Here is a 60,948-nt window from a genome sequence, read left to right as displayed (position 1 = left end):
ACACAGCTAATAAGTGGTGAGCTGGGATTCAAACACAGAAAGTTTGACTTCAAAACCCATGTTCATAACCACGACACTAAAATGTTAGCTGTTATTTGTGCCTTTGTTGCTGCTGCTGCTGCTTAATGACATAGGAAAATGCTTATGGAAAGATGTTGAGTAAAAAAATAGAATACAAAATTATATGTGTAGTATTATTCTTATTTGTCTTCGAAATTTTTGTATATGTACATAAACATGCATGGATAAAAGACTGGAAGAAAAATATACCAATATATTAAAATGATTGTCTTTTGGGTAAAGTGTTGAGAACAATCCTGGCACACAGGAAATGTTAAGTATTATCATTATGATCATTTGTTTTGATGTTCTGAAGATACACCAAAATGGTCTAAATGTGAATTTAATTTGTATTTTTCCTGCTCAGGACTCATACTTCCTGAATCTGAGAATTCACATCTTTAATTCTTCAGTCCTGGAACATTCTCAGCCATTAGTTCTTTGAATATTACTTTTTTTCCATTTGTCCTCTATGTCTCTTTACCTCTCTTTCATATTTTAAATTCTTTATCTATCTCTCTGTGTTATATTTTGTATATGTGTTCCAGTTTACCACTTTTTAGCTGTGCCCAATCTATGGTTTAATCTACCCATTGAGTTTTTAACATTAAAACTGTGTTTTTTAATTTCTAGAATTATCTTTCAAAACTACTTGGTCTCTTTAAAACAAAGTGTCTTCTTTTTTTATCATGTTTCACTTATGTCTTTAATCTTAAGCATAGTTATTTTACAGTGTGCATTAGATGATTCTATTATTTGAAGATTTGGGGTCTAATCCTGCTGTTGTATCTTGAGACATTGGCTTATGGTGGGGTGTTTCTTCATGTGTTTTATAATTTTTTATTGTAAGTCATGTTCAGTGTAGCTTTACCTGTGGGGATCTTGTGGAGGATTTGTCCCTTTAGAGCTGTTTTATGTTGCTTCTGCCAAGTAGTCTGAGGGATATCAACAGCTAGGACCCACTTTGTGCTAATTTTTAGATCTGGAGGATTCTTGGACTTTGCAAGGAGTATACATTTTGAATCTCAAACCCATGTGAAAGAAGCCTTGAGGATACAAATCCTCGTGGGAAGACCTTTTTTCCACCTTCCCAGATCCCAGGTTGTTTCTTGTTACTAGTGAATGGATTTTTTTGTCTAGTTCACCCTTACTGAAGATGTAGTCCTTTGAAAGTTCCAACTTTCTACAGGTGTCCCAGCTCCAATTCTCTGCCTTACTTAGGCCCAAGGCTCTGTCTCCTGCCTCTACATGGGCATCAGAATCTAAGCACCCTACTTTGTGAGATAACCAAACCACTTGCACCACACCATCAGAGCGGCTAAAACTTCAACATTCACTAAATGTTCTTGTGATCGGTTTTCCACTTTGTGTTTCGACCCCTAGTGATTTCCTTTACTTACCTGTAAACTCAGCTATACATTTAAAAGGACGTTATACTTTATTCTGTATTTCCAAGTGTTTTGTAATGTGGTTGGACTTTCAGGTTATTTTGGCCACTGCATTACTGAAAATGGATATCAAAGATTATTTTTAAAGGTAAGTAATCCTAGGATGGCAGGCAGCATTGTCTTAGATGTTAGATACAAACTACTATGCATAAAATAGATAAGTAACAAGGATATATTGTACCACACAGGGAATTACAGCTTTTATCTTGTACTAACTTTTAATGGAGTATAATCTGTAAAAATACTGAATCACTGTGCTGTACACCTGAAACTAGTATAATATTGTAAATCAACTATACTTCAATTTTAAAAATTCTTATTTAAAAGGTCATCCTCCTTTCTTTCATGGAAGAATATAAATGGATTTTTCTGCCCTATTTCATCATCTTTAAATATTTCTTCTTGCCTAAAAAAGAAAACAAAACTGTCAACCTACCAGTTATCTGAGGCCTGCTGCTTTTTTTCTTTTATCCTAATCTTGGCATATTTGGTAGAATACCAGATTTTGTGCCAGTTTCTTGAAAAGAACTTTGTTGAAAAGGACTATAGTGAGGGTGAGAAGGATACATTTCACATATGTCATATATATATATTATGGATAGGTCATTTGTAATATGAGAAAATTGACCAGATTAATGATCCTCAACTTTTTTGGTGAGTTCAGCTACAAAAATAAAAGGTGCTTGGCATGCTTCTTAGAAAGGAGAGAGTAATATATTTCCTTTCACACATTTCAAGAACAAATGTGTAATACGGATACACAACAGGTGGTAAATGGGCGAATCTTGAATGGTGGGTCATCCTCATTTTTTCTCTTTTGCTCCTCTTTTTTTTTTTAGCCACACCGCGCGGCATGTGGGATCTTAGTTCCCCGACCAGGGATCAAACCCGCGCCCCCTACGTGGAGTCTTAACCACTGGACCACCAGGGAAGTCCCTTGCTCCTCTTATTTAGTCATCAAAACTTACCCTATCGGGCTTCCCTGGTGGCGCAGTGGTTGAGAGTCCGCCTGCCGATGCAGGGGACACGGGTTCGTGCCGCAGTCCGGGAAGAAAAAAAAAAAAACTTACCCTATCTACCTTGGAATTACATTTCTGACTTAAAAATCTATCAGGTACCTACTGCCAGTCTTGTCCTTTTTCAGTCCTTGGCACTGGTGTGATTGTAATCTTCCTAAAACATGTGCTTGAAATACTTTAGAGGTTCACCATCACCTTCAAAATAAAATCTAAACTCCTTAACATGGCGTAACTAAATAGTACATGTCTACCTTGTGATCCTTATTTCCAGAGATTCTCCAATATCCACCTTGTATTATTTATTATTTTTATAAATTTATTTAATTTATTTTTTTAAAATTTTTGGCTGCGTTGGGTCTTCGGTGCTGCGCGCGGGTTTCCTCTAGTTGCGGCAAGCGGGGGCTACTCTTCGTTGCTGTGCGCAGGCTTCTCATTGCGGTGGCTTCTCTTATTGCAGAGCATGGGCTCTAGGCACGCGGGCTTCAGTAGCTGTGGCACATGGGCTCAGCAGTTGTGGCTCGCGGGCTCCAGAGCGCAGGCTCAGCAGTCGTGGTGCACGGACCCAGTTGCTCCGCGGCATGTGAGATCTTCCCCAACCAGGGCTCGAACCTGTGTCCCCTGCACTGGCGGGCAGATTCCCAACCACTGCACCAGGGAAGCCCCTACATTGCATATAAATCCCACTAGATTACTAGCACTTCCCCCAAATTCTATATATTCTTATTAGGCCTAAGAAAATATTTAATGAGACTATTATTGGTTTTAATGAAAATATTATTGATGAATTTGCTTCCATTAAAGGCAGGAAAGTAAATTTTAATTCTGCTTTTAGTGTTGATAAAATATTTAAACTTAATGCTGTGAGTTGTAATGTATCTACTTTTCAATTTTTCCAACATTTTTTCAACTGCTTTAATGTTCGGGAAAAAATTAACCATTCAAGAATACACAAAAACACATATATGGGGCCCACATTTTTCCTTTTTCCTCACACTCCAGTATGGCTCAGTATGGCATTGTCTTTATTTAAAATTTTGACGTTTTGTTCATCATGAATTTTTGCACTAATTTTGATTTTTAAAATATTGCATTAAAGTATTTATCTTGATCACTGAGTTTTTTGGCATCCCCTTAAATTTTGCACACAAGGTGAATGCCTTACTCACTACCCCCCACTTATCCCATCCCTACTTGAGGTCCTTAGATATATAAATAATCTATTTGCAACTAGTGGGCATCTGAAATTACTGAAGCTGAGATATAGGATTTTTATTCCTGGAAGTGGTTTCCATCACCTCTCTGCTTCTTAGTACAGAGCTCAGAGTTCTGAAGTGGGGAGAAATTTTATTTTTAACATAATATTAATTTTTTAGAAGAGTGAATAGAAGAGTCAGGAAGATGACAAGGATGCTGACCAGCAATGCTTCTACTCACTATTGTACTGGAAGCCCGTGAATAAAGCAAAACAAACCAAAAAGTGTAAGGCTTAGAAAGAAACAAAAGCAATGTTGTTATAGATGATATGTTTTTTTAATTTTCTACTAGAAAAATCCAAGAGGATCTACAAACTACTGGGTACAAGAATATATAAAAATGAGAGTTTGATTTTTCTTCCAAAAAATAATATTAATTTTTGAATAAGTAATATAGTCACATGATTCAAAATTCAAAAGGCATAGAGAAAAGATATATAGTAAAAAGTCTCCCTCTCACTCCTACTCTCTAAACACCCAGTTCCTCTCCCTGCAATCAATGTTAACAATATCCTTCAAGAGATAATTTATGCTTATTCAAGCAAATGTGTACATGTATTTTAATCCCCCCTTTTGCACAAATGGTAGCATATTGTGTCTTAAATACTGCTGTTTTAATTTAATTTAATATGTATTGGAGCTCATTCCATATCAGTATATAAAGAGGTTCCTCATTTTGTACATGTGAGTATATCTGCAGGATGAGTTTCTAGAAGTCAGATTTCTGGAATAGGTTTACACATCTATCAATTTGGTAGATATTGCTAAACTGCTGTCCATGGAGGTGGTACCAATTTACATTCTGACCAGTAAAGAGTACCTGCTTCCTTGCACCCACAAAGATGATATCTCAGTGCAGGTTTTAAAAATTTCTCTTAAATATAAACATCTTTTCACATGTTCAAGAGCCATTTGCATTTCTATTTCTTTGTGCTGTCTCCTTATATCCTTTGCCCATCTATCGAGTGACTGTTCTTTTATTATTGACTTGTAGGAGCCCTTTATATAAGAAGTAAATTAGGTCCTTTGTAGAAAAGTTTCAAATATTTGTTCCCCATTTGTTTTTCTCTTAACTTTGCTTATGGAAGTTTTTGCTGTTCATAATTTTTTATGTAGACAAAATTAATAACCCTTTCTTTTTTCACTTCTGAGTTTTGTGTGAAGTGGGGAAGCTGAAAGCCCACTAAAGAATAAAGACCGAAGGAGATCTTGGTAATCACTGTATCAGTAAGGAAGGGAATATGAATCAGAGTTGATTGTTAGAAATTTGTAAAATTCTGTAACCTTTGTAACTTCCCTGTATTTATTCTGCATGTTGTCCCATGTCTATTCTCCCATGGTGATCCAAAGCAAAACCCTTACTATGCTAAGAGCCTATATGTTTGTCTTGTGGAGAATGGAGTGATTAGGAATTATAGTTAATCTGATGGGAAGAACCTCAAAGTGTTGGCAGCTTCAAGAAAAGAAGAAAATAAAGCATCCCTGGGACCTGCCTAAGGGAAAGAAAAAAAAGAAAATGCTTGAAAAATGGGGATCAGCTCTTTCAACCTGGTGGTGTATGCTGCCACATAATGATGGATAGCTGTTGCAACTAACCCGTGTTGATGTTTCCTTTGTAGTGACAAGGTACATCTAGCAATATCATGACCACCTGAGATTTTTAATTTGAACAATACTGGTTTAATACACAGGTCAGTCATGTTATGTAGCAAATGGTTTAAGCTTTAAGGAAATAACTATAGGTCTGAAGGACAGTTTAACAAATACAGTAGGCCCTCTGTATCCACAGGTTCCACATCTGTGGATTTAACCAACCGCATATTGAAAATATTTGGAAGAAAATCCAGAAAGTTCCAAAGAGTAAAACTTTTAATTTCCTGAACTCTGGCAACTATTTACATGGCACTTACATTATATTGTATTGGGCATTATATGTAATCTAGAGGTGATTTAAAATATACATACAGCAGGATGTAAGTTATATGCAAATACTACATTTTATATAAGGGACTCAAGCACCTGCATATTTTGGTATCTGCAGGGGTGGGGGGGTTGTCCTGGAACCAATCCCTCTGTAGGGATGACTGTACTGCTGACTCCCTGCCTCCCCACTTTTTTTCCTTTTTATCTTTCTACTCATTCCTCCTTGCTTCATCAGAATACAGTGTTAAAACTCAAATAATATTTTATCTTTCTTTTCCTCTTGGCTTGTTTCTAACTTTTCCCATGAAAAGTTTATAGAACATTGTGAGTAATCTTTTGACTTTGGTGATATGCTTATGTTCCTCAAATTGGAGGGCAGCAATAAATTCCAGGGGTTACCCATGGGGATGGCCATTTGTGTAACTTCCTCTCTGAAGCCTGTTCAACGTTATCAGTTGTGTTATCTCCCTCTCTTCCCAGTCACTTCTGCTGCCCTTTGAGTCCCAAGGCATGGTCTCACTGGCACATTATTCTATCCCCTACCTCTTTCCCTATAATGTCTTACTCCCTCTCCATTTTACTCCAGATTTCTCTCACAGCTCCCTCATATTCCTAACATGTCCCCTCCTGTCCATCCCCACTTCCACTATCTGAATTCAATCCTCCACAGTCTCTTGCCTGAACTAACGAAATACCCTTACTATTCTCCTAGTCTTAATCAACTACCATATAGCTGTAAAAATGATCTTTCTAAATGCATATATGAGGGTAAGGGGAGGACTTTCATTTATCGTAAGCAATTCTATATTGTTTGAAAGTTTTAAAACATGCAGGTAGTACTTTTGTCATGAAACAAGTACAAATATTATATTATTCCACTTTAAAATTCTCCAACAGCTATCCATTGATTGCAACATAAAACTCAAACTTCTTAACATTACATGCTCCTTTAGCTCTGCCACTTTATCAACTAGTTAGCTTCATGAAGTGACTTCTTGCTTTTTTCTTGTTCTCCCAGACAACAACTCTGCCAGGATGATCAAAGATGCTCAGTTCTGAAAAATAATAATAAATGATAGCTACATTAAAGTACCTACAGTGTGCCAAGCACTTTACATGCACTCTCATTTTTCAACCCTGTGAGGCAGGCATTACCATCTAAGTTTTTTATAAAGAAACTGAGGATCAGAGGTTAAGTGACTTCCCTAATGTCACGCAGGTACTGGCCGAGTCAAGATTTGAACCCAGTTCTGCCTAACTCTAAAACTCCGGTTCTTTCCACTCTACGATGGCATCTCTAGAATGAAATGTTCCCATCATTCTGGCCCCACCTTCTAGAGAAACATTACTTCCTATCTTTAAACACTTTAGGAGGCAGTTTAGTATAGTATTTCAGCCCATGAGCTCTGGAGTCAAACTTCCTGGGCTCAAATCCTATTCCTATAACTTATTAGCTGTGTAACCTTGAATAAATTCTCCGAGCTTCAGTTTCTCCATCTGTAAAATGAATATAATAGCTCCTCTCACACAGAATTGTTAATTTTTAAAGATGATCCAATGTAAAATACTTAGTACATTGTGTGGCAAGCAGTATGCATACCCTCAATAAAGCATAGCTATTATTATTATATTGCAGATACATCTCAAAATTCTGTTGGCCCATTTGCTCATCTGGAATTCCTGGTCAGTACCTCTGAATCCTGGTTTGCCATATCCTAATTATCCCTTCTATGTGTTTCTGTGTAGCACAATTATATTGTATAGGCTTTGCCTTTTTGAGGGATTTTTCCAAGACATAGCTTTAGATACACAACTTTTAATTCATAGATTAAACAGCTAATTGCTCAAATGCTGCTCACTTGTTAAGGTGTTAAGAATGTAATGATTTAATTGTCAAATAGCTTTAGCATTTCTTATATAAGCGCTAAAAATAGTAATTCAATTCTTTTATTGCAGGAGTCATCTTTTTTGCCCTGTGTATTGTGATCAGTTCCACTTACTTGTCTTCATAGTGGGACCTTGGGATGACCAGAGTAACCTCGGGTGTATATTCTCATCGGCTCTTCTGTTGGCTCACGTTCTGTGTCAGGTATCAAGTTTGGACACTGCCTTGAGCAGCTGTTTTAGGGAAGCCAATCACAAAACCAGCCCTGGGCTGGATACTCTTGATTTGCCTTGTGATTTGTGTAAGCATTCAGATAAACTATCTGAACAGGGCCTTGGATATTTTCAGTACTTATGCAGTCATTCCCATGTAGTATTTCCTTTTCCCTACTGCTGTCATGACCTGCTCTGCCATTCTTTTCAAGAAATGGCAGCATATGGCCCTCAACAATTTTAGTGGTACCTCCTGTGGTTTCCTTTCCATAGCTCTTGGCCATTTTTCCTCTATAGCTTTTGAGATATCCCTTTTGGTCCATACCTACTGTCATTTAACTTAAGATCAATAAATGTAAACAATACCCTTACTCCTCCATGGAATGAAAATGAAGGTTACCAGACTTTTCTCTATCAACCTCTTTTGAGTCCAGAAGATGCCAAAAACAAAAAAATGAGGCTGAGAGGGAGCATGAGGACTCTGAGCTAAAATCTCCCTAGGCCAAAATTTTGTACTAAGGTATTGATACAAGGAAAAATTGGTTTAAAAAGGACCATCAATTGTTTTCCATGTAAAGGCTATTTTACATGGGGTTTATTGACTTATGTTTTTTAATTCACACTCCCTTGCAGATTTGTTAGCATAAATAAATATCAAGTTCTTGATTTCCTTGTATGCGTTACCCCTAATGTTCATTCATGGGCGGGGGCCTTAGGGATAGTCTGGTTCCAGTTTTCACAGTATGCTTGCATAAACCCTAGAGGTCCTGAGACAGTGCCTTAGGAACCAGGGGACGTGGTGCATAGGGATGGGCAGGAGACAATAGCAAGCAGGCCTCCAGACACCTCCACCACCAGAGCAGCTTTGTATTTATATTTTATATCTTAGGCTTCTTTTCATTTCAGGAAGAGTCTGCTAATCCAATCCTTATATTGAATCTTGAATTTTCTACCCTGAATATTTGAAATGAGGACTTTGAATGTCATTAGGGCTGACAGTACCCTTTCTATCAAGGTTCTGAAAATAAATTTCTTAGGCTGACAAAACAAACGAGCTCAAATTGTTGCTCTGGTACGTAACCTCCAAGAGGATGCAGGCAAATGGTCTACCTTTTCGTTCCCCTTGTCCTGTGTCTAGTAGAGTCGAAAATATACTTGGTGCTCAAGCGTATTACATGAATCTGACAGATCCTCTTTCTTATTATGTACGTTAGCTAAGCAAGCAATAATACTTTGTAAAACAGACATATCAGTTTGTGTCTAAAGGTAATGAGAATACTTTAACAGGTAATGAAGAATAAGAAATAATGATACAGTAAAAAAATATAATAAGTAATATATAATAAAAAGGAATAAGTAAGAATATGGAGAAGACTAAAGGATCCTTCCTTTATGACTTGAGGTGTTACATGAACTCTTAAATTTTATAGGGGGGGCGGGAATCAACATGGACATATAGACACAAGGTATACACCAGATACTCATCCTAAAAGCCTGATTTCTCCTGGACTTCGAATGCCATTATTCCTACTACCCTGATGCTTCTACTACTACTTCTTTACCATGTACATGTTATCCAAACAGCAGCCAGGCACTGCTAAAACTTAAGTTATATCACGTCATATCACATCACTGTCCGCTAAAAACCCTCAAATGGCTCCCCATCTTGCTTGGTAAAAGCCAAGTCCTCACAATGGCCTATAACGCCCTACATGATCAGCACATCCCCACCCGCCATCCCCCCATCTGTCTCTGACCATATTTCTTACTATTCTCCTACTCATTTTACTCCAGCCATACTGACCTTCGACTTTTCTTCTACACTGGTGTCACAGCATGCAGTTCCACCTTAGGGCCTTTGGACTTGGTGTCACCCCTACCTGAAACGTTCTTCTTTCAGATACCTACATGACTTGGTCACTTAGTTCTTTCAGGTCTCTGCTGAAATGCCACCTCCCCAAAGAGACCTTCTCCAATCATCTTTAGCTAAAATAACAATGCCCCACAAACATTCCCTGACACCCTTACTCTGCTTCTTCTCCTCGGCACTCATTATATTGACATATGGATGTGTTTGTTGCCTGTCTCCCCGTACTAAAACAGAAGCTCCACACAGGCAGGGACTGTTTCTGTGCACTGCTGAAATCCTGGCACCAAAAACAGTGTCCGGCAGAGTAGGTACTTAAATGTTTGGTGAATTGTGTTTTCATCAGGAGTTTTAAAAATTTCCTTGTAGTGCCTATATGGTGGGAAGTTAAACAGGGACTTGAGGCTTCTAGAAATGTGTATTTCTCAACTTTCATGGGTTTGCACTAGAGGCTCCCAACAGGTAGTTCCACTTTAGGTCTATACTCCAGTCCACTAGGATCTGAAGTAAGAGGAGTGGAATCCAGTCACTATAATCTCTTCTACACTCAGGGAACTAACCATCAGCACTGAATTCCTTCCCTCTCCATCTCATCTCTAGGTTCTCTTTTCTAACAAAAAGGTCAGCAGTCCCTGGAATACTGTACGATAATTTTCACAGAACAGGTACCCAGGCTGACTACATTTCAGCCTTGGAACCAGCCCACACCAAATCTCTCCTGGGTGTAGGTGATAACCAGAATAGAAAGCCTTCTCAATCAGACTTGAATCTTGTAGAAGTTTTTATTTCAGTGATTAAAAGGACGCAGTAAATGGAAACTATGCTGATTTACATTAGGCATGCACCTCTACCTGAAACTGCTGTTAGTTTTTGACTGGCCTAAATCATTATAACTTATTTTTTCATTTAGGCACATCTTTAAATTTTTTTGGACTCTGACATACAGGGTAAGTTAACTTGTTCCTTGTGGCAGTTTAGTATGAGAATTATGTTCGCTGGCTAGATTCCTTTAACTAAAGGCCTCTAGACTCTCAGGCTACCTGTACTAGCTCAAGACTGTACTTTACATACAGATATTTAAGTGAATCACAGTATAAGGGAGGGAGATAACCTAGAAAGGTGAAATGTACTGTATGAATAATCCATACATTTTTTTTTCCAGCACTGATAATCAAACATTAGATAAGGAGGCCTACAGTAAAGTACCAAATTACTCTTTCCCCCACTGCTGCCCTTTCTGAGAGACACAAAGATGTATATCGATCTCTCCAGAAATCTGAAAGGAATCCACACAAATAACAGATTATTACCTATGTGGTCCCACTATCAAATTATAGAGCAGTTCCACTATTAAAATTGTAGGAAGCAGTTAATGGGACTATGAGGAAAGCATCGTCCCACATACAGTAATATACATCTAGTAGAGTTTTCCATTCATCTGTCAATTGTTCTCCCAAGATTAGCATTAAAAAACACAACCCCAAACACATTTGACCCTCAAACCACCCCCACACACAAAAATTGGTCTTTGTTCATTCTCAGATGACAGGATGTCCCAAGAGTGACAAAGGTGGGAGCCGATCCCCCCACAGCCTTTTCTTCAACCATCCCATCAACTGCTCTTCATTTCTTGAACTACCTTCCTTTTCCAAAGAGGTAATACTCAGGTCAGTCAGAAAGGCTTTCTGAGAAGACTGGCTTGGATTTCTGGGTCTGTTCCAGTCGATTCAAGATGAATTGGCTTGTATCAATGAAGCGCTCAACGCAGTTCACAAAACAGGCCTCAGCCCGACTGTCCAACTTTGGCCCAGGCTTGTCCATGCACTTTTCCTGCTCAGGACAAGATACAGAATCACAAAGGGAACTTGGCAAAAAAAGGAAGGGGAGCTTCTTGTTGCTTAGAGGAAAAACTTCACCTAAAAACAGTATCTGATATGTTAATAATAGTTCACATTTGGCAGTTTACTTTGTGGCAATTTTCTACAGCCTTACATTAAATTCTCACAACCACCCTATGGAATAGATACTATTATTAATCTTCATTTTACAAAGACGGAAGTTGTGGCACAGAGATACTTTGTCCTAAGTCATGGGGCCAGAAAATGGTGGAGCTGAGATGTTACAAAGCAAGATAGGTAGCAAAATACAAGGGAAGTTAACCCTTCGCTGAATTTGGTTAGAACTCTACAATGCTGCTTGCATTAAATGCCTTTAAGACACACTAAAACCTACCAAAGGAAAAAAGAATATCTATGACTGGAGATTCTTTAACGTCTACGTAAGCCAGAGGCTCTTGAATCCTCTCTCAAGATGAATGGAAAATTGTATGAATTTTCCTAAAGGGCCCACAACTTTCAGATTCTTAAAGGAGTCCTTAACCACACCACCTGCTGGTCCAAACGTAATGAATCAGATTTTTAAAAAGAATCAAAGCACTCTGGTTCAAGGCAGACAGGAGTTTAGTAAGCATTTTTTAAGGGTCAGAGTCCAGCAATACCATAAGTTTATGGTTCAAATGAATTTCGTTCATTATTCTCTGTTGTGTACACAAGCCTCAGACTCTCCACTTCCAAGGAAAATTATCCTTGGCCTCTGAATTCTGTGAATTTTGTATGTCAAGGCAGGGCAGTTATGCTGTCTTTGGCTGCCAGAGAACACTTTGATCCCAAGCTGCAAATAAATGCCTTCTACCCTTTTGCCAAAGTCCCCTCACTGGGCATACTCAATTCCTCAACCTTCAGACCTGAAACGGCTTGGTATTACACAACAATCCAACAAGAAGGCAAAAAAGTGTGTATGTTGATAGAGATTACCCCACTTTTATAGTTAGTGGGCTAGAGCCACTCACTTCTCAGGAGGGACGCTTAGAGCAACTGAGTAATCAAGGCAAACTCTGAAGAGTGCAGGGACAGGAGATTCACTGATTCTCTGGGACTCAGGGTGCCAAAAATGAAATCCCAGTACTTGGGGCTCTCATCAGTCTTGGTGACCAGCACTGGCAGCTTCAACCTTAGGTGCCTAAAGTACTGGTTGGGACAACGGCATAAGTCTTCTATGATCTCCAATCCTCTGCACTAACAAAGCCGAGGTCCGGCGTGACAGCCCTCTGAGAAGCGGAGTCACTCTTTTTCCCTTCCGGCTCGACCTGAGGAACCTAAGGAAACCAAGGGGTGCTGCTGGGTCCTCTCCCTTCCCCGAATCCCAGGCGTCGTGGCGAGTTGCGCGAGGCAAGGGCAGGAAAGTAGGTACAGTGGCCAGGTCCCAGCCCCAGGCTCCTCACCCAACAAAGTTCCGTCATCTGGTGCACCAGCTGCTGGAAGCGCTGCTTCTGAGTCTCTACCTCGATGAAATGCTGCAGCTGCGGGTCGACCGAGCCCAAACCCGCTGCGGAGGAAGACGAGGAGGACTCCATCCCAGCGCGGCCACGCGTGCCGAGACAAACTCCGCACCAACTCACCGACCTTCACGTGTCTCCGCGGCGGAACCGGAACCACAATCCACTGCCTCCGGGACTGCGCGGGGAGCGCACTGCGCCGGCGCGCGGCCCTACGCGCGGGCCCGCCCCCCGCTCTGGGCGCTCCTCCCAGCCGCCCGCGCGCCTCGCGCCTTCCCGCGCGCGACCCCGCGGCGGCGCCACAACTGACCCCTGAGGTCACAGGACTCGTCGCCCAGCGCCGTGGCGCTGTCGAGACCTTATTTCAGAAAGACAAGAAAGAAAGAAGGTAAAAAAAGGAAGTTACTTCAGACCATGTGGCCCGTTCCTGGCCGGCCCAACAGCCCCGCCCCTGCCGGCTTCCAAATTGACCCGCGCTTTCCCCACTGCCAAGCTAGTGCTCGGCCCGGACTGCTGGGCCCGTCACTTAGCTGTCCTGGGCCCCTGGCTGTAGTTCTTTAATGGAATTTACCCCGCCTGAGGTAGGGGAAAGAGGATCTGGCAGAATTTGTCTCCAACTGTCAGATTCATTCCAATAGTATCTAATGCCTACCGAGTGTCAGGCAGTGTGCTTAGGTTTGTGATCAGTGTCTCTGATTCAGAAGCAGAATTTTCCAAGAGCCAGAGGGGTTAAATGCGGAGAATCCTGTGGAGTTCTCCAAGTAGGAATATGACAGACGAGTGCCACACAGCAGTTTTATAGGGCGCTTCAGAGAGGCTGCATGATTAATCGAAATAGCAAGAAACTTTCATGCTTTCCAGTAATTTTATTTTATCAAAACACCCTCCCATCCCATTTTTATGACACCATTTTATTCCTGCCAAATTCTACCTCCCTCCCCGCAAGCTCTATTGCCTACCCAAAGAGCAGTTGGACCCATTGTGAGGCTATTTACATTCCCTCCCTCCCCAAAAATGTTTCCATCCCAAATTCAGTCTGTTTTAATACTCTTGGGAAATTTCCTCTCTGGGGGAAAATACCAGGCACAATAATTCCTTGGCCTTTGCTCAGAAGGTACTATCCAAGGGAAGAGATAGAAAGGCATTCCTAGATGTGGAGAGGGGCCTTTGTGTATTCAGCAAGAGCACAAAGGCTCCAGGGCCTGTAAGCCTGGGATTTCCTCAAAGAAAGTGAAATTGGGGCTTGTGGAGTAGAGGAGTAGGACCAAGAAGCTTATTGGTGAGCTCAGGATTCTTCATCCATGACATCTAGAATGTTGCTCAGAAGAATTTTGAAGGTGGGACGTTCATCTGCTTTCTAAAACCAAAGAAAAAATAGAGTGTTACAGTGGACTAGAGTCCAAAATTCAAGGGAAGCACAGTGAGTAAACAGCAAATGTTTATGAAGTTTATGCTATATGCCCAGTAGCATACCCTGTGGATTACCAAAAGAAAAAAAGGGGTGGGGGGAGAAATAGAAGTGCTCCATAAAGTCCTTGTGCACTTTAAATCTTTAGTAATTCGGGTGGTTAATGTGGTGAGGACAATGTGAAAATTCCACTGACAAACACTGATTAAAACTAAGGGCAAAATTCATTACATAATTGTGCACCAATGCATTCTTATTTTGGAACCTCAAGTGGCAACCAAAGAAGTTTAAGTGGTTGACAGAGCTGAAATCCTATAAGCTGTGATAATTTTTAGTTTGGTTTCAAACACTTGTTTCTACCATCCTGTAGCCAAAGTTAACAAAGGAATTAACATTTCAAGACCATGGGCTGCATCACTGGGTAGGGATCCTAAGCACCTGGGACCTCTTATTACCACCATCTGGCCTCTAGACTAAGGCCCTCTGTGATAGCCATTGGTCCATAAGCCCCTGAGGTATTTAGTGACTCAGGGCATATTCATGCAAGAAAGGTCTCAATCCATCAGAACCAAAAAGTCATCAATTTCTTGTTCCTTTGAATTCTCAAACCTAGCTGAGTATCAGAATTTCCTGGGAAGTTTAAAAAGACATACCCAAGTCCCACTCTAGACATACCTAATCAGAATCTCTGGAAATAAGGCCCAGTCATCTGCAGTTTTAAGAATTTCCCAGGGATTCTGATGTGAATCCAGTTTCATGACTACTGCTTTAAACAGGCTGTGGAGAAAGTGCCTGTCTGAAATACTTAACTAGCAGAGTGAGGATGTCCTAGTTGGGAGGGAGCATAGTCAATCACCCTTAATCCTGCTTGGCATGGGAGAGAGAAGGGAAATGGCTCCTAGGGGTTTTCCCTTTCTCCAAACTTTCTTTGTGACCTCAGTGATTTGTTAAGGGAAAGGAGCCATGTTCTGATCCAAATGCCCACTTTTCACCCCGCAGAGATGGCTCCAGGTTCACATATATGCTTGTTGGACACTGTCTGTCTTTCCCTGTTTCTAGTGGGGCAGAACTAAGAGCTGAGCACTTATTTCCTATTAGACATTTAGGTTGCCAAATTAAGGTTGCCAAGGATCTACTGAAAGTGGAGAAGGCGCCCCTGGAAGAACCCAAGGTGAGAGCAGCAAAGCATTTTAATAGTGGGACAGGCTGTTTATTTTCAAAATACCACATCTACCCACATATCCCGTAATGCACTGTATTTAAAAAAAAAATAACATGAGCACTACCCATTTTAGTTTCCTTTCAGGCCTTAGGGTTTTAAAAAAAAAATCTCATTTAGGACCACAGCCAGAAAAGGTGTGCAGTTAGTAAAGTAGAAGAAATGACTCCCAAAGGAATGAACACAGATTTTAATGACTTTTCTTTTTTAATGTCCATACACTTGTCTGAGTGCCTTTGGCTGCCTGCTTATGCTAGGTGACATGGCCCCACAACACCCCTTTCCCTAAAGCCAAGTTGGTATTGGGGTCTGCTAATGATACTCTAGTGAGAATTGGAATGGGCCTGGAAAACCTTCTGGCCGTGAAATGATTGGGATGTAGGCCAGGATCCAAGAATGTGCACAGCTGTCTGTCTGTGCCCAGCTGCTATGTGGCCCAGGAGAGTGGGGCTGGGGTGCTTGGCCAGCTAAATGGGAAAGTAGGTTCAAGGAAATAATTTGAGGTCCCAATAAAACACTTACCTCATGCCAGCAGCTGTACATTATGGTATATACCCTCTCGGAAGCAAGATGAGGCCGGTAGAGACGTAGGCCTTGGGCAATGTGTTCAGCTGTTTCACTGTTAGTAAATCTTTCATATGGCATCTTCCCCAGAGAGTAAATTTCCCACATCAGCACCCCTAGAAAATGAAAAAAAAATGTGTTGTTTCTGGGTAGTAGGGATCCTAGTCTTCCTAAATCAACCTCAAACATTACAATCTGGTTCCCCCCTCTGTGCTTTTTTTCATTTTGTTCAAACTTCTGCTATAGTACTGAGTACACTGGAGGGTTATCAGGGTTGCCCTTGACTATTAGTCCTTTAGGAGAGAGACAGCATCTTATTTGTCTTTATAGTTATAGGGTCTGGCAGAGTCCCTGGTACATAATCAGTATTCAGAAGCTGTGGCATACTGAATGAATTGTTTGTTTCCCTCAATATATTCTAAGTTCTAAGAAGGCAGGGATCATGTCTAGTTTACTGTTTTTAATCCCCAGAAACCTCTGTGGTGCCTGACTCCCTAAGAATTAGATGAATGAAAACAAGAACAAATAACAGTCTCTCTGTGCAGGTTACAGAGTGTGAATTTCCTCCATTGCATTCCTTTTCCTTTGAGCTGTATAATCCATGTGATCTTATCCACTCACCAAAAGCCCAAATGTCAGATTTGCTGCTGAACTTGCTATACATAAGAACTTCTGGTGGAGACCACCGGACTGGAAATTTGGAGCCTACTGAGCTTGTGTATTCATCATCCAGAACATACCTGCAAAGGATTCAGGACTTGTTACTGTTAGAATTTGGAGAGCTTGATATTTGCTTAAATTTTCTTGGCACAGCCACAAGAGTTGCACAAATATACGCCTACAGGCCAACCAGTGTCTTTTACAAATGTTATTTCTAACAGATTCCTGTTTTCATATCTGATTTAGCTTTCCTGGTTGACAATATGGTTACAGCAAGGATGAAGTGAAATAAGATCTAATAGGTACTCCCTTCCTCTTCTCTAGCCTTCTTTCCTTTCTCTTTTCTCATCCTTCCCTTCCTTCTATTCTGCAGTTGTCAGTGGGAATTAGACTGATTAGGAAAGAATGAGACACGGAGTAAAGTCAACAGGATTAACAGATCAACATAAAGTATTGGAGAAATTAGCTTTTAAAAAAAGAGCAAAGGAGAAAGGAGAAGAGAGGGATATAACAATAAAACAAGAGGTGGAAAGTGACTTAAACCATTCAGAGAAAGAAAAGGTATAGAAAGATGGTGGAAAAGACTAGAATTAGGGGGAAAAGGGAGAGGATTAAAAATTACAGTGTCACCTCATGTTTGTACCATGCCATTTTTACTTTTAGAGGGAAAAATGAAAAAGGCACACTCACCTGGACAGGCCGAAGTCAGATACTTTAACAACTCCTTGATCGTTTACCAAACAGTTTCGGGCCGCCTGCAGTGCAACACATACCAGTGAGACTCTGTCCCTGGCACAGAGGTTAAAGGCACAAAACTTCTGCCCACCAAGGGAGTGAAGCCAGGGAAGCCTCATCTTCACATAGAGACACCTTCCCACCTAACAGGAGTCAGTTGATGCCACTGAGAAATTTTGATGCACTTCCACCACATATAGAGCAACCCCCGTAGTCATAAGTAAAGCACTGAGGACTTGCAGAATGATTTCACTCACATTGGCAATTCCACGACAACCCTTCCTGCACTGAAATGCTGAGAGTTAAGGGAGAACAGAAGGCAAGTGTGTTTTGTTTTCTGCTTTTCTACCAGTGGGACTAAGGCGATTTGAGCCTTGGCCTGGCTGAAATAAACAGGGGCCCAAACTCGGATGCCTCCAGAGGCCAGGCAGGTGAAGTGACAGAGTGAAGTGGGTGGGTGGAGGTGTCAGGAAAGTGTCTGGTCTAAAGGAGGCCAGCCACTTTCCTGTAATCAGTTAGACCATATTGTAACACCAGGCCCACATTTTCATAGGTGTCAGCTCCAGCCAACTGTTAGCATGGCCTATGAGAATGTGGGCCTGGTGTTACAAGACGGTCTAGATTTTCAAGAGAAGCTGGAAATTCAGTTATTTAATGTGAAATGTTTTTAAGTGTTTGCTGACTAATATATAACATTAAAAAAAAACAAATGTACCAACAGACCCCCAGTTTGTGACTCTGATATAACCAAAATGATGCTTCTGTGCTAAGAGCAGTCCCATCAGGAAGCAGGGCTGCCCTTCTGCCCCTGAAGGACCCCACCATTTCCTTGTCATGGTAGGGGGCTGGGAGTGAGTGCTCTAGCTCCCACCATGGCAGAACCTGTGGTGTTGAGGCCAGAGATCTTTGACTGGCTGACCACTGGGGAAGAGGCTCACCAAACTTATAGTGTTTTCTAGATAAAACTGAAATGATGGCTCCAGCCACCCTCTTCAGCCATGTGTGATAGGTCTTCCTTTGCTACTTCCACCCCCTCAGCCCTCGGACCCAGGCCAATCCTTCTGAGGTCCTACCAGGTCTCGGTGGAGGAACTGCTTTGACTCCAGGTATTCCATGGCTTCACAGACATCCTTGCACATCTCCAGCAGCTGCTGAGTCTGGAAGCGGTGGCGCATCTCCCTCAGGTAGTTCAGGAGGCAGCCATTGGCCATGTACTCAGTGATGATGAAGATGGGGCGCTGTTTAGTGCAGACGCCGTACAACTGCACCAGTTTCTCATGGGACAGATTCCTACAGGAAAGGCAATGAACCAGTCCTCCCTTTCTGGCTCTGAATACTATTCAGAAAGGAGCTGAGGAGGAAAGGAGTTGGCCTGGGAGTAGAGTGTCAGATTAGGGACCAAAATAACAAGTTGATGCTCCTCCTTCCTACCCTAAACTCCAGAAGTGCCTAATATATGAGGGTGAGCCAGGATTTGGAGTCCATCAATAGAACAGGAAACAAGCCCAGGGCTGAATGAACACTAAGGCTACATCAGAATGTCTTCCTTTTGAAAGTCTCATTTTCTACATTTACCCCCAAATGCTACTGAGATGGTACACGCCTATGATCAATACTACTCTCCACCAATATCTAAGAGAAATGACTACCTTAGCAGTTACTCCCACCAATCAAAGTTTGACCTCAGGCCATGGTCCCAAATCTCTCTTACTATAAATCACCTTAAAACCCAGTGGGAACCATCCTGGTAATTCCTAGACTGGATGGAGAGTTGAGTTTGGACTGTAACTCACATCATGACTTTGGCTTCTTCAATGAACTCATCCTCAGACATGGAGCCTTCTTTGATCATCTTGACGGCCACGTCATACTGGCCCCTCCATTTCCCATACTTCACTACTCCAAATTGTCCAGTCCCCAGCTCCTTCAAGAAGGTCAGGTCCTTTGGATCAATTTCCCATGATCCTATAACAACAAAGCCTTGATGTGATTATTTGGGAGTCATGTATGTATAATTTCTACAATAGATAAGAATCCCTACTGGGGGTAGAAATAGACAAGCAGTAAAAGGGAAATTCTCAGGGGTACTAATCCATCTTTCCTCAGGTAAATCTCAGGGACAGGGGATTACTGATTGGAGGAGTCTGGGAATTTAAGTACAAGTCAGGCATAAAACAAGAAGATAAACTAGACATCCTCTTAAAATCCCTTTATGATTTTTTTCCCACAATTAAAAAATAAATCCCTTTATGAATCTGTGTTTTTGCAGTGCCAGTAGGAGCCACCAGAGGGAGGAAAATCATTAGATAACTTTGGTCTGGCTCCTTCTTAACCTTCCTCGCAGCAGCTGGGATAGAACAGTGTGCTGCAAGGATGATTGAGAGGCAAGGTCTGGTTGCGTCTGCCAGACGTAGTCCTTCCAACTGGCCGGTCCACCCTACCCTAGAGAAATAATCAGTTACCATAGCCAAGGCCTGCAGTGGAAGGTGCATTCTTGTTTTGTTGAGACACTGGATATTTGAGCCTAGATATGAGTCCTGAAACATACAAAGAGAGTCATGCTGCTGGTGATGAGCAGGGGGTGAGATGCCTCACACACCCTCACTTAAAGCCTCACGCTTCCAGTGTTCATCTTTCTAGTACATTTTGAATCCCAGAAGATCTCCATCAACCCGAATTTTTCTGGAAGTTTCTCCTCTTACAGATGTTTTTCAGGGACAAGAAAGAGAGAATGCTAACTGAAATATACAACCCAGCTAAATATATCCCCACCTCCCAGCCTAGCCTTAACTCACATCCTACTTCTGCTTTTGATACTGAAAAGTGTAATTGGGACCACATAAAATGACAGCCTTGATACTGCCTTGCCTGGACATGGTAGACAGCAGCAAGCCTTCTTGATGAAGTTTTTCCCATGTATTCGTGCTCTCACCAATCTCCCAGTTTTTAGAATGTCTACACTGCTTAGAAACTCTTCTGATGTTTTTGAGCCTGTATGTCCTTTGAGGGCAGGGACTTCAACTAATAGTTTTCATGTGTTCTCTAGTAACAAGAAAATTGCTGAGTACACACCAGGAACACAATGAATATTGCTGATTGATTAATTACCAGTCTCCTTTATGTCTTTCCTTAGCACTGAGCATCAATCACCAAATAAGGAGTCAGTCCCTACTGGGCATAAGTTCTGCCTTTGACTACCTCTTCACTTGACCTCGACCCAGCATCACAGGGGTTTATTTTCACAGCTAATTCCCATTACCCTGTGAGGCTTATTCTTCCCCTAACCACCTTGTCCTAAATTGCTTCTCCTGGTACTTGTCACACCCTTCTTCTCTGGTTCCCCTGGTACTTACCTGCAGAGTTATGCTGATGGTAGTTAATGAGCTCAGGGATGGTGCTGAAAAGGTGCTTCTCAGCCAGGTAATACTGGCTCTGAGGTGTGGAACACACAACATAATGGCGTATCACCCCTTGAGGTTCCCTGAAGAAGTGGATGCTGAGTCAGCAACTTGGGAACAAGGGTCCAAAGGGCCCAAGAAGTGAAGTGAGATGAGTTTTGAGTTTAAGTGACAGAGGATGTGAGAGGAGCACTTCATTAAGGAACTGTTGGTTGGGCACCCCTGTCCTTTGTCCCCAGGGCCTTGAAACAGTAACACTTACCCTGTAGATTTGGCAAACACAGACACTGTATATTTTCCAGCTTTGCTGGAGTCTCTAACAATGAAGCCTCCTTCTTTCCCCTGAAACGATGAAAAAGAAGCTGACCGTCAGGAGGAAGTGGTGCTCACACCTGCATCCCACCTGCCCAAACCCGAGAGAAAATATTATAGAAGCCTTGATTTCACTGCCAAGTTCCATGTTTGAGCTGCAGCCTCATTGCTTTTGACAGCGAAAAGTATAATTGGGACCCCATAAAATGACAGCGTTGACACTGCTTTGCCTGGAGATGGCGGACAGCAGCAAGCCTGCAATTCAGGATCCTTGTTTGCTGTGCAAGGAGAATGCTATTTGCTTGTGGTCACATACTTACCTCTTGCTTTAGCAGTTGCTCAGCTTGACTCCGAGTCATGTGTTTGGAATACCACCTGTAAAGAGAGAGTGCTTGTGTGGCTCCTAGGCCATGGTGTAAGTGGCTATCTGTGGCTCATCCATGCCAGTGAGTCAGTCAATTCACTCAACCTCTATTTATTGAGTGTCTTATCATGTGCGTAGCATACTACATCCCTTTCCCAAAACGTGCTTGGCACTGAAGAATCATGGAAATGGAGAGTAGAGGGCAAAGGCAGGTGGCAGAAGGTTGCAGGGGAGGGATCAGGGACAGGGCCTTCAAGGACAACCCACTTCCATGATTAGGGAGAAAGCACATCCACAGAAGTTTGCCATTTTCACCTTTCAAATGTTTCCTGTCAGGTTGTCTTAGTGTGGTTCTTCTGGATTTGGGGGGAGGAGGGGGTGTGGTGACCTCTCCAGCTTTCATCAACAGGGTGTTTGGGATGAGGGTAAGACAGAGGCACCAACTTGAGTGGCATCATTTGACCCAGTTGACACTGATTTTAATAGGTATCTTGAAATCAAAATTTTGTTGAAACTATAAAAAAGTTTATACTATATTTAGTTCCTCTGGGAAGATTGTGCGCTAGGAACATAAGCATACTCACTCATACATTTCTATGGAGTCCTCTGCCTCGGTTACATAGTTACTAGGGATGTAGCCTTCCTGCCTGTAGAGGAGACAACGTGATAGATCATCCAGCACTTCCCATCCTGGGTGAGAGAAAGATTTGGATGCCCTGTATCCTTGGGCTCAGAACCAATCTTGAATGAAGGTATATAAAATGCCCCTCCCTCAAAGAGAATCATGTTGCCAATGCATGGCTAGGCCAGTGAAGTGTGTAGCTTCTGCACATGTGGCATTGATTACATGTGCTCGACAACATGTGGGCCAGACTCTACAGGCTCAGAGAGGTAGCCACGTGTAGAGCTGCCCTCTGAGAAGTACTTGGAGGGAGAGCATATTCCTTTTGGTGTGGGAAGAACAATTTCTGATCAGGATACTGAGTAGGGGAATTATGCCGCAGGATTTTACGTGTGTATAGAGTAGGTGGGCACAAGGCTCAGGAAGGGCAGGCGTGGACTCACCCATTTTTATCCTGGGCTCGCCACCAGGGTAAGTTGCTCTCCTCCAGGATAAAATACTCGTCACCCTTCCGCAGCTGTAGATCATTTGCATTCATTGGCATGTAGTCATAAAGGGCTACAACTTTTTTCAGCTCACTTGTGGAGACAGGTGCTGCTGTTGGCTCAGGGGGCAGTGGCTTTTTTAAGATCTGTGTTGTTAAGAGGAAAAAGTACGGGTGGGGTTGGCTAGATGTTGGCTAGATATGAAGCACTCTCCTGTTCTTCCCCAACTCTCTGGCTTACTGGAGACACTGTTCTAACCCAAATCAGGCAAAATAAAAGGTTTATTCAGCATTCATTCAACAACCAGTTTTAAGCACCCATGCAGGGGCTCTCAGCCTGGAATGTACATCAGAACCATCTAGCAGGTGGTTAACAATCCTGACACCTAAGCAGTTTCAAAGACCAATTATGTCAAAACCTCTGAGGGCTGGACCCAGGCATCAGTATTTTTAAACTTTCTGGACAAAAACCATGTACAGCCATAATCGGAAAGCTTCTTGGCACTAAACTAGTACATGGACCTACTAAGTGGCTCTGAATCTTCTTTTCTTAGTTTGTAAAATGAGTATAATAATTCCTGCCTTGCTTACTTACAATATATGAGAAAGGGCTTTCTAGACCTCAAAAAATAACCCCCAAAATCAAGTTTTAAAGTAATATAATAGTGATAAAATCAAGATGTTGGGTATATGGATATTCACTGTTAAAAATTTTCAGCTTTATGTTTGAAAATATTTTTCATTTAAAAAAATCAGGCTTTGTTTTGTTTTCAACAGGTGATTTGATTAAATGGTTGCCAAGAGCTTCCTACTAGCCCTCTATCTCTCCACTGAAGAGGAAGTCCTAATTAGAAGCACAAAGCCCCTGTCTCAGCAAGAATACCAATTTACACTGCCAAATCCCAGGGAGAATTCTAAGACTTTGGTCTGTTTTCAGGGTGTGATTGTAAGTTTCAATTTAAACAGTAGCAGCACCCAATTTCCCTGTATACCTGGTCCTCCTCAGGCGTGGGAGGAAGAGGCTTTTTTGTCTTTCTGTGCGAACTCCCAGGTTTTAAGCCTGCAAAGTGAGAAACCAGTGACGATGGATACAGAGTGCATCTTCAGAAAGGGCCCAAGGACAGGTTTGGTCAGGAAATTTACTCTTGTACTCATTGACGTTACGTAAGTTAGGAAAAGTCCGGAATGATACAGCCCAATGCTAGGTCACCCAGCTGGAAGAGCAGAGCACCAGCTGAATTTTGGCCCCCACTAATCTCCTCTCCCACCCTCCTTTGTGCACTGGCCAAAATGTACAAACCTGGGTTTGATAGAGCCCTGAGAAAGTGATGGATAGTCAAAGGAGGGAGAAATTATATTGATCAGATCTCTTACTTCCATTCCTGTTCTCCAAAATTTGGCAGCCCATAGCATTTTTGGCTGTCTGAGAGCAGCAGAGATACTGCCCATCGATCCAGAAGCAAGGGTGGTATTTCTGTACCAGATCACTGTTGTACCGGATTACTGTAACAGGAGAGAAGAGAGAGAGAGAGAGAGAGAAAGAGGTCACATCTGACATGTGGGAGAAGCCACCATAGGCATGTTTTCCTCCTTGAGTTTAGTAGTGAGCTTCAAACAACTGCCCCTTCCTCAGCCACCCTGAAGGGAAGCAGACACAGGACCAGTTGGCTCACATGCTTGGCCCCAGAGAGTTCCTGTGCAGTTCTCTTCAGTGGTCTGTTATGATGACTATCTCCCAACCGGTGACCAAAGTGATAAGAATATCTGATTCTCCAGAGCCCCAGAACAAAAATATGTTATCTATGTTTTTCCAGTAGCCATTACAATCTTCCTGTAAGGCAGGTGTTGACTATGGTGGTCTTTTCCAGATAAGGGAAACAACGTGACAAGCCAGACTTTCACTCTGGCTCTCAATATACCAATGTCCCAGCTCCTGGAGTGATCTTTTAGAGATATTTGTCTTTGTGAGAACTTCTGCCTCACGCTTTCTGTGTTCACAGAACAGTTAACAGAGCAGAGCTCAGGATCAAATGAAGGTGATTCTGCCTCTAGAATAAACAGTTCAGTCTTCCTAGGGCCACTGAGGTAGGTTGAGCTCATTGTGGGAGACAAACACAGCAGTTCCATTTCCCTCACAGGGTTGTGAGGCCCAAAAGATCTCTCAGGATGAGAGATTTGCAGATAAGAGGAATTAGTTTTACAGTTTTTAATACTGTGGCATTGCAAGAATCTTAACCGGAAGTCAGTTAGACAAGTCATCCTGGGATCATGTTGCCAGTTAACAGAAAAGCAAAGACAAATGAAATAATTGACAATAGCTAGCACTGGGGCAAAGACCTAGGCTGGTCTAAGAATATGCATATTTGAGGACATACACATTTCAGCATTTGATGCTAAAAAGAAGCTCTGCATAACTTTTTTTAAAAGATAAGAACAAAAACAAAATAAAACCTTCCTCTGTAGAGACCAACTTAAGTCCTTAAGAGCTTGCTAGTCACACTCCACTCACTTAAGACCTTGGGGGAGGCCTAGAAGCTACTGGTGGCCAGATGCATTTTATAGGCAAATGAACAAAAAGTGCCATCTTTTTTTAAAGTGCTATCTTGATGCTTTTCTAAACATGGATTTGAAGGCTTCTAACCAGTCTATCCTGCTCACCCTCACCCCTCACTTTTTCAGCATACCCCTTCACCATTGCACCAAATGCAGGGCGGTGGGAGCTGTTCAGATGGGGTGCAGGCTATAGGTGGCTACGTCGTCTGTAGAGGACTTTAAAATAATAAAAACCAAGCAAAAGTCTGTCTGACTTTTATTATTACCAGGCACTGGCAATTCTGAACAATGTGCCAGGTACTCCTCCAGCCAGAACTCATTGCTCCCACCCTCTGCCCTTCCCCCCCCCATGCCACTACCATCACCCAGGGATTTGAAGATTCTTGGGTGCAGGCTTGGGCACCAGTAGACATTTAAAAAATTCTTAATCAACAACTAGCTGCTCTGATAAATTAAGCTATGCTAATGAGAGGCTATAGGGCTTCCTGCCCCCCTACCTCCAGCACACTCATTATGAACCCACCCTACATTCCCAAATAATTAAGAGGTCCCTCGAAGATGGCACCCCTTCTTTTGTTGGTTAACACAGCGCTGGTATTTCCAGCTACTTAGGAGAGAATTGCAAAATCAGAGTGTCTGTTACAAACTGAATGTTTGTGTCCCCCAAAATTCATATAATGAAGCCCCCGCAGTGAGATGATATTAGGAAGTGGGGCCTTAGGGAGGTAATTAGGTCATGAGAGTGGAGCCCTCATGATGGGATTAGTGCCCTTAGAAGAAGAGACTAGAGAGAAATTCTTTCTCTCTGCCATGTGAGAACACAGTGAGAAAGTGACCGGTCTGCAAGCCAGGTAGAGTGTTCTCACCAGGAACTAAATTGGCCAACACCTTGATCTTGGACTCCCCAGCTTCCAGAACTGTGAGAAATAAATGTTTGTTGTTTAAGTCACCTAGTCTATGATGTTTTGTTATGGTAGCCCAAGCTGACTATGACAGCGTCCTAGTGGGAGGACTAGGAGAAAACTGCTTACTTCACCAATGCATGGGGCCAGCCCTATCTGGGAAGCACTAATGTTTGATGCACATTCCAAGTACTTGATGGGTTGATTTCTCATATTCATTTTATTCAGGATAATGGCTAAAATTCTGTTTGGGGAATGAATGAATGATTACTCTTCACATATGTCATTGGAGTTTCACCAATGCCACTCTTTCATTCATTTGGGTGAGGTCAGGTCATTTGCTTATTTTTGAAGCTGCAGTTAGGATAGGCTCTGTTGAGCTTGACCAAATGAAGAGTCTAGAGTGAATGTAGACAAATATCTGTGCTGCTGTAACATTAAAGTGCCCACTGCCATGTTCAAGGAAGTGGAAGGAGAGAGCCCAGGGCTAAGTCCTCAGGAATATAAACTTTGCATGGAAAGTACCACTGAAAAAAGATGGCAGCTCAATATGAGGTACCTGAGGCCCTACTTTTTAAATTGAAGTATAACTTACATATAATAAAATGTACAATCTAAGATATCCAGCTAACCACATTTGTGTACAACCATTTAACCACCACTCAGATCCAGCACCTCAGAAGGCTCCCTCATGCCTCTTCACAGCCAATACCACTACAGAGGTAGCCAGTATACCATGAGGTCCCCTTTCCATGTTAGTGATTTCCAATTGGTGCATTTTACCTCAGAGTGGGATAACTTATCACTAGAGTGGGCACTCAATAAATATTTGTTGGGCTAACCTACAACTGGTTTCTCCCTCAGCTAGTATGTCCCACCTTCCCCTATTTCCAAACTAAATCCTAGCTGTCCATCAGTGTGGATCCCAAGTTGGTGGTAGTTGTTTACTCTTGCAGAAAAATCAATTAACACACCTATTTGTTGGTCCCTTTCTGTGTGCAGGGCAATTTATGAGGCACAGTGGAGAGAACCAAAGAAGTACAAATATATATGCCCTCTAGAGCTCTGTGTATATTTCTCGGCCTTGGAGGTAGCATCTTGATTTAGAGCACAGACTCTAGAGCCTGAGTTCAAAGCCTGACCCTGCCACTTACTAAATGAGTGCCTTTGGGCCAGTTATTTAACCTCTCTATACCTCTGTTTTCTCATCTCTAAAATGGGGATGGTGAAAATAACTGCCTCATATGGTTGATATGAAGAAGAAATGAGCTAATATATGTAAAGAATTTAGAGAAGATCCTGGATCATAATAAGCATTACTGAAGTGTTTGCTCATTTTGTACCCCCAGGGCTAAAGCCAACCTCTTACTTCAAAACATGTCAAGAACTGAACTGTGTGGTGCAAGAGATCACCTATTTGTAATCTTCACATGGCCTTACTCTAAAATATCTTGCAGACAACTACAGGTGCAGTTTCTGGGCTTGAGAACCAAGCAGCACAAAAATATGCAATGAGTTTAGGCTTTGGGGTCAAACAGACCTAGGGGTGTAGTAAGAACCCAGGCTCCACCACTCACTAGCTATGTGCCCTTGAGCAACTTACTAAACCTCTTTGAGCTTCAGTTCCCTCATCTGTAAATAGGGGAATAATGCATCCTTAATAAGCTTATTGTGAGGATTAAATGTGCTAGTCCGTTTGAAGCACTTGGCACAGAGCCTGGTACAGAGTTAGTGCTCATTAAGTGTTAGTTGCTGTTTTTAGCCCAAGGTTGCTGTAAGAATTAAATGAGATAATAAATACAAGGTGTCTAGCTTGGTGTCTGGCACATAGAAAGAACTAAGTAAATGACACTTCTCTTTCTTTCTCCTCTCCTCTTTCAGCTTGAAAGATTTGATGATTTTTATGTTAGCCAGACTTACATTCAAGGGAGTGAACAAAGCTGGTGTAGTCAGCCACTGCATATCAGAGTCTAAATGTTTATTAAGACAAAGGGCTGTCACGCAATAACCCAACCATGCCATTATCAGTCTGCCATCCTTCCTGTTTCTCTAGGCAGCCTTTCCTGATGTCAACTCAACCAGTTAATCTCTCAGTCACTTGACATGTGGCTATATATACACACAAATATGTGCGCATGCATCCTGTGCTGTAAGCATTTACAGTCAAGTTTATCTGAGCACACTGTATGGTCTGTGTGAAATACTGAACTATATTCAAGTTGAGGTCCTCACAAAGCAAGGAACATGAAATAGTTCCTTGGAAAATATCCACAGTGAAAAGATGTACAGTGCTTTACAGTTTTCCATGTGCTTTCACATACCTTACCTCATTTGATCCTTAGGACAACCCTGGAGGTAGGTACTGTAGGCACCATTATTATTCCTCTTTCAGAAGAAAAACCTGAGCCTCAAAGAAGCTTGTTGGCCTACTTGCCAGAGGTCACCCAGCTTATTAGTGGTAGAAGAGGACTTGGAACCAGGTTCTTTACTCTGACCCCAAGCACTCTCATAATCATGTATTTAATTTTTTTGGAACTACATATTTCATACCTAGGATTCAAAATATTGAAATAACCATTGAATGCCACACCATACCCCCCTTGTAATTGGTGTAAAGAATGGGACCTCTTTTATAAATAGGGAAATGGAAGGGCCTACAATTACAAAATTGCATTAGAGAGACAGTGGTAGAACTGAGTTGAAACTCTTAGTCTAGCATGTGATCTTTTATTCATATGATGGAATATTGAACTCAATTGTATCATTAATATTGAAGAAAATGCAATCTTTCTCCCCCCATTCTCTCTCTCTCCTCCCTTCTCTCTCTCCCTCCTTCCCTTCTCCCTCTCTTTCTTCTTTCTTTCACCTCCCTTCTTCCATCCGTTCTGTTTTCCTCTCTCCCTTTCTTCTTCTCTCCTTCCCTCCCTTTCCCTTTTTCTTTACTTCTTTCTTCCCTTTCTTTCCTTTTTCTTTCTCTTTCTTTCTTTCTCTTTTCTTTCTCTCTCCTTTCTCTTTTTCTCCCTCTCTCCCAACTTTTCTCTTTCCTTCCTCCTTCCTTCCTTTCCTTCTTTCTTTGGAAACTAGTTTATTTTCCAAATAATTCTCACCATTTTTGAGCTGGTGAATCCAACGCTTCCTCAGTTCTTCAGTTGGGGAGAAGACATAGAGAGGCCCTTCATCATATACAACCTGGGGCAATGGACACAGACTTCAGCAGTTAGGAGTCAGAAAATAAAAAGACCTTGAAGGAACTAATCTTAAGCTACAAATTTGTATAATGATACTGGAAAACAAAAACAAGGCAGGGTCTTCAGTGAGCAGTGGAGCTGGGGTTATGTGAACCATCTGAAGAATTCCTGAACAATTCATATCCAGGGATGTAGGACTTAGAAACTCTTTGCTTTGTGAATACTCCTGTGTCCTCTTGACTTGTATTTCAATTTGTGTGTAAACTTAGTTCATAATCTTCAGCCCTTGGTGGAGTCAAGATTTTTGTTTATCCAATGAAGGATATTTTATGATCTTATTAAACCTTGAGTTTGTATAGAATATAATTGAAGTAATGATTTATGTAACAAATCTTGATTAGTACATGTGGATTATACACTTCATCAATATGGAGCAAATTTTTAACTCTTGGATGATTTTCCCCCCACTGCCTAGTGGCCTCCCCTTGCCAATATTAGCCCAAATAAACCAAGTTTGGAACTACATACCTACTTCAAAAGAGTGAAATATATATTAAGCATTGTCATCAAATCAGTCAGTATTTTTTGAACACCACACATGTACAAGGCATCGTGCTAGGTGTTATTGAGATGTACAAAACATATAAGATGTGGTTCCAACCCTTACAGACTTGAGAGACATCACAGTGGATTCTAAAGTCAAATATAAATTAATTTTGAATTATCTACTATTTACCAGTATTCACTAGCCCAGTCAAACATCAACTTATTGAAAGACAGTGGTAGTAAAAACTGTGTCTAAAACACCCCTCCTTCACAGGTTTTGTAAACTTTGTTACAGTCAGGGACATGAATAAGATCCTTTTACATTTTTCTTTTTGCTTGTTAGTCTTGCTGTGCTCATAAATCCATGACAGAAAGCCCCCTCCCCTGAGACTTTCCACTTCCTTTTCTGGCTTTCACTGTTGCAGAGGCTGCTATATTCATGACATGTGGCCTCAGAGTTCTCAGGACATAAGCAAACCAAATCAGAGATTGAATCTGAAGCTCTTGCTCTCTTTTATGGCTTACATTGCATCTACCAAACAGATGTCTATGTGGCTCTTCAGTTATTCCAGACTAGAATAGAATTTAAGTTTATATGTAAGTCTAATAAGCCTTCCCTACACCGAACTTCCTAATACTACTCCTTCCCTCCCCTCTTCTGTCTTTTCAACCCACATGACTGACCACCATTAGACAGATAGGCAGAACCAGAAGGAAGTGAAATGCTCACTTAACAAACAGAGCATCTTTCTCAATGCCATTGCCATAGACAAGACACACCATAATAGGATTAGTGCCATTATGGATTCTCTTTGAGGTGTAGAGACTAAAAGAAACTATGTTTGATTGGAAAAACAGAAAAGCAAACACTCACAGCCCATGCCATCCCTAACGATTATATTACAGGTCCCTTTGTGAGCTAGTGAGAGAAAATACCTTACCTGGAAGGGGTAAGGGAACCTTTCAATAATTGAAATCTGCTCCATTTCACTGCACTCTTCTCCCCTTCTCTGCAGTGACAGAAGAAATCATAGTTATTGGTTGATGCATTGCTCTTTTCTGGATTTCCCTAGGTACTGGGAGTCTTTTGCAGTGGTTCCAGAAGGCTCTCCTGCATGGACAATGCTAATCCTTAGTGATTGCTTCCTATATCCCAGTAGGGAAACATATCCATAGGATCCAGCACATACTCATTCCAAAAAAAATCTCAGGTATCTCAAACTATTGAGAAAAGGGAGGTTAATCAATAAATGATGCTGGGACAAACATTTAACCACTAATATTGTCAGAGGTGGGGGGTGAGTAGTTAAGGTAGCTATTTCACACCATACACCAACGTAAGTTCTGGATGGATTCAAGAGCTTTATATAAAAAAATGAAACTATGACTAACAGAAAAGAACATAACTATTTACATAATTTTGTGAGAGGCAAGGCCTTTCTAATATAATGCTAAAAGTTAGAACCATTAAGAGAAAGATGAGCTAATTTGATGACATAGACTTTAAAACCCACTATGGTTAAAAAAGACAAGTATAAACAAAATTCAAAGATAAATGAAAAACTGGAAAAATATTTTCAACATATATTATAGTTGAAGTTAACATATCTAGATCTCTTAAAAAGTACTAGGAGTAAGGTAAACATTTCAATAGAAAAACCGGCCAAAAAATTAACAGGAATTCACAAATGGAAAAATATAAATGAGCTGTAGCCATATAATTGTCCAACCTTATGAGTAACAAAAAAATTGCAAAATAAGTCAGCAATGAAGTATCATTTTTCTTGGCTTTCAAATTAACAAATATTTAAAATATCTGGCGTTGGAAAGAATGTAGAGGAATAGATACTGTCATACAGAGCTTGTAGGTGTATATGATATTCAAATTCTACTTCTACAAAATTAAATAGAATAAAACTATAAAAATAATCAAAGCATACAGATTTCATAAAGAAAAGAACAAAATATTACTCCTAGGAAGTTATTATAAAGAAAAGAATAACAAAAGTACGTAAAGATGTAAGCAAGAATGTTCCTTTCAACATGATTTATGATATCAAATAAATTGGAAACAAATGTCTAGTAATAGGAGATTGGTTAAACAAATTACAATATATCCATGATAGGGTATACTATACAGTCATTAAAATCATTTTATTAAAGAGTATCTATTGTTATGGGGAAAAGTTTATATTGTTAAATTGAAAATGTAGGTTACAAAGTAAGATGTGTAGTATAATATGATTCTATGTTTTAAATATATAACATATATATTAGTGTGAGTGTATGTGTTGTTAATGGAGAAAAACATCTGTTAAGTCCATACACGAACATGTTAATAGTTGTTTTAGCTGAATAATGAGATTATGCATGATTTTATCTTCTTTTTTGTGCTTTTTTGTATTTTGCAAAGTTTCTATAATAAATACGCATTACTCTTGACATCAGGAAAAAAATGATATTTAAAAAAATCAACTAGGAAATCAGTAGACGTTATGTCCTCGAGAGGCTCTGGGAAATGAGAGAAGAAACAGTGAGCTACTAAAGAATCTCATGACTCAGAGCCCTAGAGTTCTGGCTTTCAGACTAACTCAAGCTTGTAAATCTGATCCTGGTGACTGAGGGAGTAAAACGAATCATCTCTGATCAGTTTGAAAACTTGATGTGATATCATCTTAAGATTGGCGTTACAAGTTTTCCAGATTAAGTGAGTTGTTCTGTATCTGGGGAAAAGACGCTGAGACTCAGCATAACCAATATGTGGCAGAGTGAAGAACATATATGGGAGCTTTATGTGTCCCACACTGCACAGCATCACAGGTTTATTTACAGAGAATTGAAGTGTTCCAAGTTTCTTAACTGCAACCCTCCTGCCCCCCCGCCCTGTGCCCAGTTCTAACAATGGCCTCTTCTCACCGGAATCTGTCTTTCGGGGGGAGGATTTTTCTCAGGAACCACTGTTTCAACACAGGTGATCTTCTCAACATCTATTGAACCCTTCTTACTGCCTCTTCTCTGAGAAAGAGAATGAGGAAGAAAATGGAGAAAGATTAAGAGCGATTAAGCAACCAGATGATTAGATTTCGCTATCTCATCATTCAACACAGAGAGGTGACACCCACACTCTATATCAGGACCTGTCATTTTGAGAAAACGAACAAACAAACAAAACCCAAACAACTTCCAGATCTATTAACCTAACCTTTTTTGACTACCAGATGGAGGGCAAACACTATAGAAGAGTGGATGGCTTTGTGTTCCTTTAACATAAAAAATAAGGAAGCAATTTCCAAGTCTTGGATTTCATTCTCAACAATCATTTAATGAGTGCTCACCAACTGCAAGAATCCATGGTGAGATTTTCCCCATAGCTTCTTAGCACCTTTGAATTTTTGCTCCAGTATGTCTGTAGCTAGTTCTGGGCTAGGAAACATTTTGCTGAGTTTGAAGTGTACTTGGGTCCCTTCCACCTACCCCCTCAAACCAAAAAGGATCTACCTCCCCCCAAGGCAGATCTAAGGCCAAGTCCTTAAAACTCAGGTTTCACAGCACAGAAACTCACCCCACGTTCAAAGTCATACTCATAGTAGGAAAGTTTTTGCACGGTCAGGAGAAAGAGGCGCTTCTTGAAGTTTAAAGGTGATGTTTTCTTTTTCTGCTGGGATCGCTTCAGAAAGATGCTCTCCAATATCACTGCAGCCATAGCTTCTTCTTTCTGGAGCTCACTGGGTGCTGTTGATAATGAAAGTTCTTGAGGACCCAGCACATTGAACCTCATCCCTCCTGGTTCCCCCTCAGCCTAGCCACCTAGTTTCAAATGGAACAGAAATGTTCAAAGCTAACAAAGAACCTTCTTACTTTGACGTCCTCCTTCCATAGCACCCATTTCTGCCAGTTTTCAGGTATAATCGATGCACATCGAAGTGGGGTGATTGATTCTACATCATGAGTTCATATAAACTGGGTTCTTGTATAAGGCAATGGAATGCTCTGGATATCAAGTGATATGTACCCATGTGCTTGGTAATGTCTAGAGGCAGCTCTACACTAACCACCCTTTTATGATACGTGCAGAATCTGTGAACAGTAAAAGTCTCTGCGCAGCTGTTGACCCTTATATCCCCAGAAGGGATAATGCAGGTGCCAGAACTCCACTGAGGCAGATATTGGACTTTCAGTTCCCAGTTTCCTAGACAGTGAGTGTAATTTTTCATACATTGTCCCACTGGGGTCTGTAACCAAGGGGTCTAATAAGGATACAGAGGCTGCACCTGCAGTTATGGACATTTACTAACTGCCACCCAACTAATTTTGCCCATCACCCTCTGGCTGAGCTACAAAGGATAGAAGCTTTGTTCTAAAATTGAAAAACAATTTTTGAGAGGTAATTGTTTTGTTTTGTTTTTGATTTTCCCTTCCTTTTTGCTTAGATTAGTTCTTTCAGACAGCATCATGCAAAAGTGATGCAACTGTCTTAATCTTATAGATGCTCTCTCTGATCATTTATGAAAAGTAACTTGTTTAGCCTCTCCAAACTTACAGTACTTCAGAAAGATTCAGTTTAGGTAACTGAAATACAGAAAGGCAAAGAAAGTTACAAAAAGTCACCGTTGGTTTTTTTATTCACACAAAACACACAGTTATTCACTTAAATACACTATATTTTATTACCAACCCAAACCTTCATTAGAAAGATAAAGTGAAAATATAAATACTGCCACAGAAATAGAGCACTAAAAAAAAATACGAAAAAAATCACCAAATCACCAGCCCCTTCTCCCTCAAGTTTTGTTGGAGGTAAGTTTTTTCCTGAAGGGTGTAGGTTTTTTTTTCTTTTTTAAACTAAACTCCTTATGGTTTTGGTGGCACCATGGAAGCAGAATAAAGTAAGTAGTTTTTTGTACTTGTCAAGCATAGGTTACTTCTCACACCAAGAAAGCAAGGGGATGGTTTCTTATCGAAGCCTGAGGCTATCCACACCATTATTTTGCTCTTTCCTGTGGTGTAAGATGTTCTATTATTGTACTGAGGAGACAAAAATAGGTTACAGGAACACCAGGGATGTTCAGAATGATCACTTTGTTATTTATTCATCATGTGGATGCCACTGTTTTCTGGTGGTAGACTTGTTCAATTTTTTATAAATGATCTTTTGAGAAAATCGGGCAAAGGAGCAAACTTTTCCCTACACCCTTCACACAGCTGCTCTCTTCCCTGACTCCCCAGTTTAAATCGTCTCTCACAGGAGTGACAAACTGATAAGAGTTTGCAACCAACTAGAGTTCTATCTAGCATTCAGATTCAGCTCAAACCCCAAAAAGATTTCTTTTAACATTAAGGTTTTTCATTTACTCAGAAGTAGTGGTAACCAGGTAATAACAGTCTATTCTCAGGAACTGCCAACTCATCGAGATCCCTGTACTAATATCACATTTGTTCCCATGGTGAATTCCAATTAAGTACCTATTCACAACCAAAGACTCAACTTAGAGAAGACAAAATAATACCCTAAAGAAATTGAGTAGCATGACCAGTAAATTGGATCAGAAGCATCCAAACAAACCACGTCCAGTTGTTCCTCTTTTAGCTGAGTAAAGCACACCCATCATTTTACCTTTAGTTTTGTTGTAAGCTCTTGGTGGATACACTCCCCTGTTCAGATCCAGCATCTGCTTCAGTCTTGGTGTCTGCTCTTATTTCCTATAAGACAGGTCCTTCTGGAAGCTGCCTCTGTTCTTTTTCTTTTTTAGAACAAATCCAGTTTGTACAGGAGGAAGCCTTCCTCTCTTTTAAGTGTCTGTGTTGGGGTAGGGTTTAGTGCTGGTCTAAGTATGAGGAAGTAAATAAGCCTCTCACTAGCCATTGCCCCTCTGAGCATGGGGTGAAATGGCCTCTACTTCTAGATCATTGAGCTGGAGGACTGCTGGGACTTCCACGGCCTGGTTGCTCCCTCTTTGATTGCTTTCCCCCATTCCTTGTGATCCACTCCAGGCACACACAGCCTGAAAATGTGGTAGTTCTTCCTTAGTCACCATTAGTCCATCCACCACTAATGTGAAAGGAGAGGCATCTGCTTTTATGTCTTCCTGAAGGTTGGTGTGTAATGGACACTCTGCTTTAGAGGATAGTTGCAGCTTCTTTGGGTACTTATTGTGAAAGGTCCTAATTTTTTTCTAACAATTTCAGCAGCCCACAGAGTCAATTTGACCACAAAAGATGCACAGTGAGGGCTGACCCTGCACCTCACTCAAGTGGTGGGGTTGGGGGTGGAAACGGAAGTGACATGAATATTACACACACACACACACACACACACACACACACACACACTTCACATAGAGAAAGAAAGAGGAGGAGAAAAAAGACTAGAGAGACACACACAGAGCTCTTCATTTAAAATATAAAGTTCCAGTGTTATAATGTTCTCTTTATTAAACTACAAATGCAAAGATTTTCACACGGCCACCTTTTGCAGCCTCACAGCTCTTTGTGGAGCAGTAGAATTCCAAAAAAGAATGCTTAGTAGTAAGAGTTCAGCCACTTTACAAACTGCACTATGCCAAGGAGTTAATGTAAATAGCACTTGCAGAATCGGTAAACTAAACCACCTTTGGCTCCTATCTTTGCTCATGCTAAGATAAAACACTATTAGGGGGACTTCCCTGGTGGTGCAGTGGTTAAGAATCTGCCTGCCAATGCAGGGGACACAAGTTCGAGCCCTGGTCTGGGAAGATCCCACATGCCGTGGAGCAACTAAGCCTGTGCGCCACAACTACAGAGCCTGCGAGTCACAACTACTGAGCCCGTGTGCCACAACTACTGAAGCCCGTGCGCCTAGAGCCCGTGCTCCACAACAAGGGAAGCCACCACAATAAGAAGCCCACGCACCACAACAAAGAGTAGCCCCCACTCGCCGCAACTAAAGAAAGCCCGCGTGCAGCAACAAAGACCCAACGCAGCCATAAATAAATAAATAAATAAATTTATTTTTTTAAAAATTGGCTATTATTAATAAAACAAAACAAAACACTATTAGGGACAACACCAGAGAAAAATCAGAAAATGACACAGCCTGTCTATGACTGGGAAGAGTCCAGGAGAAGCTAGTTAGAAATAGTCAGTCATGGTTCAAATAACTATTAAGCCAAAATATCCAATAAGCTGCGTTTTGTGTTTATTTCTCCTTTAAAGCATTACATAATTGTCCAGCAAGATTCTAGCCTTTCCCTTTTCTCCCCAGGGGAATGGAAGGGAACTCATGCTTCTCCCAGTGCAGTCCATCCATCAGACATTTTACACACATTCTTTCATTTATTCCTCACGGCAAACAGATGAGGAAAATGAGACTCATGGAGGCTATGTGACTGGCCCAACCTTATCCATTTGTGACCCCACACCCTCGTTGTTTCTGTTGTACCTCATTGCCTCCCAGAGGGACTTTTTTTTTTTTTTGCCTTCAACGAAGTGTGATGCCATCCACCTCAGCACCCTGTTATTCCCCATGGCTATCAGCAAAGAGCACTGGGGAGAGACCCCTCTCCATCTTCTAAGAACATTTGGCAAAGGAGGAAATGGTGGTTAAGTACAGGGGATAAGTGAGAGAGAATTCAGGATCCAGGGGCACTTTCCTCTGCAATATTCCTCTGGCTAGAAAGGATGATATGTCTCTCTTAACTGACAACAGTACTTTTTCCCACATGAGGATTCTTCTCAGTTCTGCCAATGTTTTATTACATTTTCCTTTAAATCCTCTATAAGGAGATCTTGTTTAACTGGTCGACTTCTAGAGCTGCCAGCTGCTTTTTCCTTCAGGATTTTTCGTTGTTAATGGGATGAAAGCAAAGTGTTTAGGTGGAACACCAACCCTTTATTCTAGGGTTGTTATTGCTTACTGTGAATATAAAAGTTTGCTTGAATGTACTGTCTTTTATATTGTGAAATATTGCAAATAGGCAGAAAGTAAAGAGAATAACATTACACTCATGTGCTCACCACTTAGCTCTATAGAATCCTAACATTGTGCCATTTTGTTTCTGGTGTTTTGTTAGAAATGAAATACTATCCATACAGTCAAAACACCTTTGTGTACTCTTCCACAATCTTAGTTCCCTCCCTCCACAGAGGTTACCAATATCTGGAATTTGGCATTTATCATTCCTAGGCATGTTTTTATATAATTACTACATATGTAAGTATCCAAAAAAGACATTTAGTATTGGTTTACATGTTTCACATTTTAATATGTGTTACATAATCTTCAGCATCTTACTTTTTTTCTCAATTTTTCTCATTTCTTATGATTTATTTATCTTGGCAGCTCTAGTTCATACATTTTAATTCATTTTGATATGTATCAGTATTCTATATGATGAATATATCACAATTTATTTATCCATTCTCCTACTGATGGATATTTAGGTTGTTTGTTTTCAATTATAAATAATGCTACCATGAACAATCTTGTACATGTGGTCATAGTTTTCCACTCTCAGAATGAATTCTCAGTTACTTAGACAACGTGGCAAACCCAGGTCCGGCTTATGTGTTGGACTATGCACTTCGTGTAATCCCTTGTTCCTTTTTTAGTCCCATCTTCCTGAGGCTTTACTATGAAATCTGGTAGACTTATCAATGATCTCTCATTAGAGTAGAGTATAACTGATAGGCCTACTAAAAATCTCTTCTCAAGCCCAAGAAGCATCTTTCAGGTTTTGATTGAGATTTTGATTGAGAATTCCCCAGTCTTGGAACCAGAAGAGAAGTCGTCATTAAAATATCATACCCATAGCAACAAAGAGCCATAATTACTCTTGTTAAGTTCCTAAAAGCTCTGTTCAGGCCCTAATGAAAGCTAATTATTTCATGATAAGTTTCAGGGTCAATGCTACACGTGCCCAAATTTGTGGTGAAGACTTCCAGCAAAATCAGTTTTCTGGCTGCTGGCTAACCAGGGAAATTCTCATCTACTGTAATAATTTCTAAGAGGTCTTGGTGCTCTGGTCTTCTTCAGCATTTCATGTTGTTAACATTTTACAATTTTCTTCTGTGGTTTTGGAAACTTCTGGGTCTGTCATCTCTTCTGCCCTGCACTAGAGACAATAGATTCTGGCCAAGTAATGATGAAAGGAGTGCCAGATAGCGAATCTGCAAGTTTACACTGAGCATCAGGTTGGTGATAATACTTTCAGCATTGTTCCTCTGCTCTGAGGGTGACTGCTGGGTTGTCTGTCTTTCACTCTGGACTTGTGTGACCCTTTGGCCTTCTTTTTCAATTTAGTTTTTGTTTTCCCTGGCTTAAACTTTTTATTTTTTTCCGTCAATATCACAATAACACATGTTCATTATAGAAAATGTTTTAAGTACAGGAATATTAAAAAGAAAACATCAATTATAAGCTCATTATCCAGAGACATTAATATTAGGCATATTTCCTTCCATTCATTTTCTCTGCATTTTTCTGACTATATTTGAGATCATATTGCACATACTATTTGTAGTTTGCTTATTTTTCTTAACATTATCTGTCTAAGTATCCATCTATCCATCCATCCATCCATCCAACACATATTGTCCTCAAAATATCTAAAGTTCTTGTTTAATGTTACTCCTGATTATTTTCCCATGATATTAGGATCTCTATATAAGCATCATTTACCAAGTCAAAAAGTTTGTACATTTTGAATTTTGAAATATATTGACAAAATAGTTTCCCGAAACAGTGTAACCAATTTCCACTCCAAATAGCAGTTTTGGAGAGCCTGCTTTTCCCACACTTTTGTCTCTTTTCTGCTCCACTTCTAATCAGTTTTTTTTTTTTTACTGTTTCTATTACAGACAGATATGTAAGGATGAGTTAATAGACTATAGTTCATTTTCATTTCTGGGAGTCAAGGCAGTGAGTAGAGCTTCTCCTTGAAGTTCAGCTAACTGATGCTAACCCTAAGGCATGTGGCGATGGCTCTCCGAGAGGGAGGTGGAAAGCCTGGGATCAAGGCTTTTGTGTTTCGAATGCTCTCCCAACACCCTCAGTCAGTGCACAGGAATCTCCAGAGAAACTGAAAGTGACACGTGGCCCATTTGTTTCAGGGTCCTCAGAGGAGTTCTCTATCCCCCTCCCCTGATGGCTTCATTTGCATAACCCAGCAGCTTTAGAGTGAATTAGGTCAAGGTCTGTCTCTAGCTTCTTACTGAGCACTGCCTCACTGAAAATTCTAGCTCTCCCTTATTCGCAGGAGATAGAAATCGGATATCGGCATGGCATCCATGGGCAAAAAGCAGCAGGCATCTGATGACTCTTCGGAGAACACCCAAACTGGTTTTCAAAAGCCATATCTTCCCCTTATACCTAAGTCACTTCCTGGTATGGGTCTAGTCCACCGAAAGGAAACTCTCTATAGGAAATTTGCTCGAATGGAAATAGTAAATCATACTGATGATAATTTTACATTGCACCAAGACCCTAGAAGTGGATGGAAAGTTGCACTAGTTCTCAACATGAGGCGTTTACGAAAGATTCTAAACAAATACATCACTAGCCATAAGCCACAGGAATTTGGACTTTAATGCAAGCAGATAGTTTAAATATTCTGAATATAAAAGGGGTCAGAATAGACCAGACAGGGCTAACACTAAGGGATCCTGTTTCAGTAGAATGCATTAGATTGTTTAGGCTATTTGCATTTTGTGGCTTATTTGGTAGGTGACATTGTTTTATCAAATATCTGAGGCTCCAAGCAGCTGTAGCACCCTTGGTCAGGGGCTTGGCATGCAAAATGGGGGAAGGAGCAGAACCAGCACACAACTAACAGCACAGAAGATAACCCCTGAGCTGTATAGACCCCTGCCTCTGGGCTTTGCTGCTGCCCTGCCTCTGGAAACAAACAGCATGAGATAGAGACTTTGAGCTTGGAGAGCTGAGTGGCCAGGAAACTGGACAAGGATTCCATTTGGAGGTCCAGCAGCTCACCCAAGGATGTCTTGGTCAGGCCCAGCAATCCCTTTTATTTTAAATGCCACACTATTTATTCTAGGCAGGTCCTCTGGGGACCTTGGCAGGTCTCAGGCAGAATAATAATAATAGCAAACAGTGAGATAGGAGCACTGACTATTGCTGGGCCCTATTTTAACTACTTTACATAGATTAACACACTTACTGCTCACAACAATACTATGAGGAAGGCACTAGGCAAGTAGGGGGAAAGGGAAAAGGGAAAACAGGAGGGGAAGAAAGGGGCAAGAATAATTCAATGCAATTCCACAATTATTTATTAAGCACTGACTCTGTTTCAGGGATGGTAATGAACAAAATAAAGGAGGGGATAAAGAAGAGGGGATACAGGTAGAGGAAGGAGGAGGATAGAGAGGAGGAGAGGAGAGCAAAGGAGAGAAGAAAATGATGAAGCCTAGAGAAAAGAGAGCCGTGCACATGGCAGGCAATGGTAATAGGAAAAAGCTTCCCCGCGACCTCAGGGGTTGGCCACACTGTCTGGGCTGAGGCTGAGGCTGCTTTTTTCTGGCCCAGCCTCTTATCCACTGTTACCACGAGGTTGGCGTACACAGTCCTTCCAACAAGCCAGCTCTGATCCCAGCAATGTTGGCTCGATGTAGCCTGAGGCTTTACACCCTGGTTTCGCCTTTCCTTAGCTTACAGAGCTCAAAAGCCTATTGTGGCACGTGAGCTTTGACCATTTTCTCAGACAATCTGCCTCTTAAAAATTCCTTCTTCTAAGGGTCTCATTGACACACATATCCATTTTGGGTCTTCCGGCAATATTTGACCAGAGGGCTTATTTTTATCCTGGCTTATTTTGCCACCGGCAATAAATCTTACTTTTCTGCCAAATTGTGCAGAGGTGCCTCTTTCCAACATCTGCTACCTGTTCAGATGGTCACCTCATAGCGCTTTTTTCTCTTCTAGTTCCCCCCACAACCTCCTCAGAGAGGACCCTTCCAGCCCCTTCTGATCATCTGAAGAGACTGTCAGGGCCTTGTGCTGATGACACTCCCACCCTCTGTCAGCCTCCTCCTCCAGCAGACTACATGGCACCAGCCACGCTTTCTATCTGGCCTTCAAGGGTCCCAAGGTCCCACGAAAGGTACTTGCTGCTGCTGCCCAGCCCTTGCCATGCCCCAGACCCACCTCAGTCCTGACTTTAATGCAGGTAGCTTCCCGGATGCATTGAGATGCCAGGACTTTGAAGGTGGGACTCGATCTCAGAAGACACTGGCCCTGGAGACATATTCTTACAGTCCAGAGAGGAAGGACAGTCTGAGCAAACCCCACCCTTTCACAGCCACTCAGTTCCCTTTTTTTGTTTCCTGACTTAAACCAATGTCTTTTTTTTCTTCTTCTCAGCAGCATGGTATCTGGTTCCCTGCTGCTGTCCCTATTCCACTCCCCGCCCCAGCTGTCCCCGCCCTTCATTTGCTTGGGACTTCTTGAGTCTGCTCTGAAAGAACCCTCCTCAACATTACTGGGGCCACTGAGACTCTAGACTGGGCTGGGTTGAGCAGACACGTCCTCAGGCCGACCTCCCCGAGGTAAAGGGCTAGCATTCCTAAAGGACAGTGGAGACTTACAGAAAAGAGGAGAAATGCAAACATGTGGAGACAAAACAAAGGGACTGGCGAGGAAGGGCGTCTTTAGCTTCTCATATCCTCTAAGGCAGAGACTCAAGGCCACACGGTTGAACTTGCTAGTGAAGGATGGAGAGTGTTCACGAAGGGACCCCAAAGTACAAATCCTGACAGAGGTAGAGACAAGACTTCCCCCTGCTGAGTCATTTTCTAAGAAAGCATTTTTTCTACAGATAAAAATGTCCGAATGTAAGCCCACATACTGACTTGTATCCTTCCCGTTTTCTGTGGATGTTGATTTTCTCCATTTTAGATTCGGCCTCAAGGATTCACTCTTAATTTACAACTTTCTCTTTAATCTTGTAAAATAATAAACTAGACTAGGTGTGTTACTTGAAACCTAAATGTTTCATCAGCCACCTCCTAGCCTATGTTCTAGCAGCGATCTTCTCCCAGAGGACTCTCCTAGGAAATGCAGACAGTACTGGATGTAGACCAGGATGGCCACAGAGCCCCTGGTGACTGATCTGCTTGCCCATCTTGACACATCAGCCACTGCCATATTTACTTGCCCCAGGCGCTGTATGTAGGAACAGATCATAAATCCCACTAGAAGAAGTCCGTCAGAATTTTTAAGGGAACAGGATATATTTTTTAAAGTATTTTGTAGGAGAGTAGACTAGTTAATCCTCACGTCCACACAAGATAAAGGGGCAGCAAGTGTTGTATGATCTCCCTATTTTATTGACAATTTATATCCTTTCACTAGTCACCTCTGAATAGCTGCTCCAGTGACCTGCCTGAGAGTTGGTCACAGACATTTGCCTTCCCTCCCCTTTTCATCAGTCAGATGCTACTTGTTGTCACATGCCCTGTTCCTTCTCAAGGTCCTTCTGGGGGTGGAGACTTGGCGTTGATGGGGGATCTAGGCAAGGGAGAGCAGGACAAGGGAGAGGGGAAAGTAAAACTAGGCGAGTCTTCACCCTCTGCCCATGTGCACTCTCCTCACAGACTTGTCCAGGTGATGGAAGGACTGCACCCAAATAGTGCCAATATCTAGACATAGGAAAGTGAACAACCACTTACTCTGCAAGGCCAGGCCACATGTAGAGTCCTGTGTTCAATTCTGAGTTCCTCATCTTAGGGGAAATCAATAAGCAGGAGCATGTCCAAACCAGAGACCAGGATTGGTGAAGGAATCTAAACCAAAGCCATGCCACATAAAGGTGTGATAGAAAGAACTAAGGTTGATTAGACTAAGAGGGGCCATGTTCACTGTCTTCATATTTCCATGTTACTAACATCAAAAACCTCTAGAAACTCCTCAAAGCCCAGTAAGACGGTGTAACAGCCTGGAGAGAAGAAGGAAATGGTCTGAGCCTACAGCCTGGCTGTTTGGCAAAGAAACTTTTAGGAAATGTAGCAGGCAGTGGTAATGTTTTTATTATCTCATTCCCAGAGACCGTCCAACAAAATAGAGCTGATCAGAGAGTCAGTTCTGAACCTATGGGTGTTTCTGGAGGGTTATGCAAGCAGGAGACCCCAAGTTGTCATGGTTCCTTAGCCCTAATCCACTGACACCTCCTCCTGAGTCCTTGCCCAATTCTGACTCCTTATCATCCTCAACCCTGCAGATGCTCCTGCTTCCCTTGTGTGATTTGTGGCTAAGTGCAAGGCTGTGGTGTTAAACTACCTGGGATCAAATTCCAGCTCCACAAAATAACCACTGGTGTGACTTTGGGTAAGTGAATTTAAGGCCTCTCATGCCTCAGTTTTCTCGCCTGTTAAACACTAATAAATGTACATACCACTTGGGTTGTTAGGATTAAAAGAGGTAGTATGTAAGGTAGTTAGGAAAATACGTGGCATATAATAATTGTTCAATAATTGTTAGCTATTATAATTACCAGGCCACACAATCATGTCATATAATGGTAAAGGAACCCAAGCTCTGGAGTCAGATCACCCGTGTTTGTATCCTGACTCCACTAAATACTAGCAGCATTGGGCAAATCGTTTAACACCCTATGGCCTCAATTTCCTCATCTGTAAAATGGGAATAATAGTATCACCTACCTCTTAGAATTACTGTGAGAATTTTATGGGACAATTCATTTAAAATGCTCAGTACCCTGCAGTCTTTCTCTGCTGGACTCTCTTGAAACCTAGCACATGCCTTCTGCCAGGTATGCAGGGAAGTGAAGAAATGCTGGATACTTCCTATCTTTTGGCCTGGTTATTGCTATTGTTGGAGCTGAACAATTTCATCCTCACTTTTCAGAACCTAGGTCAGCCAACTTGCTCCCTCGACAAAAGGGGGCTGTTTAATGCTGAACACTGTTCCTTTCTGACAAAGTATTTAGTCTGTAATTATACATTTATGACATTGATTATTTGATTACTGTGTCCCTCCCCTAGAACAGTGGCCAACACAGAATAGGCATTCAATAAACATCTGTGGAATGCAACAACTAGCCATGTGATAGATAAACTAGAGCACTGGCTCCCTCCAAGCCTTCAGTGAACCAGCAGTTCACTATGAAAGATGTTGTTCCCAGTGTCCTTGAAGTAGAACGGGAATGGGATATGGAGGTGGAGGGCTCCTCCACTTGACCGACCCTAGTCCTGGCTTCCCTCGGGAGGCACACGGAGGCCAGATGGTCTGGGAAGAGCACTGCTTCCTTCACTTAACGGTGCTACGCAGCAGTATCCACCAAAAGTGATGAAGTGAGGAAAAGTTGCAAAGCTGGAGGGAGGCGGGTGGAAGTTGAAGAGAGTGGATCAGCCTCAGCCGGAGCCCTTCCTTAAGCCTGCGCCCGCGATCCTGAATCGAGTCCTCTCAGCCGCCAGAGGGCGCGGCGCACAGAGCCTTAAACTCTATGGTCGTTCCCACCGACTCCCATGAGGAAGCGCGACCAGAAACCTCCTATATACTTCCGTTTCCGGCCAGGCCTCTCTCTTTCCGTGCCGATAGCGCGCTCGCAAACATGGTAGGAGCTTGGGGTGGCGGCCAGGCAACATCCAGTTTAATCTTTACTTCCCGGTTGATGGTTCCTTCCCGGGATGCGTCCAGGCTCCTACGTGGACTCGTTGTACCAAAGAAACTCAGTGTTGCCGCGGTCGAGCCCAAAGGGGCCGGGCTTCGGGGCCAGGAACTGAAGTGATGGGGTCAAAGAGGTAGACTTAGCCAGCGGTAAAGTGAATATGTTCTCGTTTTAGTTTGGGCTCGGCGGAGGCCGCTGTATTTGAAGCACATGGGGCCGGACCACCTTCCAGTCAGCGTTGTGTGTTAGCGAGTTTGAGAGTTTAGTCCTCGTGGGATGCCTTAGCTTTAGCTGGGTCGGGTCGGGCGTTTTGTGCGGCTGGTCTGATAATACTGCGCGTTCTGAACGGTTTATTTACTAGGTGAACGTTCCTAAAACCCGCCGGACTTTCTGTAAGAAGTGCGGCAAGCACCAACCCCACAAAGTGACACAGTACAAGAAGGGCAAGGATTCTCTGTATGCCCAGGGTAAGATGGGCATACGTGATTTGGTTTTAATGCGGCATTTGTGTTATATAATACACGAGCCCAGTCCTCCCTCCCTTCCCCACTTGGGCATTGATATTTCTGCTGGAAAGCCCAAGATAAAACCGCTGAGAAGACTTCCACTTGTCGGTTGTGATTTGTTATGTTTGATAAACCCTGACAAATAATTTTCATTCTCCTAGGAAAGCGGCGTTATGACAGGAAGCAGAGTGGCTATGGTGGGCAGACTAAGCCGATTTTCCGGAAAAAGGTTTGTAGTGGTCACTGTTTGATATGCTTCCCACTTACTGTGGCAGAGACTTCCCATTTGTTTTTAGCCCACACATCTCTACAACATAGGTATGTGTTTTCATAGTTTCAGTGAAGTTATCTTAGTTACCTGCAGAGACATACATCTAGTAGGCAGTGGAGCTGGAAGTGCAATCCAGGTCTCACTCCAGTCTACAATACTGCACTGCCTCATTGTTTTATATTTTTTTGTCCTCTTTTTGAAGAGGCAAACATCAAGGAATGTGCCCTGCCTTCCTCAGGACTGAAGTTTGAGGACACCCATAAATCCTTTTCTTCACCCTCTTCCTTATCCGTTGCCATGTCCTAACGAATCCTTAGCTCATGCTTGCAGTAAGAATTGTTCTCTTATTTTGCTTCTCAGTTCAGAAGTCTACAGTCAGTCTGCTACCTAACTCATGAAGTCTTAAAGCTCTTTAAAATAGCTATTTAGGTCTTCCACTGGCTTCCTGAATTCCCTGTTGGTCTCAGGCTGAATTTCTGAGTTTCTGTTCCACCTCAGGTGATTTGTCTACCCCCTAAAGTATACAGTGCTTGGAGCATAGCCTTCCCACGAACATAGCATTTCTTTTGGCACTTAGGTCCTCATTCAGCCTGGTTACAGAAAGTATTCAGGAGTGATTTTAGTGGTCATTTAGGTGCAATAAATGGTTTGATCACTAGGTGGTGATATGCCTTTTCAGATTTGGGTAACTTGTTTAGGAGATAGGGACATTGTACTTAGGTTTCTGCTCTTTTGAGAACTTTAAAGAATAGAATTCTAACTACAGGAGCAGGCTTTAGAAGTTGAGTATTTGTGGGGAGTTAAATAATACAGTTGAATGCACATAAAACCTAGATGTAATTGTGGGTAGTCTCTGGAGAATAGATATTAAGTAGTATTTATTAACTCTTATTTAAATGGGTTGTGAAAGTTGTGTTTATTTCATAGTTGCATGGACTCAGTTGACCCATTTTTGGGTGTGTGGAATACTTAACTACGTAGAGCTGAAAGGCCAGGGTGGTGTGATGAATGCCTATTTGATAAGAAGCCCTCTAGGATGTTTGATATGAATGGAGAACTTGATTTCAATTAGATAATCTGCCACCATTTTCTCTTAAATACACTGATTTTCACATTTCTGTTTTCTCCCTATAGCTGAAAACAGATTGTCACAACTCTTAAACTTTGCAGAGCTTTGCCTTAAGTAGTACTTGACCCAACAGTCATATTTTTGAAGAAAGATTTTCTGTAGTGATTTATGAAGGCTTTGACTTAATTTTATTTTCCAGGCTAAAACTACAAAGAAGATTGTGCTGAGGCTTGAATGTGTTGAGCCGAACTGCAGATCTAAGAGAATGCTGGCTATTAAGAGATGCAAGCATTTTGAGCTGGGAGGAGATAAGAAGAGAAAGGTAGATAATTATGGGGTGGAAGGTGCAATATTTTCTCTATGGCTTTATTATGTTGAGAGAGGTGAACATTTCTGCCTACTCATTTTTGTGGCGTCAAGATCAGGGGCAATCCTCTGAAAATAACTCAACTAGATCCATAGCTCAAAGTATTTTGGTGTTGGTTTTGACATGAGTAGGAAGGGGAGAATGAGAAGACTGGCCTTAATAAAGGATGGTGATCCCTTTAGGAATAGACGCTGTTCTTGATGGAGTAAAGGTTCTATGCAAAATACAAAAACTCACCATTTTTCTTCCTGTTCTGTTACAGGGCCAAGTGATCCAGTTCTGAGCTTCATATTTTGTTTTGTTATGAAAGCAATAAACATTTGAGATTGTTTACTTCGTTTAGTTTCCATTGTTTATTTTTTTGGAAGGGAAATTAACTAGTGCCATCAATAAAATTCTCCTTGGGAAATTTATGCTTGATGGTTCTAGATACTTATTAAGGGTTGAATCTGACTGGTTGAACTCACATCAGATGCTATGATGGTCTAATTTGCACTTTAATCACTTGGGACTTCATGGGATTCCTTTTGTTAAAAAGCAAAGGCTGTTATTGGTTATCATGGGACATAAGTAGAGACCTGAATTCAGGGCAAATAGAATGAGATCAGTAACAATTACATCCATAGTGAACATGAGGTTCACCAGGAGTGAAATAATTTGTCTCAAATAATGTTTACTACTAAAGTCACTGTATGAGGAATTTCAACCCGGTTCTCTAGGCATAGCATACTATATTATATATGTCATTAGACTTATTTTCTTGCCCCCTAAGCATTTTTATATACTTCCTCACATTTTAAAGTAGATATAAATTATTTTCATCATGTTGAAATAATTGCAAAGGATAGAATTTCCAGTGAAATTCCCCAATGGAACCTATGGGGGATAACTGTCCATTTTGTAAAATGCCTAATAGTTGGAATCCTCTTTGTATGCTATTGTATGCTTCATTCTTGTGCTGCAAAACTCTGGATGTGAAGCAAATAAGCTACACATTTTGGTGACTGGAAGCACATCTCAATGAGAGCAGTTTTCTTCCAAGTTTCTGTGGTTGAATTGTCTGGATTTACCAATTCTATTCCAATTTTTATTAACTGACAATGCTTAGCCCTCCAATTTTATTGAAAATCCCTGACAGGCAAAGGGATTGTTACAACAACATGCACTTTGTATTTTGAGTGGGCCTTTTGTGCCCTGTTAGCTTTTGTACTGTCCTGCATTCTGGATGGGTGAGATGAATACACCCTTTTTTGCTTATGTGGGAGAAGGGTGATAGTACAAGGGGAGGTGGGGAAGGAGCAGGCCTGAAGCACTGACTGCAGGTTGGTCCTCAGGTAAACCAACTGGAGGAAAAGCAAGGAATTAAGAGTATCTGGAAATTGCCTCAGTAACTCATTCCTCCATATGCCAGTTTGAAGTTCATTGCTTCATCATGGAACCTCAAGAGATAAGGCAATTCATCTTAAAGTGGAGGGTGTCTTCTGGCCAGAGGTTCAGTATTTTAGGTCATAATGTATCAACTATTGTTGGTGAAAGTAAGCCAATTGCATTTGTTGGATCTAGACTGCAAACAACTTGGATTTGGAAACCTAGGTGGTATGTTTCTTGGCAAGATTCTTCCATAAAAATTCAGTAATGTCTGTTGGGTTGCCTCTAAATTGTCCATTTATGAAGGTTATTCCTGTTGGGGTATTCTTTTGCCCTTCAACTGAGGAAGTAGTTTTTATCTTTAGGCCAAGATAATTAGTGCCATCCAATTATTAATACCTCAGTAGGTGGCAGTGTAAGGGTTAAAAGCCTGGGTTTAAATCCTGGCTGTAATTTACAGTGAATAAATACCTACATCAGGGTTGTTGGGAGGATAAAAATGAGTCACTACACCATATGCGTCTAGAATAGTGCCTGGCACATAGTTCCAATACAGGCAACAGATATTGCGGGTTTGGTTCCAATAAAGGTAGTCACCAAATTTTTGGTTTTTGCATATAAAACTTATGTCAAACTATACTGTAATCTATTAAAGTTTGCGATAGCATTATGTCTAAAAAAAACAATGTATACACATTAATTTAAAAATACTTTATTGCTAGCCATCATCTAAGCCTTCAGAGAAACAATTTTTTTTTGCAGTAGTAACATTGCAATCACCATGATAAATATAATAATAATGAAAAAGTTTGAAATATTGCAGGAATTACCAAAATGTGACACAGAGACAAAATGAACAAATGCTGTTGGAAAAATAGGGCCAAACAGACTTGTGATACACGCAGGGTTGCCACAAACCTTCAATTTGTAAAAAAACCCCAAAACCAAAAAAACCCCACAGTATTTGTGAAGTGCAATGACATGAGGTATGTCTGTAAATTATTATTTTACTTATTATATTATTAAGCTATTATTTTCTCAGCAGTTTACATTAGGTTCAAAGGCTTTTCCCCAAAAATGTTCTCCAGATAGCTTTAGAAGTGGTAATCATCACAAAGCTCAAGTGTAGCCTGTGCTCGGCAACGGGAGAGGCCACAGCAGTGAGAGGCCCGCGTACAGCAACAACAACAAAAAAGCTCAAGTGTAGAAACTTTTACTCAAAGAAATAAGAACAGCTGAAGGTGGACAAAAGTGGGGTAGTCACTTTGGCAACAAAATAATACATTTTAAAGGAAGCATTTTAATGCAGTCTAGCTTGCTCTTTCTAGCCTAAGCAAAACAGTACCTGTGGGATTTACTTGAGTTTTTAAACTTGAAGTCCATTCATAAAACCCAAGCTTCCTCTTCACAGGGAGGAGCTGCGTGATCAGACAGTCAGGATTACAGGCCAGTCCTTGACCCAGGGAAGTAACAGAGATGGTGTAAGAACGAGGTCCACCAATCTCCTGCAGGTTTACCATAGCCACAGCCCAGGCTAAGTTAGAGAGAGGGCGTTCCCACACCTCAAAGTTGTCCTCCTGAAAAGTAAGCCAAGAAAATAGGTGTGATAGCTTGGTAACTAGCAATAAGCTGCCTTGTTAGTTGTGGTATTAAGTCTTATAATCAGAACTATGGAGCACTTCTAGGAAAAATTAGCACAAGGGAGCCTCATTACTGATTATGATATCAAGATTAAAAAAAAATTCTCAAAAGATCAGTGCAGATCCTCCAATGTAACAGATTTAGGTGCAAGACAGACTTGGTACTTGGATATTAAACCATCTTAAAATACACACCCCAGGCTTCCCTGGTAGCGTAGTGGTTAAGAATCCGCCTGCCAGTGCAGGGGACACGGGTTCGAGCCCTGGCCCGGGAAGATCCTACATGCCATGGAGCAACTAAGCCCATGTGCCACAACTACTGAGCCTGAGCTCTAGAGCCCGTGAGCCACAACTACTGAGCCCGCGTGCCACAACTACTGAAGCCCACGTGCCTAGAGCTCGTGTTCCACAACAAGAGAAGCCACTAAAATGAGAAGCCCACACACTGCACCGAAGAGTAACCCCCGCTCGCCGCAAATAGAGAAAGCCACGCACAGCAACAAAGAACCAAAGCAGCCACAAATAAATTAATTAAATAACTTTATAAAAAAATACACACCCCAAATAAACATTTGGATAAATTGTAAACTAAAAGGCAGGAGAAGATGTTCCTGGCCAATTCCTAGTTTGTCCCATAGAACATTATTTACTGTACCTTTCTAAGCCGGTACCCCTGCTTGCCCAAGGGGTCCTGGTTGATGGCAATTACATCCTTATCCTGAAGAAGGGCTTTGGCTTCAAGGCAGATGTGTCGGAGGTCATTGGACATGAGTAATGGAGCTGCCATGATAGCCCAGAGGGCCATCTGAGTTATTTGCTGATCCCGGCTGAGGCCAAAGTTGCCAATCACCAACTGGGACAAAGAATGAAGAATTCAAGTGAGGGACTTCCCTGGTGGCACAGTGGTTAAGACTCCACACTCCCAACGCGGGGGGCCTGGGTTCGATCCCTTGTCAGGGAACTAGATCCCATATGCATGTCACAACTAAGGAGCCAGCCTGCCACAACTAAGGAGCCAGCCTGCCACAACTAAGGAGCCTGCAAGCCACAACTAAGGAGCCCACCTGCCGCAACTAAGACCTGGCTCAACCAAATAAATAATAAATAGATTTTTAAAAAAAGAATTCAAGTGAGATAAGACAAAACATTCTTAAAGTTGCCTAGACATACAGACAAGTCACCTTCCAGGGCACCCTGCTCTGAGTACTCTCACATAAAGCCTGCTCCCAGGAACTTCTCCCTTCTGATTTATCTTGAATGTCAAGTAGGAAACAGGTCCACTGCAGGAGCTTGAACAGGAGGGCTCAGTTTCTTACCATATCTGGATCATTCCAACCTCCTGGTCCTGCGACAGGAACAATGCTCTCCTGGTTAGAAGTTGTCCAGTCCAAGATACTCCTTATACTTTGCCAAGAATCATAAACATCAGCAAAATTTCTCCAGTGATTGCAGTACTCTCGGATTTCTGTGTAATTGGGCTGTGAAAACAGAGATAACTCCTCTGTTTACTTTCTACTAATATTCTTGTGATAGGAAAACAATCATGTTTAAAAAAGGCTCTCGTAGCCTCTTTAGTTTACAGATTAAAGGTCTCCATGAGGAGAGCTAAATCCTTATTATAATGGAATTTCGTTGTAAGAAGTTTGCTTCAGAAGTAGGCTATATAACTTAAAATCTTACTTAAAATGGCTTTAACACTGTTCTTGCTGGAAATTTACCAAACGGTAACTAGGTACAGTAGTCCCCCCTTATCTGCGGGAGATACATTCCAAGACTCCCAGTGGTTGCCTGAAACCGCGGATAGTACCAAACTGTATATATACTACATTTTTTCCTATACAGGTATTAACCAGTGGGTAGCGTACACAGCATGCATACGCTGGACAAAAGGATGATTCACGTCCCAGGCGGGATGGAGTGGGATGGTGCGAGATTTTATCATGCTACTCAGAATGGTGTGCAATTTAAAACTTATGAATTGTTTATTTGTGGAATTTTCCATTTAATATTTTCAGATTGCAGTTGACTGTGGGTAACTGAAACTGCAGAAAGCAAAACCATGGATGGGGGGACTACTGTACTGGGATTATGGAAGATTTTAATTTTTGTCACACTTCACTGTATTTTCAAACTTTTCCAAAATGAACATGTATTTCCTTTTATAATCAGAAATAAATACAACGATCTTCTAACATAATATTGTAAATCAACTATACTTCAATAAAAAAATAACTAAAATGATTTTAATAAGTAAAACCTGCAAATTACACAGGACTTAGCAAGCATATGATAAGGCAATTTGAATCCTAGGCATATAATTTGTTGAAGGAATGAATAAAAGTTTGTAGATAGGCAGGTGGGATATCTGAGGTTTAAGATGTTGAGAAAGAGGTGAGAGAATTTTGCAGAGATTAGAAGGAGACAACAGGGATTCATTCCATAAATAATTACTCAACACTTACAATATGGTAGGGATACAGTGATAAAGTCAGACAAGGTCCCTGCCCTCCTGGAGCTTACATTCTAATGGAGGAGACAGACAATAGGCAAATCAACAAATAATTCCATATAGTGCTAAGCCCTTAGAAGGAAACTGAATAGGTTAACATGATAATGAAGTGGGCTGATTCAGGATATAGTTTGTAGATAGTACTAAGAGGATTGCTGGTGGATAGGTTGAGAACCGAGAGACAAAAGGAAGAATCAAAGATGACTGGCTTCCCAATTGATGGTAGCTTAGTCTCCAATTATAGCAGTGGGGATGGTGAGAAGTGGGTGGATCCTGGGAGAGATGGTAGGATGAGAGTGTTAAGTAAGGTTGGGCTTTGACAGGGACCTTCGTCTCCTTTGTTCTTGAGTTCTGAAAATCAGCAAGGCTCTATTGGATTCTGTGCTCACTAGCTCACCTTAAAAATGGGCCACATATAAAGGGGCCACTCACAGGAGTACACAATGCTTCTGCCAGTCCTGTTCAGGGCCAAGGACATGTGCTTATAACCTGTATGAGAAAACAATGTGTAAAATAAGGGAAAGAAGGGAATTTCCAGCTGGGGCTGTATATTTTTAAAAGAGGCTGCCTGGAAGGGCCATGTTTATATTTTAAACCAGCAGCAGAGACAGGTGACTGCTCTGTGCTTACACTGTGCGTAGTACTGCACAGACTGCTGGGATTGTTCCAAGGAGACAGTGTGGGATGGTGCATATATTGAGGAGAGGCAGGAATGAAGATGCTCCTCTCTCTGTGACTGTTTGACATTCTGGATGCTTTTCCAAGTGATGGATGGAGAGTTACAATTACTATTTGTAATTAACTCAGAGCCCTCTTGAATTAAAAGTGCATGGTATTAGCTGTGGTTAGGCACATGTGGATTTTACATGCGTGAATGAACAAATGCATGGACAAACTGCAAGAAGAGAAGAGGCAGGAGCTCTGGCACATTGAGAATAATTACTTCCAGTATTGTGACTGGGTATTTCCAACGTGAGGATTAGTACTTTGGATGCTCAGCTACCTTGGCCTCAAAGTTCTGCCCTTTGCTCATGGCTAACTAATAAATCTTTTGAATGAAACATACCATCTGCCAAATGTTTTATACTGTCACAGTAACAACCGTCAAATTTTAGCAGATCTACTCCCCAGTCAGCAAAGGTCTTGGCATCAATGTCATAGTATCCAAAACTCCCAGGGAAGCCTGCACAGGTTTTATTTCCAACATCTGCATAAATCCCTAGCTTCAGTCCTTTGCTATGGACCTGAAATGAGAGAAAAGAGTCACCTCAGTAGAAGGGCAATCATGAAGTAGAGAGAACCACTCCAGGCTGGAGGCAGAGACCAGTACACTTCACCAGGTACTGGGGGGCTTTGCCCCCATCCCAAAACCCCCAAAATTATCCAGATGAGTTTGTTGGAAGATAAAGAGCAAAGTCTCCAATTCTGCTGAGTTCAAACTATACATGTAACTATAGCATAGAACTGAAGGGAAAGTTTTCAGTTGCTCTAATCTTCCTCTGATGGGATCTTTTTTTGTTATAAATTTATTTATTTTTGGCTGTGTTGGGTCTTTGTTGCTGTGCGTGGGCTTTCTCTAGTTGTGGCGAGCAGGGGCTACTCTTTGTTGTGGTGTGCGGGCTCTGATGGGATCTTAAAAGTTACCTTTTCAGGTCAATGATAGATTTATCTGGACAAAGACTCTCCTTAACCAAACCTTAGGCCCCTCTGAAACCTCTTCTCACGTAGGCCTCTACCTTGGTCTTCCGTGTCCAGTTTTAGCAAGAATCCTGTGAAGTCATCTCCCCACCTTTTGATATCTGATCAAATTCCTTATGCCCCACCCTTGATGTCCAAGTCCTCAGCCTGCCTTTAGCAAGAATTCCCCTCCTCCTGATGTCTCATCTTAGTAATTTTCCATCCACTGACCCCCACAATCTGCTCGTTGGCTATAAAACCCCACTCCTCTTTGGTGTATTTGGGACTGAGCTTGGCTCTTCCCCCCATTGCAGTAGTACTGAATTGTACTCAGTATCACTCTTCACTACCTTTAACTAGTGTCCAGCTCTATTACTCTTTAACAATCTCCAGAATATATCCCTTCTATCTTCTAAAACTCTAGTTTATAGTACCACTGTGATAGCTGCTCAAAGCTTATATGGAAATACATGCACACATGTCAAGAACCAAGTTCCTTTTTCCTCCTAGAGAATTCACCTGTTTCCACAAAAGGAGAACTCCTTCAAGATGGGCCTCAAGAACTATTGCAAAACATAGATCTGCTGATGGGATGAAAATTCCACCTGATTAGCCTTAGAATCCATTGTTTGGATAACAGCAGCTATTTTACTTTCTAAGTGTTTCTGAGCAAGCTTAGGTACAGAAGTGCTTATAGTCTCCTGAATGAAAAAGAATTATCTATAAACTCACATAATTAGCGAGGCGGCGGATCCCACCAGGAAAGCGTTTAGGGTCTGCCTGAAGTCTGCCTTCTGAATCTCTTTCGGGAGCCATCCAACAGTCATCAATGCAGAGGTACTCATAGCCTACATCCTTCCAGCCATCTGAGGCCATGATCTCAGCTATCTGCAGAAAGAGCTTCTCACTGAAAGAGAAATTCCAAGAATCATTACAATTCATTAAACAAATGCTTGGGTACTCCTATTTGTTAAGCATCTTGGGGTTTTGCAATTTATTTTTCAACCCAGTAATAATTTGGCAGTAATCACAACCAATGCAAGGTAAACTGGACTAGGCCCTTTTTCTTCTCACTCCTTTCCCCTCTACCCTAAGAACGCCAAACAATTAAAAGAGGAATGAGAAATACACGAAATTGAAAAGGCTATTAGAATTAAGAAGACAGTTTACTAAAGTAAAACTACAAAGTTAACATAATCAACAGCTTCTTTAGATATCAGCAATGACCTATTCGGAGAAAAAGACACCATTCACAAGAGAAACCAAAAAAGCAACAGATAAAACCTAAAATACCTAGAGGTAATTTTAAAATTATGTGCAGGGCTCATCTGAATAAAACTATGATGTTCCCAAATTATTTGGATAAATGGAGAGACATTCTTTTACTCTTGAATAGGAAAACTCAATACTAAAAAAAAGGTAATTCTCCCTATACACTTCTAGACATTTAATAAAACCCTGGACAAATCCCCAAAGGACTTTTTAAGGAACTTCGCAACATGACTCAAAAAGTTCACCTCAAAGATTAAACAGGTGAACAGTCTACAAAATGTAAATGAAGCTAGTGTAGTACCATTAGCATTAGAATACACAGATCAATGGAATCAAAGAGAAAGTTCAGAAAGAGATCCTTCCAGCCATTTGATACCATGAAATTTAGTATATATTAAATGTAGTACTGCTTACAGGAGAATAAAGTCCAGATGGATTAAAGATTTAAATACTTTAAAAACACATAAAAATACTAGTACAAAATATACATGACTATGTTATCTTCAGGTAGGAAAGAACCTTCTCTGCATGATGCCGGAGCCAGAAATAATAAAGGAAAAACCTGATGTTTGACACATAAATATCAAAACCAAAATACAGCAGGAACCACTGTATTGGGAATTCCCTGGTGGTCCAGTGGTTAGGACTCCACACTTTCACTGCTGAGGGCCCGGGTTCAATCCCTGGTCAGGGAACTAAGATCCCACAAGCCGTGCAGCGTGGCTTAAAAAAAAAAAGAAGAACCACTGTATTCACAACATATGATAGACCAAAAACAAAGAAAAACCAAAACGTAAACAAACAAAAAGAACCCCAAACATACCAGATGGAAAATAGGGAACTAACAAATTGCAGAAAAGAAACCATGCAAAGAGTCAATTTAACTTTTAAAGCTCTTATTCTGTGCCAGGCACTCACTCTTTAATTTAGAAAGGGTACTTAGTTTGCCCAAGATCACCTGGCTAAGTAATAATAAGCTAGAATTTGAACCCAGGCAGGTAGACTTCAGTCTTGTGGTTAACTGCTCACAACATAAACGTGATCTCATTTTTATTGAAAAACACTTTAAAAGAAATCTGTTTTTATTTACATAGAAAAAAATTGAAAGGTCATATATTAACATTTTAACCATGATTATTTCTGGGTGGTGGAATGAGGGGAATCTTTATTTTTATTATACTCTTCTTTACCATCTACAATTTTTGCCATGATCATGCATTAATTATACAATCAGATACAAAAATAAGACAACCACCACTTAGGAAAAAAGGAAGAGACAAAAAAAGAAATATGTGATGGCCATAATTTACCCCAGGGTCACGATGGATGGATTTAGTCTGAAACTTAGCAAGCCAATTAATTGTCATGTTTGACCAACATCCTGACTTCATCTGTAAAGACATTCATAGGAATAACTTATGGCCACTGGGATGTTACCATGACCGCTGCTTACAGAGGGGCCTTTGCAACAAGGGTGTCTTTATTATGTTTTAAACAATATCTATCAGTGATTCTTAACTGTTTCTAGGTCACGGATCCCTTTGAGAATGTGAACAAAGCTCAAGATCCTCTCTTCAGAAAAACATACATACTCATATTTGCAGATTTGCATTAATTTTCCCATGGATTCCAGGTTAAGAACATTTCTTCTATATGCCTAATTGAGGAGTCTGGTACTGCATTGTACTTTGTCCTTTAAATGGGTTATCTAATTGAAAGCCAACCTGTGTGAGATAAGAACTATTTTACCTAACCTCAGAGTCGTTCCCTGAGATGAGTTGTTTTCCCAATTTACAGACGAGGGATGTGTGGGTCAGAAAGGATCAATACCTGTCTTATCCACCTTCCACAGATAAAGATCCTCCACTTCAACCTTCCAAGCACATGCCATACCCAAGGGCTACGGGGTGGGGAGATCTCAGAGACTCCGTGGTCACTCTAAATTCCCTCCAGTTACAGCCAAGGAACCCGTGACCCCAAAAGGGGAAGAAACGGCACTCGTCTTAGTCCTCTGTCTCTCCTACTCACCACAGCTGTCCTCACTGCTAGTACCCGGCAGAGACAGAGCAGCAGCTCTCAATAAGGGTCTGAACGGAACTGGATGGTAAATGGAGAAAGTCCTTAGTTGGATGATCAAGCAGAGAGAGGTGGAGAAGCAGAGGTCGCTGGCCGGACTCCTACGCCAAGAGGGGTCACATGGAGAGAATTTAGGACTAGTCCCCATCCAGGGCAGTCTGCTGGGGATAAAAAAGCAGCAGCAACAGGGGAGCTCTCCCTCGGGCTCAAATTTTTTCGCTGAGACCCTCCACCCCTCCAAACACAGCCAGACAAATACACGGAAAGACGAAGGGAAGCGGGTACCCAATATCGCTGATACCTGACACAGGAATCCGGCTCTTCTTGGCAGTTCACGCTGCACATGAAGCGCTCCCAGTGCAGCCAGCCCATGGTAGGGGTCATCGCCAAGCCGTTGTCGAGGGTCCGGGCCCCAGGGAGCCCCCAGAGAAACAGGGCCAGGAAGCAAAAGGCCAGCACGCAGCCCAGCCGCCGGACTCTGCTCACCAGCTTCACCGTCGCTGTCATCATGCAGCACAGATTTCCACGAGTCACCTGGGCTTTTAAATTTAACCTTAAGAGCTAAAAAGGCAGAGGCGGCCCGGGGAACCCGCTTTCGTCCTCATCACCAATCACCGGTGAGTTATTAAGCCCTGACCCGATTGTTTCTCCGGCAACTGGGACGGTTATCACCAGAGGCGGACCAATGACCAGTCATAGAAGATGCGACGCCACCAACCACTCTCTCTCTTTCTGGATATCGACCCGCCCTATTTTCGTACCAGAAGGAAGTGCGGCACTTTAATAATCCCGAGTTAGAGCCGAGCGGTGCTCACGTGACCCAGATCTCACATGACGTAGATCCTCACGTGACCAAACGCTTACGTGAGCAGAAGTAGTTCTGGTCGTCGTCTACCGTCTCGCTATAAGCCGTTTGAGGGAAGAAAGAGGAAAATTATCCGGTATCGTTAGAGGTTGGTGTGTGGGTGGGAAACGGGGACCCGGGGGTGGTGATGATGCAGACCAAAGCGGGGTCCGCGGGCCGCCTCCGCCTTTTTCGTTCCCTGCTTTCCCCTCCCCCGCACCCCCCTCCCCCCATCTCAGTGCCGGGAAGCCGCCTTTGCTGCGCCTGGTGGGGAAATGGTGGACGCTCGTGACTGTGTCTGTGTTTTTTGTATATCTATCTGTCTGGGCGGGTCTCAAAGGACCCTTAAGAGAAACCGTAAGCTGGAAAGCATTTGAAAACCACGTCCCTGGATTAGGAAAAACAGATCTTGAGTCCAGTGGCCTGAATGCTGGTCCGTCCATTCAGGCACCCAGTCTCCAGTGCCTGATTGTCTGTCTGTCTGTCTGTCTGTAGGGGGAGGCACATCTAGGCAAATGCTGCGTGCCTGACCGAGGCGCCCAATGAATTTTTTTTACTGAATTAAATATTTAAATAACGTTTATTTTTCGGCTTATAACAATCTACGTGTTCAATTTTGGACTTTGGAAAAATAATAGTATGCTATAAATTTTAAAAAATACACGTAATTCATCACTCGGAGATAACTACTCAGCATTTTGGTCTGTAAAACATCTGTATATAACACACACATAAATGCACAAATTCTTAACTCACAAATGGAATCCTGGTTCCTACTTCAGGCAACAGAGTCCTCGTGGCCTTCCCAGGAGACACAGTGATGAAGCAGAACCTCCCTGCCACCACAGAGGGGATGTTAAGGCCTAGAGGGCTGCAGGGACATTAAATGGGATGGGTCGTCCAAGAGATAAGGCAAGCAAAAACCAGGGCGTTAATCTGTCACTCAGACCTAAAAAGGTCTATAGGAAGACTGTTATCACTGCACGTGCAGTGTTCTAGGTACATAATAGGCAATTAGTGAATGTTGACTTGAATCCTCAGTGTAGTTTTAGGGCAGTTAGTACACTTTGTACTTTCTTTCCAAGAGGCCCAGTGTTCCCAGACCATGTCAGATAAGCCATGCACATACAAAATTTGAAAATTTTATCAAATTTGCTATACTAAATCCCAGAAAAGTAAACATTTAAATTTGTTTTCTGTTATTTTTTTGCTGAAATAAAAGTGATTACTCTGTAGAAAATTAAGAATGCACAAAAAATTGAAAAAGAAAGTTGAGAAAGCTATAAACCTACCACCTAGAGTAGCCACTATTAACATGTGACATATTCCCCATGCATGTACTTTTGTAACATTGTCTTTTTAATTCCAATTACAGTGACTTTTAAAAATTAAACTATTTAGAAGTATATAGGATAAACAGTGAAATTCCACTACACTCTTCCTACCTGCCAGTGTTCATTTTCTCAGAAAACAACTTAAATGCTTCCAGAACTTCTGTGAATTTGCATACATATATATGTGCCTGCTTATATTTTAAAATAAGCAGGATCATACTCTACATGTTCCTTCATTTAATATATTTTGGAAATCTTCCTAGGTCAGGGCAGATTTTTTTTTAAACAGCTGCACAGCATTCTGTTTTAAGGATAAAATATAATTCACTCAGCCATCCCCCTATTGATGGATAATTAGGTTTCTAATTTTCTGCCATTGCTAACAGTGTGGCAGTGAACATTTGTGAGTATTTCTGTTGACCAGGTTCATGGAAGGAAT

General features: G+C 41.6%; 5 protein-coding genes across 7 annotated transcripts in view; 2 read left to right on the top strand and 3 right to left on the bottom strand.

Moving 5' to 3' along the window:
• Positions 1-4,056: 4,056 nt before the first annotated feature.
• On the bottom strand, positions 4,057-13,140 carry TIMM8A (translocase of inner mitochondrial membrane 8A). 2 transcript variants are annotated; one of them, XM_060003065.1, is made up of 3 exons: positions 12,948-13,140; positions 11,307-11,497; positions 4,057-6,758 (listed from the first exon to the last, which is right to left on the bottom strand). In XM_060003065.1, exons 1-2 carry the CDS (start codon positions 13,077-13,079, stop codon positions 11,336-11,338), a joined length of 294 nt encoding a protein of 97 aa, XP_059859048.1. In that variant the 5' UTR covers positions 13,080-13,140; the 3' UTR covers positions 4,057-6,758; positions 11,307-11,335. The 2 variants fall into 2 exon arrangements, with proteins under 2 accessions (XP_059859048.1, XP_059859047.1); XM_060003064.1 differs by lacking the exon at positions 4,057-6,758 and having other exon boundaries at positions 10,303-11,497.
• A 737-nt stretch (positions 13,141-13,877) lies between these two features.
• On the bottom strand, positions 13,878-35,636 carry BTK (Bruton tyrosine kinase). The gene is made up of 19 exons (XM_060002498.1): positions 35,571-35,636; positions 33,519-33,688; positions 32,873-32,971; positions 30,898-30,966; positions 29,330-29,411; positions 24,142-24,270; positions 23,760-23,827; positions 22,727-22,914; positions 22,246-22,308; positions 21,618-21,672; positions 21,248-21,327; positions 20,941-21,068; positions 20,050-20,124; positions 19,381-19,552; positions 18,661-18,877; positions 17,543-17,607; positions 16,814-16,932; positions 16,151-16,308; positions 13,878-14,358 (listed from the first exon to the last, which is right to left on the bottom strand). The coding sequence occupies exons 1-19, from the start codon at positions 35,623-35,625 to the stop codon at positions 14,287-14,289; spliced, it is 2,064 nt and encodes a 687-aa protein (XP_059858481.1). The 5' UTR covers positions 35,626-35,636; the 3' UTR covers positions 13,878-14,286.
• A 9,775-nt stretch (positions 35,637-45,411) lies between these two features.
• On the top strand, positions 45,412-48,127 carry RPL36A (ribosomal protein L36a). The gene is made up of 5 exons (XM_060002500.1): positions 45,412-45,522; positions 45,938-46,043; positions 46,244-46,311; positions 47,622-47,744; positions 48,052-48,127. Exons 1-5 carry the CDS (start codon positions 45,412-45,414, stop codon positions 48,070-48,072), a joined length of 429 nt encoding a protein of 142 aa, XP_059858483.1. The 3' UTR covers positions 48,073-48,127.
• A 1,726-nt stretch (positions 48,128-49,853) lies between these two features.
• GLA (galactosidase alpha) lies at positions 49,854-58,967 on the bottom strand. Its single transcript, XM_060002499.1, has 7 exons — positions 58,633-58,967; positions 55,716-55,890; positions 54,373-54,550; positions 53,704-53,795; positions 52,114-52,275; positions 51,453-51,650; positions 49,854-50,734 (listed from the first exon to the last, which is right to left on the bottom strand). The coding sequence occupies exons 1-7, from the start codon at positions 58,839-58,841 to the stop codon at positions 50,468-50,470; spliced, it is 1,281 nt and encodes a 426-aa protein (XP_059858482.1). The 5' UTR covers positions 58,842-58,967; the 3' UTR covers positions 49,854-50,467.
• A 218-nt stretch (positions 58,968-59,185) lies between these two features.
• HNRNPH2 (heterogeneous nuclear ribonucleoprotein H2) overlaps positions 59,186-60,948 on the top strand; it is a 5,824-nt gene continuing 4,061 nt past the window's right edge. Inside the window, exon 1 of one of the 2 annotated variants that reach the window (XM_060003102.1) lies at positions 59,186-59,284. The gene's annotated coding sequence lies outside the window, so the exon portion shown is untranslated. The remainder of the gene's footprint in view (positions 59,285-60,948) is intronic. The other variant, XM_060003103.1, reaches the window with a different exon arrangement.

Source organism: Delphinus delphis, chromosome X, assembly GCF_949987515.2.
Source record: "Delphinus delphis chromosome X, mDelDel1.2, whole genome shotgun sequence".
Lineage (NCBI taxonomy): Eukaryota > Metazoa > Chordata > Mammalia > Artiodactyla > Delphinidae > Delphinus > Delphinus delphis.
The sequence above is the reverse complement of the archived record's forward strand: the minus strand, read 5'-3'. Positions and strand labels throughout refer to the sequence as shown.

What these genes read in the sequence shown, in the direction of transcription:
- TIMM8A (XM_060003065.1), bottom strand. Translation starts at nt 13,079, where the DNA reads ATGGAGTCCTCCTCGTCTTCCTCCGCAGCGGGTTTGGGCTCGGTCGAC. An exon ending in AGATGACGGAACTTTGTTGG is followed by an intron (nt 11,498 to 12,947) that starts GTGAGGAGCCTG and finishes TGTCCTGAGCAG; the next exon opens with GAAAAGTGCATGGACAAGCC.
- BTK (XM_060002498.1), bottom strand. Translation starts at nt 35,625, where the DNA reads ATGCTGGATCTGAACAGGGGAGTGTATCCACCAAGAGCTTACAACAAA. An exon ending in CCACGCCTGAGGAGGACCAG is followed by an intron (nt 22,915 to 23,759) that starts GTATACAGGGAA and finishes TTAACAACACAG; the next exon opens with ATCTTAAAAAAGCCACTGCC. An exon ending in GTGTTTGCCAAATCTACAGG is followed by an intron (nt 21,069 to 21,247) that starts GTAAGTGTTACT and finishes CCACTTCTTCAG; the next exon opens with GGAACCTCAAGGGGTGATAC.
- RPL36A (XM_060002500.1), top strand. Translation starts at nt 45,412, where the DNA reads ATGGTCGTTCCCACCGACTCCCATGAGGAAGCGCGACCAGAAACCTCC. An exon ending in GGATTCTCTGTATGCCCAGG is followed by an intron (nt 46,044 to 46,243) that starts GTAAGATGGGCA and finishes TCATTCTCCTAG; the next exon opens with GAAAGCGGCGTTATGACAGG. An exon ending in AGCCGATTTTCCGGAAAAAG is followed by an intron (nt 46,312 to 47,621) that starts GTTTGTAGTGGT and finishes TTTATTTTCCAG; the next exon opens with GCTAAAACTACAAAGAAGAT.
- GLA (XM_060002499.1), bottom strand. Translation starts at nt 58,841, where the DNA reads ATGATGACAGCGACGGTGAAGCTGGTGAGCAGAGTCCGGCGGCTGGGC. An exon ending in TATAAAACATTTGGCAGATG is followed by an intron (nt 53,796 to 54,372) that starts GTATGTTTCATT and finishes TTTCTCATACAG; the next exon opens with GTTATAAGCACATGTCCTTG. An exon ending in ATATGTGGCCCATTTTTAAG is followed by an intron (nt 52,276 to 53,703) that starts GTGAGCTAGTGA and finishes CTGTTTTCACAG; the next exon opens with CCCAATTACACAGAAATCCG.